The following is a 72,089-nucleotide window of genomic DNA, read 5'->3' on the forward strand; positions in this document are numbered from 1 at the left end:
CGTACAAACTCCATTTTTTGGCGTTCTTTTTCTCAAAATTTCTATCTTAAAGAGTACTAAGATTGTCCTTTTCGTGACTTTAGCTAAAGGTCAACCATTCTCTATGTAGCTTTTAAAGTCACACATTCCTTGTACGCGACTGACTTTTATATCTGATACGTACAAACCATATCTAATCCATACGGAGTTGGATTTCTACGAAATTTATATTTTCGGGATCGGGACGACGTGTACTTATATATATATATATATATATATATATATATATATATATATATATATATATGTTTTGGCGCATTTATTTTTACGATTTACGAACAATTCGATTGATTTTTCATATTTTTTCTTAATACGAAACTTATATTATATCTTAAATGCTTATCCTGATTTTGCTGGTGTTACAATTACCTCTCCCTTAGGATGATTACGTCCTAGAATCATAAACAAAATAGGGTTTGTATATGACTTCGCACGTTTCCTTTCCATCCTAGGTGGTAATCATAACTCTTATGTCTTTTCTATTGATTTTCCAACTCTTAGACTTCTTGATTGCTGACAGCGCTAAATTTTTGCATTTTCTCTTCCTTCTAAATTCGATCTTCTTTGGAGACTACTTCTAGACTTAACCGAAATTTAAGGTCCTTACTTTGACTACCGTAACATACCGATGGGTCATGTTCTAATGACCTCTTATCATATGATGCAATGGTTAGACTCAGGTCTCTTTGAGTTAGACTCTATCATGAAAGATATCTTCCTTCATTTTCTAATGCAATATAATCACATTCTACCATGTAATACTTCAAGCTATAGGCTGCTTAATCTTAATGGCAAGCATGATACCTCTACTGATCGCTTCGATTAATCCTTTCCTTTAATTTAATTCAGATGCTACGTCAAACTTACTCCGTAGATTAGTCAGACTTGATTCGCTTTAACTACTAGGTTCAGAACAGATATCATCTCTGAAACAAAGGTAATGATGGAAATGAACAAAATAGCTCAAGTACTAGCAATCTTTGTGTGACAACCCGATATTTCAACTCTATGTAATGACCTAAAAAGTCAAGTATTGTAACCACTTTTGTGATAATGAAATTAACTTCGAAAATAAAATGTCCAAAAAGTTTCTATTTAATTACCTACTATGTTTGATGTCATTAATCCGTGATCGTACGTAAAAAGAACGCCCAAATCCGACTTCGTATATTGAAGTTATGATTTTTCCAAGTTTGGCTTAGCGACAGACAGCTAAAAACTCGAATCAGAGATCGAGCGACTTTTGGCCGGAATGACCTAAACGAGAATCGAAGGTCTCGACAATGGTATTTCAGCGGTAAAAAGTCTGACAAAAACAGACGTCAGATAAAGAAGTTATGAATTTCTAACGAAATTTTCTTAACGCGACCTTTTAAAAATAAATAATGAAAATAATTTCAAAATTTGCCGACGGAATCTAAACGAAAGTTGTAGAGCGTAGTCTCACCTACGCGTGAATATAAAGAACATCGAATACGGAGTTCGTATGAAGAAGATATGAATTTTAGAAGTTTATTAAATAAATAAAATATAAATTTTATTATTTAACCTTGGTATTATCCGAAGGCGAGTCATCAGATAGGGCCGAGTTACGCCCAGCGTAAGCTCGTACGCCCAGCGTACTCAAGGCCTAGGCCTCGGATCGTCCACGTCTCACCCTATGCGAAGCTATGCCCCGTCCCATCTGGAGTCCAAAGCAGTCGAGGATGCGCTCATGCGTGACGCACGCATACGCCCAGCGTACCGAGGCGGTTCCCACCCCCTATAAAAGGGATGCGAGGGTTCCGAAGAAATGGGCCATTCTCTCTCATTTCTCTTGCGTTGTTGCCTCATTTTCCGTGCCCGTGCTAACCCGAAGCCCCGGTCACTTTGCTCACGTCCCGAAGGTCGTTTGTACTCCCGAGATTCCCAAGAATCCTGAGAAAATCCGTTTTCCCAAGAAGAAATTATGCCCGGTTTTCATCTCGCCTTTCTTCGATCTTTCATGTGAGTTCATACCCCTTAATTAACCCTTTTAAATATTCTATAAATGCTTTTATATGCTTTCAGAGGGGGGGGGGGATACAAGTAAAACACACGATTATTATCGTGTGTTATATAAAGTTTTATTATACACTTTTATTCAACAGAATCATATGTGATTTATAAACTTTATAGGGAACTTTCATATGTAAAATATATCACAATAACATTATATCTTTTGAAATGAAAAATGTTGTTATATATGTATAAATTAAACACTCTGCTTAGATTGCATGTATATGTGTCCAACTTAGACACTATGAAAATTTATACTTTCATAACAAGTGATTCATTTTCTAGGGATTTCTAAACAAACGAAACACACTTTTAGAAAGCTATAATAGGTATAGTTTTACGAGAACATTACTAACTTTTACATACTAGAAACACGATTTTCAAGAAGTCACTTTCACATACAAGAACAAACGAACATTTTAACATGTAAATCTGTTTTTATACTAAGTTTTGTGAGACATTAACTTCACGTACATTCGAGTACACATTTCAAGTCCTATATTATATACCAGAATCCCTTGGAGGGGGAGCATTGTGTTTGTGTATAGATCTATACGGGTTGACAACCCCGCGCCCTGACTGTTAGCTATAGTCCACCATTTGGGGTGACAAACGTCAGAACATTCCAACGCCTGAAGAACGTTGTGTATAGGCAATCCGAGTCAATAGCATGGTTATAAAACTCACATGGGGTATTAAAAATACATTGATTTACGAGGTTTTTCAAACATATTGGATATTTTATACGTACATACATTTTCTAGAAACAAACATTAGTCTTGATAGAAGGCTACATTTATGCTAGTAGAAAATATGGGATTTTCTAGGAACAAACAAATAAAAACAAAACATTTCATTTCATAAAAACATTGTCATTTAATACTTATGAAACTCACCAGCTTAAATGTTGATCTACTCTTTCAAAACTGCTTGTATGTCCTAGGGATTCAGTAATTACAGGTAACAAACAGCTTTTGAAGAAGGGACGTTGCGTCGTCAGTTTAAATTCATATTTTGGCATCATATGTAATTGGTTTTGAACATGTACCTTTTAACAATGTAAACTTTCAATTATATATATGATGGTTGTATTTCTTTCTTTACTATGTATTCATTTGTTATGCTACCACATGAAGTCATCCGCCCCCGAACGTTTCCGCCGTTCCGGTTTAGGGGTGTGACACTTTGTAACCTTATGAATTTCCTTGATCCAAGTGCGATTCATGTGCTTCCGGTAGTATAGGCCTCTACTACCTTTCACACCTACTCATACTCGTCCCAAGTATTGTCTCGCAGACCCTAAGTCATCATACAAGAAGATCAGACAACAACTTAACACAATGAGTCATATAACGTAATTAGGGATTATATTATTTCCTGAAAACGATTACCATATTTATTTATACTAATTTCCTATTACATCAGGCCTCTCATCCTAATACCATTAATTTTCTTCTACTTATCGCATAATTAAATAGGCCATTCTCTATTCCCGACCTATTTCTTTCTCATCAAGGATCATATGATATGCTATTGCTTTCGGCATTGTCGGAACATTTGGCCTTGCAGCTTCTTTCTTCTTTGGACAGTCCTTCTTGACATGCCCTTCCTGTTTACATTCGAAGCACACCCTTCCTTCATACTGACACTCATCAGAATAGTGACCAGGTCTTATGTACCTGTAGCAGGTCATTTCTCTTTTAAATTGGCCAACATGCTTCTTTTTGCATTTATTGCACCATTCTACTTCGCCGACACTCCCAGACCTTTTTTCATTGGGGTCAGACTTTGAAAATGTCCTTTTCTTTTCATACCTTGAAGATTCCTCAAGCTTCCTCTTCTCTCCTGCCTCAGATTTTTCTAGACGCTTTTCCCTTATTTGGGTCCCTACATTCCTAGCCGCCCAGATGGTTGTTTTCAGAGTAGTTGCTAGCTTAATCGTTGGACCAAAGTCCGTCGGTAGTCCACTAGCAAACTTGTTGACCTTGGAAAGTTCAGTAGGAACTAGGTAAGGAAATATCTTCATCTTCTCCATAAAAGTTGCAACATACTCATTGACACTCATCTTACCCTTTTTTAGATTCTAGAATTCATTGTTGATCTTCAGAAGGTCTTGTTCAGAGCACTATTCTCTTTTCAATTGCATCAGGAAGTTTCCCCATGACATTCACCTTGCTTCTCCTATTGGCATTGAATCATCTAACAGATTCCACCAACTCAAGCTCCACCCTTTAGCTGTCGAGCAGCAAGGATTGTCTTCTGCTTCTCGCTGCAGTCCTAACTATCAAACACTATCTTCATCTCAGAGATCAATTCCATGACATGCACTAGGGTCGGATTCCTAGAAAGACATGGCAGTTTGGCAGCTATGAAATCTTTGTACTTGCATCCCTCTTATTTAATCCCCAACTCAAGGTTATTCCTTCTAACTACTTGGGGTTCCAAACGACTCACAGTCCTAATGTAATTTCCTTCCTTATATTGCTCCTCATTGAGCTCATGTCGTATGACAGACATAGTAGGTTGTCTTCCAATTTCTTGAATGAGTTGTCTTATTTCTTCCCTCTGTTCTGCTAATAGAACCCTAAGCATTTCCATTATAACATGTTTAACTACTGGTATTGCTCCATGTACATGTTCGACTACAGGGGGATCCGACTGTTGATTCCCGTTACCATTTCCTAATCCACTATGAGTTCTCACCATGACGTTCTAGATACCAAAACAGTGTTTAGCTTACCAAGATGAGAATATAGATAGAATAAGCTTAGAATTGTATTTTTCCTTATTACTTTGAAAAGTTTTATACCAGTTCTAATACCGTAATTAAACGTTTAAAAGCCTGAACACATAAAATTTCCTAATTCTAGGTCGGCAATAGACCATAAAGCAATCTAGATAGACAACCTAATGCATGTTATTCTATAGATTAACTACCACATAAAAGCAAATTAGTCATCTTATCCTAAAGTATGGTAGTGCTTGCGTCAATTCAGGCGTACTACCTAAAATATAATAGACACACATCTCATGATCATTTCTTAACATTATAATTTTAAGTCTAAAAATTCCCTAAAATTCCTAGTTCGCTTAAACTAATGCTCTGATACCAACTGTGACATCCCCAAATTTACGGACATTTTAAAATTTTTATTTATGCTTATTTTAGAACGTAGTATTTCTTTTGTTGCGGATGTGGTCCCAAAAATATTATTTCAATGTGAGATAATATTAACATTAAAAATTTCCAAAGAAACATTCGATATTGATATTCCTTTAAAACTTAGGATGTCATAACTGATAGAAAACATAAGCATAAATAGACCTTATATTAATTTACACTGATGATCTACATCTCTTTTAATCTCTTAGTGTAATGTATCTTCCCATCGATACATGTGATACAAGTTAACCATGTGGATCAGGTTGGGAAACCTAGTGAGATACATAGGGTTTTCAACCCACAATATTATAATCTTTAATTATATATTCTTCAGCATTCAAATAACCCCATTACCCCATTCCCGTTATCGCCATTTTCTAATCGTAGTATGGTGATCTAGAGATATTAATTTTTCCTAAAGGATATCTGTCGGCAATATGATAACATTTTGAGTAAGCATGACAGTACAAAAGTACTCGGATAGGATCGACAGTATAATAGGACTTGGATAGGCACTAAAATACAATAGTACATGGATAGGAACGGCAGTATAATAGTACTTGGATATGCATGGCAGTACAACAGTACTTGGCTAGACACGGTAGTATAATAATACTTTGGATAGGCACGACAGGTCATTACTTACAAATTTGCACAACTCTCACTTAACCTATCACAACCACTAACTTACACGGCCCTCGCACAGTCTCTCATTTATTATTACACACAACCCTGTACTACCCAATTATATTATTATGTATATGATTAGATCAAGTACTACCCAATTATATTATTAAGTATATGATTAGATCAAGTAGCAATCATATCATATTGTACAAATATATTAAACACAACAAAAATATCTCACATGACATTTAAGCAATTAGAGTACTTGTATTTATGTGTAAGTTTGAAAGTAACTATGCACTCACTTGATAAAGTGGATGACTGACGATTTTGGCAGAGCTTCGCTTCGTACATTGAAAGGACCTAGACAAATAGAGTACTAAACCTTAGTCTAGTTTTGTAATACTGTGACCATAATAATTAAAGTCTATATTCCTTATTAATCCCAATGTCTACATCAATATCTATCAAGTAAGGATCAGTCAGGCAGGATATTTGGGAAGTAGGACCATTTCAGCATAATAGCTTTTCTGAAATCCAACAACCAAGCCAACGCGACCATTTTAGACACCTCTCCCATAAGTAGATCGATTAGTATAATGACATGGAATTACTGATAAATCTTATTTATAGGTTCATAATAACGACTTATGGCTATAAATATAAGTTACAATGAAAATACTAGAGTGTAGCTTAACTTATAGAGGTTCTTCCTAACAAAAGTTAGGAAATTGCACTGGCAGAGCTTCTACTCGCTAGCTACTACTACTTCAGTGGTCGGTAGGGCTTCTCAGAATGTTAAAACTAAGGGAAATTGGCTAAAATCGAAAGCAACTTGAGAGAGAAGAGCTTAGAAGGTGTGGGAAGAGAATGAGCCATTAGAGGTTGTTTGTAGGCAATTTTTGGGGTGCACGACGTGCAAAAAGGGTGCACGTCGCGCATTTTAAGGCTACGTCTCCCCAACGACTTCGTTCCACGTGTCGGCCTCTTCATGTTCCGTGTTTTCACCTTCTAGAAGTTTGCGTCGCGCACTGGCATGCACCTGGCGCGCATTGTGCTGGGCGCAAATTGCAGATTTAGTAAATCTCATAACTTCTTCATATGGTCTCTGTTTTTGACGTTCTTTATATCTATGGATAATTTTCAACAAGATCTACAACTTTTTTTTAGACTCCATCAACTAATTATGGCTTTATTTTTTATCCCTATTTTTTTATATTAAATGATTATATATATATATATATATATATATATATATATATATATATGAGTGTGTGTGTGTGTGTGTTTTGGGCCACTTAATTTTACGATTTACGGACGATTCAATTGATTTGTTTTAATACGAAATTTATATTATATCTTAAATGCTTATCCCAATTTTGTGGGTGTTACAATTTGTTCCTTCTGCCTTAACATTAGAAGCGATATTTATGGGCCCCTCGATGATTTGGTGATGACATCTAAAGTGTTTGGTTGAGACCTGATTGAAATTGATGTGTTCAATTTAGTAGTCATATGTATTCGTCAAAAATCTATATCGGGAAACATAACCTCGAATTTTGAGATTGAACATTATCCATGTCTCAAATTCATATAGATATTATAGAATGAATGAATAGTTGATCACTTATCTGAGGGCTGATGTTGATTAGATTATAGTTCGAAAGATGCATTGGGTGGAATTCTCTCTATTAATTATCAGAGAAGTATTGGACCTCGTATATTTGATGAGTTCTCCAAGTGGGAGACTAATGGAAAGAGTGTCCAAGGTAATTAACTATTGGTAATATTTCTAATAATAACAGGGTCATCTTGGGTTGCCCTCGAGACTTAAATTGAGTAGAATAAATAAAGGAGGAATTGTTTTATTAATTATTATGGTTAATAATTAGTTAGAAACTAACTGGAAAATATTTTGCATTTAATTAACAACTTCATTCATTAAGAGATGCATATTCAATTAATCAATAGTTGGTTGATCAGGAATATTGCAGAACCCTTAAGGGATCCAGGGTTCGACGAAAACTCTTCATCCCACATGGGAGGAGGAGTGAATTTCGTTCTAGGCTCCTTGTCCTACATGGGATGGAAGACAAAACCTAGGAAGAGATCCAAGGAAATAAATAGGGCCTTAGGGATCACATCCTTCCTTGTACATTGGCTTGAATTTTTGCCTCCCTCTTTCTCCCCACTAAGGAACAAAATTCTTAATCCTCTTAGGGTTAATAGAATTTTGATCCCACCTCCTAGTTATTTTTATTCTACTCTTTTGAGTTCATTGGGTGTGAACCAAGAGAGGGATTATGGTTTGGGTCCTCTCATCTAAGAAAGTTCGAAGGTGACAAGATCTCAAGCGTGGAGATCAATGTATAAGAGGTATGTTATTCTTCCAAATGTTTTATGTTTTTCATAGGGTAGCAGTAATTAGTATGAAACCTAGATCCTTAATTTGCATGTACACTTAGGGATACCATCGATTGATTTTTCTGCTACCTAGTTTAAGTGTATTTGATGCATATAAAACCCAACAACATGAAAGTATAATGCTATTATCGGTATAAATTGACTTCCGTTGTATTAAATATATGTTCTTACTTCTTAGGTAATCACACAGGTTTGGGTTTAAAACAAGTACTAAATAGGATTTTGTGGTTAGCGTATTTTAATCTTCTGAGGTGAATATGTATGAAATTTTCCCATTAAAATTTTTATTTGCTAATATGTTGCTAATTTGTCTATAATGTGTCATTATATTTGTTTAGAGACTATGTTCTGTAATTTTTCATTAACTAGCAGTGAACGTCCTTCAATTATAGACATACAACATCCTATTTTGTTGTTGATGCTCATTTTTCTATGAGTTTTATTTGACCATGGTTGATTTCTCTTCAATGTGATGTACTTAAACTGATAAAGAATACCCTAACTTTGAAAAGTATTTCGCTTATGTGCTTGGTAAAATTCAAATAAATTAAACAATGTCTCTTATGTTAAAACTTATATGTTCAACTTTACAACAACGACTAGCTTTTTCTTTGTAATGGTGGAAATTATTTAAAAACTAGCAAGAAGCTAGTAAAAACCATTACAAAACAATGCAAGCTAATGTTGGGTTTGCAGCCAAGTAACCCAATTAAATTTACTTTTCGTATTTCTATCACTCTAACCTAATAATTCACATTAGGATGTTCAACTTGATTGAAACCCAATCGTTCTATCTAGCTTCCACCCCTTCAGAAAATAACAAACCACTATCTAAAAACAACCAAGGGGAAGACATTGAGAAAGAATCTGAAGTGTCCAAGATCCAACCCAATATGTCTACTCAATCACCGAGAGTAAGATATTGTATGAGAGTTAGGAAGTCAACCCACTGCTCCTGCTCCACCCCTCCCATTAAGGGATATTTGATAGATTCAAACGACCAACCCATATCCAATCTATATTTAAGATAAACCACCATATGATAATCCAAAGTAAAAATTATTTGGAAAGACAAATACAAAGAACAATCACCAATCCAGACATCATGTTAAAGAGAATTGGACTCCCTATTGCCAAGATGAATGGGACAAAACTTATTCATATTAAATCCTCTCTCATGAAGTTAAGCTAAAAAAATATCACAACATTCCAAGGTCATTTATAGGAAACTAAAAGAATAAACACATTGATAGAAAAAAGGATACCTACATTCATACCACTATCACTCTTGTTAACCAAAACTTTACCCCACCTAACTTAGTGCATCTTTCTTTCCCATAAATCTACACCCCTGCAAGAATCTAATCCGTAAATACTCCATACACATGAGAAATATGAATCGGACCTAAAATATATACATAAAATAACTCCCCATACTTCTAAGGACTAGCTTAACTAAAATGAGACGACCCCCAATAGAAAGGGTCTTCACTTTCCAAGTTGAAAGCTTCTCGGTGAACCGATTCACAACCACCTTCCACGCATCATTAATTTCCATATTTTGTCCCACTATAATTCCCAAATATAAAAAGGTAACCGTGAAGCAATACACCCTATCGGCGCTACAATATAATCCACCTGAGTAAATGGCACCCCCAAAGTAATCAACTTGCTTTTAGCAAATTGATTTTCAGCCTCGAAGCCATGAATAAGTACCACAAGATCCGAACCATCCTTAAAATCCCAATATGTAACTCCCCAAAAGTATTATGTAAAAAAAAATTGTTTTAAGAAAATCAAAACCATCAGTCATTCATTCCAAAGCCCATCAAAGAGTGATAATGTATAAAAAAGTTATCAGAGTACAAATCATATCATAAAATATGAAACACTAGTGGATGTGATGCAATCATGTCAAGCTCTTCCCTTTGGAACTGAATGTACCTGAAAACATAACATAAAGTTGTAAGCACAAAGCTTAGTAAGTTCCCCAAAATACCACATACCATACATACAATTGTCATGGGCTACCCCCATGGTATTTTCCCAAGAATACCATGGGCTACCCCCAGGGTCTTATAAATTAAGTTCCATGGGCTACCTCATGGTCTTTCATGCAATTCCCATGGGCTGCCCCTCATGGTATGTCATACAAATTTCATGGGCTACCCCCTGTTGGATTAGTGTCTAAGCCCGTAACTATATTTGGTATGTACTTGACCCGGTTGTGCATGGTCCTTTTGGGTTGCCTTCACCAAAGCAACTGGACAAGGTAATTTAAGGAGAGAGAGAGAATATTATGGTTTATTAATATATTATAAGAATAATATATTAAAGGAGAAATCATATTTATTTAATTAGTATTGGTCATAAATTAATTAGGAACTAATTTGTGACTAAAAGAGATTAATTGGATAAAGGGGTATAAACTGTCAAATGTATGATAGTTGAGTTTTGGGCTGGGAAACCTAATGGACTAAGGGGGGACGAAATTATGATGGGGATACATCATATTTTCGTCCAAGGCCCTAATCTAGAAGGTTCCTTGGGCTGCTTGGTGATTAAGTTGTCCATTAGGGTTTCGACTGAAACCCTAGCAGCCTGCAGTATAAATAAGACCCCTAGGCTATGGAAATCGGCTACACTTGATTCCAAGAGAACCCTAGGGCCGATTTTAGCATCTCTCACCCTCTCTCATATTGCATTCATGCTTGTGGGGTTTGTGAACCATTAGAGGAGTTACATCTGTGACTCTAAGCTCAAGATCAAGAAGACTACAGGGATTTCAAGCTACTTGAAAGAGGTAAAACACTTAGATCTATTCTTATGATGTTACTTTCGAATTATATATGATAGATCTAGGGTTGCAAGTATTGGATTCAAAGCATGTACAATAGAGAAACCTAGATCCAAGCATTAGGGTTTGTATGAGCACATATGATTGTTCTTATGCATAAAATCCATCAGTGGTATCAAAGCCATGATTGGTTTCAATTGTATGTGATGCTTTAAATGTTTGCTTGCTGAAAATTGAATTTTTGTGCTAACTGTTTGATGAACTCGACGAGTTCCATGAGGAACTCGACGAGTTCCATGAGGAACTCGACGAGTTTTGACGTCAAACAGAAAGATTTTCAGGATTTTGTTGCTATTTTGTCATGGGATTAATGCCTAAATCGTTTTTGAAAGATAAAATCCGAATTTTATATTATTTGCATGTTTATCCCTGCCAAAACAATAGATAATTTCAAATCTTTTAAATATTAGTTGTTTATATGATAAATATGGATTATTTAAATTATTTGGTAATTATCTTATGTCTAAAATTGAATTAGATCAAATATAGATAATTATAAAATTAATTATTTAATTTAAATTATTTTTTATTTGATCCCTTTTGTTTTGAAAAGTTCAAAATTTGCCCTCAAATTTTGAAATTTGAATTTTGAGATTAAAAGTTTAATTTTGAATAATTTAAATTTCAAACCCTTAGAATTTTACAAGTTTAAAATTCAACCCTTTACTATTATATTATTACAAGTTTAATTAATATATATGTATAAGTTAAAATGTTGGTCTTACTGTTAGTAGGCCTCATTCACGAAGCCGGTCTATAAGGTGGGTATAAGGTTGCTGCCTATAAAATGGCGCTTAATGGGTGTACACTCACACCCACTGCTTGCTTGACTGGTGGAGGGTCGTTAGCCGAACGGGTAGGATAGTGCAATCCTCTACTCATTAAAAGTATAATGTAATATACAAAGTAACTACATGTTTTTACAAATTCCCAATCTTAGTTACTTTAGGGTAAAATGTGAAAATGATGCTAATCCATGGAATTACACTTTGTACCCTTGTCAAACGTTGGTGGAGCGCGTGTGGTTAACCGGCACATCAATTTGGGGATGACATTGGTAGCGAAGGGTGACTTGATGTTTTTCATAGATCAATGGAGCGTGTGTGGTTTACCGGAACATTGATTAGGTGATAGAGACATTGAGTGCACCATGTTGGTTCGCATGGTTATTCACAACTTGTTTGCGATCCTCGGTATCCCAGTCGCAAATTTGAAGTGCATATGGATATTTAAACCTGCCATTGAAAAGTTCAATGAATCTCAAAGATCTAGGAGTTTTCAATACATTTAAAACTTTAAACTCTTTTTTTGTTTTTCATGGTGAGAATTTGTGAATCGTCATTCACTTACCTTCAAATTATTTACTTTTAGAGTATGGCATCTCTTTCTAAGTTGTAAATAATGTTGTTGGGTCCTAGCCCTAATTTCTCATTTGGGTGTTTAATTAGGGACTCATTTCTAATCAAACTTTGTTCCTTTCAGATGTCTGCAAACAACAACAAGAACACTTCTGGGTCATTCTCGTTGATGAACCTATGTCAAAAGGTGACATTTGATGGGTCAAATTTCAACGAGTGGATGAGGTATATTCGCATGATCACATGCTACGAGGACAAAGAATATGTCCTCGATGAAAAGCTTGAAAATATCATCTCAGATGTTGCTACTCCTGAAGAGTTGGCCGCCTTTGAGGCCCACGAGCGTGATGCCACAAAAGTTCACTACATCATGCTGGCCACCATGAACCTCGAACTCCAAAAGTCCTATGAGGACATGTATCCGTATGAAATGCATTAGGATTTGTTGGACAGGTATCACCAGAGCGCGAGGCAAGAGCGCTATGAGATCATTACTAACATGATCACCGCTAAGATGGGGAGTGGAGAATCCCTAACCTCTCATTTGCAAAAAATGCAGAGGTATGTTGATCGTCTTCTCAAACTTAATGTTAAGTTTGATGAGGATTTGGCTATCGACATAATCCTCCACTCCTTGCCCTCCTGTTACAACCAGTTCAGAATGACCTACCACATGAACAAGGAGGAGGTCTCCTTGAGCAATCTCCAAGGACTATTAAGGACTTCTGAGAGCAACCTCAAAGACAAATATGTTGCATCTTCCCCTGCTGTGGTTGCTCCCGTGTTGGCACTTGGCCAAGGAAAGGGTAAGAAGAGAAAGGCTCCATGTAAGAGCCACCATAAGGGTAAGACCCAAAATGGTTCCTCTTCTAGTGGAACCAAAGCTGGTTCGGTCAAACCCTCTTCCGACCCCAAAGAAGCAGAGTGCTATTATTGTCACCAGAAGGGCCACTGGAAATGAAGTTGCCCTCAGTATTTGCAAGACATAGAGGATGGGAAGATTAAGCCCACCTTCGCAGGTATGTATTCTGTTAAATCTAATAACTCATCATTTGCTACTTCATGGGTTCTTGATACAGGGTGTGGTTACCATATTTGTTCTGATATGCAGGGCCTAAAAAGAAGTAGGGAAGTGGAACATGGAAAGATGAACCTGATTATGGGAAACAGAAGATCGTCGCTTGTGACCAAAGTCGAAGTTTATTCTTTAGTGTTGAGTAATGGGTTAGGACTAGATTTAAACAATTGTTTTTATTCGCCAGATATGGCAAGAAACATTATTTCATTTCATGGGTTGTTTAGACAAGGTTTCAGATATTCTTTTGATAATAGCAATTGTTCTATTAATGTTTATTTGAATGGTATCTTTTACTTCAATGAATTACCTTGTAATGGGATTTATGAATATGTGATGGTTGTTAATAATTTAGGAAATGATGTTTTGAATATTGATTCGTCTACTAGTCTAGACAAAGCATGCTTGTGGCATTGTCGCCTTGGCCATGACAACAAGAAACGCATAGCCCAACTCCAAAAGGATGGAGTGTTGGAGTCATTCGACCTTAGGGATAATGACACGTGTGAATCTTGTTTACTTGGGAAGATGACCAAGTCACCCTTTACTAGCACTTGTGAAAGGGGTGAGGGTCTATTGGATCTCATACACACCAATGTGTGTGGGCCCTTTAGATCCACCACAAGGGATGCTTGCCGCTTCTATGTGACTTTTACGGATGATTATAGCAGATATGGACATATCTACTTAATCAAGAAAAAGTTGGAAACCTTTGAAAAGTTCAAAGAGTTTAAGAATGAAGTGGAGAATCAGTTGGGCAGGAAAATCAAGATGCTTCGGTCAGACCAAGGAGGAGAGTACCCAAGTCTTGAGTTTCACGACTATCTAAAAGAATGCGGAATTGTTTCGCAATTGACGCCTCCGAGAACGCCACAATTGAATGGTGTGGCTGAGAGACGTAATCAGACCTTGTTGGACATGGTTTGTTCTATGATGAGTCGGACTTCGTTACCAATAGCTTTCTGGGGGTATGCCTTAGAGACTGCCGCCCATATCCTTAACTTAGTTCCTACCAAGAAGGTTACCAAGACTCCTCACGAGATGTGGACAGGGAAAGCTCCCTCGTTGGCACATATTAAGGTTTGGGGTTGCGAGGCTTTTGTAAGACGAAAGACTCATGACAAGCTCGAACCTCATAGTGAGAAGTGTTATTTCATCGGCTATCCACAGAAGTCTTTTGGCTATCTTTTCTATAGACCGAATGACAATGTTGTCTTTGTTGCTAGAAGAGGAGTTTTCTGAGAAAGGGAATTGATAAGCCAAGAAGACAGTGGGAGGCAAATTGATCTTGAAGAGATTCAAGAGCAAAGCGATGAAGGAACCTCTGACATTGGCACTCAACCCGAGGAGGAAACTCCTGTTGAGCCTGTTGACGAGTCCTTACCTCTTCGACGTTCCACTAGGGCTAGTGTTCCACCCCAGTTGTATGGATTTCATATTACTACTGAAGGGGATACATTTATTAGTGATAGTACACTAGTAAATTTGGACGAACCTAGCAGCTACAAGGAAGCCATGGCAGGCCCGGAGTCTGCTAAATGGAAGGAGGCAATGGACAGCGAGATTCAATCCATCTACGACAACTAACTTTGGAATTTGGTTAATAATGTGTCGGGTCGTAAGACAGTCAGGTACAAGTAGATCTTCAAGAAGAAGACGGACATGGATGGGAAAGTGCATACTTATAAAGCGCGATTGGTTGCGAAGGGCTTTATTCAAACTCCCGGAGTTGACTATGATGAGACCTTCTCACTAGTTGCGAAGATAAAGTCTATTAGGGTAATGATTGCAATAGCTGCGTTTCATGATTATGAAATATGGCAGATGGACGTGAAAACTGCTTTCCTTAATGGAAAGTTGGCTGAGGATGTTTACATGAATTAGCCCGAGGGTTTTGTTGATGCGAACCATCTGAATAGAGTGTGCAAGCTTGAGAAATCCATTTATGGACTGAAACAAGCGTCTCGTAGATGGAATCTTTGTTTTGACGAGAAAGTTAAAGAGTTTGGCTTTCTGCGAAGCGAAGATGAATCTTGTGTATATGTCAAAGCCAGTGGGAGTATAGTGAGCTTCCTCGTATTGTATGTCGACGACATACTGATCATAGGAAACGACGTCCCAACCTTGCAGGAGGTCAAGTCCTGGCTTGGGAAGTGTTTCACTATGAAGGACCTCGGAGAGGCTGCTTATATTCTGGGAATAAGGATAGTAAGAAACAGGGAAAAGAGACTGATAGGACTCAGTCAGGATACATACTTGGATAAGGTACTAAAGCATTTTAGTATGGAAAATTCCAAGAAATGGGAGTTGCCAATCCAAAGCAATACCAAACTGAGTAAGACTCAGAGCCCAAGCACAGAGACAGAGATAGCTGATATGATTTGAGTACCTTACGCTTCTGCAGTAGGCTCTATCATGTACTCTATGACTTGTACTCGCCCTGATGTGGCCTTTGCTTTGAGCATGGTAAACAGATATAAAGGGAACCCTGGTAGAGCTCATTGGATTGCAGTAAAGAATATTCTTAAGTACCTACGAAGGACCAAGGAATGGTTTCTAGTCCTCGGTGGGAGTGATGACTTAAGGGTACGACGGTACAGTGACGCTAGTTTTCAGACGGATCGGGATAATTACCGATCGCAGTCGGGCTGGGTCTTTACCCTAAATGGAGGAGCAGTGACTTGGAAAAGTTCCAAGCAGGAGACTGTAGCTGATTTAACGTGAGAATCAGAGTACATTGCGGCGAGCGAAGCGTCAAAGGAGGCTATATGGTTGAAGAACTTCATTGGAGACCTTGGAGTTATGCCATCCATAAAGGAGCCAATGGAAATTTTCTATGATAATGAAGGAGCGGTTTCCTTAACCAAGGAACCAAGAGATCATGGTAGATCTCGACATATCGACAGAAAATACCATTTTATCAGACATCGGGTAGAAGAGGGACTCCTCGTTGTGAAGAGGGTATCATCAGAAGAAAACCCAACAGATCCCCTTACGAAGGGACTAAGTAGGGTCAAACACTTGCAGCACGCTAGGAGCATTGGGCTGAAGGATGATATAAGTTTGGATTAGATAGGAAACATGTAATAGATAGTTTGTACTTGACATTTGATGAATAAATAAAGTTGTGTTATTTATGAGTAAAGCTACTATCTTGTGTTGGTTATTTATCTATTGTATCAATTTTGCATATTTTGACTTCCTGAATGATAGGATTATTCGAACAGTCCACAATCGTTCATATTTTGGAAGTAGATGTGAATGAAGACTGTCATGAATTGTTTGTAGATTTTCTAAAAGATTTTGGGCATAGCAAAAGTTTGTTTCAAAGTTCATGAGTGCTTATGAATATGATTTGAGCATTGGAATAAACCCGTGTTTGCTGGTATCACTTCGTGGTGTTTTACATTAAGTGATCGCAAAGCGATAATATCATATAGTCTTAAAAACTTAGAGATATGATTATTGTTTGCTGGTTGGTTATGCATTGATGATGTGTAAATGCATTAGTAACTTGATGTTATAAAACATATCGTTGTGCATGATTCAATTAGTAAATAATAGGTGCATATGAGTCAAAGTTGATATGTTCCTTTTATTCCATGAGAATAAAAGTGATATCTTGGCCACTTGATGATTTGGTTTGACTTATGTGTCGGGCCCGGTCAGAATGAAGTTGATGTGTTTAACTAAATTCTATGTCAAACAAATCAGAAATCGAGGAACAAATGTTGGACAATAAGTATTGTCAGCATGATATCTAGAGCAGAGGATTATACGATCCCTTATCTGAAGGACAAGTTGTTGATCAGAGTTGACAGCGAAGTATAAGACTACGATTGCTAATCAGATTCTGAAGTCATATGTGAGATATAGTTACTGGACTTATCCAAGTGGGAGACTGTTGGATTAGTGTCTAAGCCCGTAACTATATTTGGTATGTACTTGACCCGGTTGTGCATGGTCATTTTGGGTTGCCTTCACCAAAGCAACTGGACAAGGTAATTTAAGGAGAGAGAGAGAGAGAATATTATGGTTTATTAATATATTATAAGAATAATATATTAAAGGAGAAATCATATTTATTTAATTAGTATTGGTCATAAATTAATTAGGAATTAATTTGTGACTAAAAGAGATTAATTGGATAAAGGGTTATAAACTGTCAAATGTATGATAGTTGAGTTTTGGGCTGGGAAACCTAATGGACTAAGGGGGAACGAAATTATGATGGGGATCCATCATATATTCATCCAAGGCCCTAATCTAGAAGGTTCCTTGGGTTGCTTGGTGATTAAGCTGTCCATTAGGGTTTCGACTGAAACCCTAGCAGCCTGTAGTATAAATAAGACCCCTAGGCTATGGAAATCAGCTACACTTGATTCCAAGAGAACCCTAGGGCCGATTTTAGCATCTCTCACCCTCTCTCATATTGCCTTCTTGCTTGTGGGGTTTGTGAACCATTAGAGGAGTTACAATTGTGACTCTAAGCTCAAGATCATGAAGACTACAAGGATTTCAAGCTACTTGAAAGAGGTAAAACACTTAGATATGTTCTTATGATGTTATTTTCGAATTATATATGATAAATCTAGGGTTGCAAGTCTTGGATTCAAAGCATGTACAATAGAGAAACCTAGATCCTAGCATTAGGGTTTGTATGAGCACATAGGATTGTTCTTATTCATAAAACCCATCACCCCCATGGTCTTTCATGCAATTGTCATGGGTTTCCCCTTGGTCTTTCATACAAATGTCATAGGCTACCCCCGAGGTCTTCCATGAAAGTATCACAAATACAACTAGCATACTACACAATTTAGTAGGTCGACATTAGTTCCCAAGCACAATGAGAAGACTCACCTCAATATGAAGATAAAAAAATCTCACACTCGAGTTGCTGCTATAAAATCTCCTCACACTGAACATATCCAAAACAACCCTAATTAACAATTAGGGTGATAATCAATAATCAAGGCTCCATTACATACTTTCTCTCTCTAGGGTAAAAGACCATTTTGCCTTTCCAAGGCTAGTCCCTTCCAAACATGGCATAAAGCCCTAAAAATGACCAATTCTTTTTTAGGGATATTCCATGTGTACTCCTACTCTACACCTTGCATAGATCTTTTCCACAGAAAACGGGGCCAAACCAGGTTACACATTCCGTAGCCAGGTTTATGCCCTATGTAACTTTGTAGTTTTTCAACTCCCACATTAAGCCATTAATGCCTTAAGACCAAACATTCATCACTCAGATCTGAACCTAATGAACGTCTAAAAGGATTAATTTCCTGACTTTATGCCTTTCCATGGCTTAATGGATCCCAAAACCAAACCCTGGATCCATACCACCCTTTAATGACCTCAAACCCTTGCATGGGTGAAAGATAGAAACAAGATTTCATTTTTATGGCATATGTTCCTCAGAAACAACATGCAATGACAACCTTAAGCTCTGGAGTAATTTTTACTCACAAGAACCAAAACCAAGCAACCAAAAGCTTGCAAACCAAGAATCCAACCTAGATTTAAACCATAGAACCATAAAGGTGAGACCTTTATACCTACATAAGTTGGCAAAAGAGATGTAAGCTCTGGATCTTCAAGCTTGAGCCACACCAAATCCACAATGATAGACTTCTCCTTCTTCAATATGCACCAAGAGCACATAAAAGGGCTCAAACAAGCTCACAAGGGATTAGGGTTTCAAAATGACAGTTAGGGAGAGTGGAGGCTGATGATAAGGGAGGCCTCAAGGGACTTAAGGTCTTTAAATAGGGTGTCAACCCTAAAAATTAGGGTTTGGGTTCTCATAAATTACGCCTTGCGTAAAGTATAAACTCCCCGTGTCCATTTAATGAGTTACGCCCTGTGTAAGGACCATTTTAATAAGAAATTTATACTTAAGTTATGAATGAAAAGTACCTAATAAACGGGTGTTACAACTCTCCCCAACGTGAATCAGACTTCATCCTTGAAGCCCGCCGTTGTAAATAACTCTAGGTAATGCTCCCTCATCTCTTCCTCAGGCTCCCAAGTCCACTCGGAGCCTTTCCAGTGCTACCATTACACCTTCACGAAACCTACCACCTTGTTTCGTAGAGTCTTCGTCTTTGTAAGGCTCCAAATTTAAGATCTTAATCAGTGATCAAACAATATTGTAACCAATTCAGAGTGTAAAATGAGTAGAAGAATAATTAAACCAAGCATGCACACATTTATATCACATAAACGTCAAATACACCTTTGGAAACACACACATACGTCACCTACCACTGACACAGACTCCTACTATTTATATCACCCCAGCAGCACACGGGTGTACAACCACACATGCATGTGCGGCCACACACAGGGTGTACAGCCGCACGCACGAGTACGACTGCACACAGGAATACAACAACCATTACTAACACCAAAACCCTAACAAGACCAATTACAAGATAGATGCCTAGGCCAAACCACTATATTATGACCTATCAGTCTTCCTATCGAGGATCGCAACCGATCTCTCTATATAGTTCAGGCGTTCGTCCACCTTAATATCCTCCAAAGGTACCACTGCAGAGTCATCAACCAAAAACTTTCGCAGCTGAGAGATGTGAAAAGTGTTGTGAATCCGGTTGAGCTCCTTGGGTAGATCCAAAAGATGTGCAACCCTTCCCACCCAAGCAATAAACCTGAAAGGACCAATATATCTGAGGCCCAGATTGCCCCGCTTCCTGAACCATATGACACCTTTCGGAGGTGACACCTTCAGGAGTAAAATATACCCGACCTGGAACTCCAAATCCGATCAGTGTCTATCAGTATAACTTTTCTATGGGCTATGTGAGGTCTGAATCCTACCACGTACCAATTGTATTAACTATGTAGTCATAAGGACAACCTTTGTACTCCATATGAATCATTGACCGACTTAACCCCAAAAATCGGGCTTAATACTTCCTCTTATAGAGCATCTTAAAGGGAGGTCGATCAATATTGTTATGGTAGATGTTGTTGTATGAGAACTCATCCAATGGGAGATATGTATCCCAGCTCCCACCAAAATCCAACACACATGCCCGAAGCATATCCCCTAGTGTCTAGATAGTCCGCTCACTCTATCAATTAGTATGTGGGTGAAAGTTCGTGTTGAAGTGTAGTTGAGTACCCAACTCCTCGTGGAATCTCTTCCAGAATCTGGAAGTAAAGCGTACATCCTCGAGACCACGGATACCGGAATGCCATGTCGTTCCACAACCTCACAGATATAAATATCTGCCAATTTCTCTGTAAAGATGCTCTCCTGAATGGGCATAAAATGCACACTCTTTGTTAATCAATCCACGATGACCCAAATCGAATCCATCCCTCGCGTTGTCCGCGGTAACTTTGTGATGAAATCCATAGTGATCCATTCCCATTTCCAAACAGGACCCCCAATGGCTCCAACTTGTCGTGCGGTCGCTGATGCTCTTGATTGACTTCCTGCAAGTCAAGCACATTTCCACATAACAAGCCACATCCCGCTTCATGTAGGGCCACCAATAATCGAATCGGAGGTCTCTGTACATTTTTATCGTACCCAAATAAATAGAGAAGTTCGAATTGTGCGTCTCCTCCATCAGAATCTGAAGAATACCTCCCAAATATGGAACCTAAACTCTCCGATGTAGGGTCAAATATCCCCGGTTATCATAATCAAAAGAGGACACCTAACCCACTCTGCGCTCACTCTTCCCGTGCTCTTTTTTCATAGCCTCAATCTGAGCCTCGCAAATCTGCTCCAAGAGTGGGGTAATCATTTTCATCCTCAAACACAAATCTCTAATAGGAGTACTAGTCGTATTGTGGCTAAGAGTATCAACCATTACATTGGCCTTTCCAAGGTGATAAAGGATCTCACAATCGTAACCCTTCACCACATCGATTCACCTGCGCTGCCTCATGTTCAAATTTGGATGATCCATCAGATATCTCAAACTCTTATGGTCCGTGTAAATGATACAATGAACCTCATACAAGTAGTGACGTCAAATATTTAGGGAAAAAACCACAGCCCCAGCTCCAAATCATGAGTAGGATAATTCATCTAATGAGGCTTCAACTGCCTCGAAACATAAGCAATCACATGGCCCCTCTGCATAAGCACTGCACCCAACCCGATTATTTGAATATTGTACTGTTTAAACTGGTACTGTGTAACAACCCGAAGTTGTTCATCACCGATAACTCGTTCTACCCATAAAGATTCGCCGTTTGTCAATCGTTCCGTTTTTGTTTTGAGTTGAATAATTTAAATTTATATGTTATTATAAATCCAATGAGTTCCCAAATCCTTTAGAAACTCATGAATCTAGCCCAAAAATGTTTATTTCAAAAAGTTAGAAACGTCCCCGCCGGGTGACGGAAACTTAATCGGGTGCCCGTTTAAAGCTGGTATCGGGTAGAATTCCACTGTGTTCAAGTTTTAGGACCTATATAAACGTGTTTAAACATTCATTTGAAGCTTTTTCTTCCTCTCTTTACTCTCTCTCTAACCTCTCTCCTAAAATCCAAGTTTAAGGGTCCAAAACTCAATTTTAAGGCCTCAAATCTCTAAGGTACCTTTCTAAACTCATTGTATAGCATATTTGGCCTTCAAATTAGAGATTAAAACATGAATTAAGAATTTGTAGATGATTTTACGGCCCTGAAAGGAGCTTGGGCCGTAAACACATAATTAGTGGGTTTTTATGCCTTTAAACCCCTCCTAAACAATTTTGGGACTTAGATATGGCTAGATGGCTTTATGGAATGGACCTAGAATGCCTTAAACTATAATTTGGAGACTTGCATAGGATTTTACGGCAAGGATGGTGTTTAGGCCGTAAACTCATAATTATAGGGTTTTTAAGCCCTTAAACCATTCCTAAACCTCAACAAGACATGGTTATGACTTCTAGAATAATTGCTTTAGCCTTGGAACACTTTAAACATAAATTTTGGGGGATTTATATGAGTTTACGGCCAAGGCATGTGCTTGGGCCGTAAACTCCTCAACCTTGGGTGTAAACTCAATTTAAGGTGTTAGAAAGCCACTTTAACACCCCTAAAGCCTTAGAATAATTTTTAGAAGTGTTTTCAAACAAGTTTTTGGCCTTAAAACAGAATGAATCCCTCTCTAGGAGATTTTACGGCCATGAGGGGGGTCTCATAGGCCGTAAACTCCAAAAACACCTCAAAAGTCTCATAGAAATTCATGTAAGGCCTTGAAATAATTTTAGCAATCACATGTGATTTGTTTGGAGTCATTTACACAATTTTTCATGGGTTTATAGGAGTTTACGGCCATGAGTCCTATGCTAGGCCATAAACTCCCTTAAATATGTCCATTTGGTGTTTAACAATTATTCCAAGCCCTTAAACCAAACCTAGAAATTATTCCTTAAGTGTTTGAAGCCAAATTGCACCATAAACTACCCCACCATGAGTTTACGGCCGTAAACTCATGGGGAGGGGTCATTAGGGCCGTAAACTCCCTAAGGAGTTTACTCTTGAGGTCCCAAGTCATTATCCTAGCTAAATGTGTCCCCAAATGCCACCCGGGTCCCTCCAAACACTAGTATCGGGGTGTTTTCGCGATTAGAAGTAATTGTCCCTAACAAATAATCAATCTAAGTCCTAATTAGATACAAATGTGTATCTTTACATTATACTTAGGAACCTCGTGCGTTTGCAAGCCCCGGACCAACGTTTAACATTCGAAATCGTCACGTTTCTCGTTCAGTGAGTTCATACCCCTACGCTTTTTCCGTGTTTTACAATGTTTTCAGGGGGGAATACAAGCAAACTATAACTGTTTTCAAAAAAAAAACATAACGTTGATGTGTTTCAAATAATATCTAGCAAATTTATAAACACTTTTACTCCTTATGTATTATGTTGAGCATAAGGGATGATTTATCAATTACAACTAAATGGATTTTAGTTAAGAAAATAACCAAACTAATCAAATTATTATGGGAATAATTTGGGGTCTTTAGCGTTCATTTTATAATGTACTGATATGTGTATAAAGTTATTAGATAAACTATGTTTGATTCAGTTTATCTCCGTATCATTTGATTGTATTGCCAGATAGTCTCATTGTATGTACCTATATTCAATGTATTATGTTTCATAATCTTTTGTATGTTTGATATCGTATGAGAACCCTGTGAATAGTTTAGTACTAGCTTGTGAGTTTGTCACTACCCTTTATGGATGATCAGTAAATCCTCCCCGGAAGTGTAACCAGAGTCTCCTGGAGGGAGAGCGAGGAATTTGTGAATAGATCTATTCGGGACTGACAATCCCACACCTTAACTGCTAGCTACAGTTAGGCGGGCACGCCTGGGGTGACAAATTCTGGATATCGTCCGACGTTTGACAAACGTCAAGGGGGTCTCGTTGTCGTATCAGCATGGTTACCCGACTCACAATATGTATTAATATAAGTTTATTCACAGCTTCGATTTTAGAATTTATATCTAGTTCGGGATGGTAGTCCCATGGCTTTCAGTCTATCAAATTTGTATCTAGTGCGGGATGTTATTCCCATGGTTTCAGTATGTATATATCTTATATCTAGTACGAGATGATAGTCCCATGATTTCAATCTATATCTTGTACGGGATGGTAATCCCATGGTTTTGAAACGATATCTAGTACGGGATGGTAATCCCATGACTTTATCCAACAATCTTATATCTAGTTCGGGATAGTAGTCCCATGGTTTTTAATCTAAAATTTCAAGTATATCAAACTATCTTGTAACTAGTTCGGGATGATAGTCCCAAGATTTTCAAACTACTTTCTATCTACAGTTCGTGTATATCAAAGTATTTCATATCTAATTCAGGATAAAAATCCCATGCTTCTCAATATATAGTTTTATGTATTAAACTATACTCTGTGTTATTCAATCAATCTTGCATTTAGGAAAATATGGGATTTTCCTGGGGTTAACATATATCGCGTAATTGAACTGTAACGAAAAGATAACCAAACTAACTTTACAAAAAAATATGGGATTTTCTTGGATAACAAACCTTTTCGGAAAACTAAAGGAAACCGATACATTTTCATAAAACAAAACCGCTTATGAACTCACCAGCTTTATGCTGATTTTCAAACTGCTTGTATTCTCAGGTCCACATTAGACAGGTACCCGACGATATCTTTTGGAGAAGACGGAGTGCTCAGAAGACTCGTCTCAACTTTTGTTCATATGATATATGTATAACACTTGTATAATTTACTTTTGAAACAAATGTAAACTTTCAAATATATGTAATGTAATGGTTGTTTACTGTGATTACTATGTACATTGGATTTGATACTCAACGTGGAGTCAACCCCGGAAATGTTTCCGCCTATGGTTTTCGGGGTGTGACATACTGAAACTCATTATTAAGCTCTAACAATTTTGTTTTACTAAATTGTTTAGTAATAAACTCTTTGAATTAGACCTTACTTTTTACTGAATTAACTAAACAAACTCTTAATTAATTGAGAAAAGTAGCATTAGACACAGTGTTAAATTCCCAGTAAACTTGTCTGATCAATTTATATTAGAGTTAATTCCTAAACACAGAACCAATCTAATACTTGTTACCTTTACTGATTTATTAAGATAATTACAGATCTAAACAATTAGATAATTGGAATGACTCAATAGCAATTAAAGTTGCCAACAAAAACTGAATCAAAATCAAACATCCAGTTAAACATAAAACTGATCAAACTAAACAGTAATCACAATAAAAAAAATCGTGCCTAATGATTACTTGCACGAAAAGTCGAGTCTTTTGCGAAACTAAAATCTAGGGTTTTTAGCCTGACATGGGTAAAAACTTATTACAAAAGACTAAAATAAGTTCTAAATGATTAATCTTACTAAACAAATGATACATATCAAAGCGTGTTCTTCAGATCTTCATTTTGCATTTGGAATCTTCAAAAAAACACATCCCTATCGTTTGGAATCTAAAGTTACAGTAGTTGAAGAGTTATGAGGATCTATTAATATGCTCAGCAGGAATTCGACACTTTTCGCGATCATATTTTTGATAACCACGATCGCATTTTTGTCAAAACACATCTCGGACCATTTAAATGAAGTACGCTGTTATTTCTGAACTTTTTGAGAAAGCAATGGAAAAATGCGATCGCATTTTCTTGGGATCCACGATCGCATTCTTGGGGAAATTCTTCAGTTTTATTTTTGAGTCCAACAATCCTCCAAGCACTAATGGAATCGTATTTTTCCTTTTTCGCGAAGATCGATCGTAATTTTTCCAAGTCTAGCATCTTAAATCCATAGATCACGCTTACATATTGTCAAAATCGGTCTAAAAAAAACAAAGAGAAAACAGTCTTGGAACTAATGAAAAATTGACCTAACGGTAGTTGGGTGGTTATTCATCCAACAAAAGGAAGAATTCGGAATGATAATTATAGACAAACTTCCCTAATCCCTATCACTAGACACGCTTCAAAATACCTCATCACCCCTATTCCGTAACAAAATAAACATCTATTCGTTTCCATTTAAATTAAACCAAGAATTGCATAAATTAAGAAAAAAAAAAGGTTATAAAAATCTAATTCTGTCAATTTTCAAAGAACTATATTTTAATTTTAATGTTCTGATTTTCTTTTTTTACAAAAAAAAACTATGATTAGCCTCATAATTATATTGGTTGAATGAATATGAACGAAAATCTATTAGTTTTAATAAAATATTTGTATAAAATAATCATGAACCATTAGTTTAAACAAAATTAAAACATTGATAAAAATATATAACATAAATGGTTGTTTTTAACAGAATATATCGTTTTTATGGCTTTTCCATAATTTAAATATGTTAAACAAGTTCTTTTCTAGTTTTATATTGGTCATAATTACACACATGATTTCTGATACGTTAAAAAGCTTAAAATGCATAAAAATTGACATAAAATCAGAAATTTCCCAGTATTTTAATCATTCAAGAAGTCGCCGTGTCACGCTCTCTCTCTCTCTCTCTCTCTCTCTCTCTCTCTCTCTAACTTTCTCTCTCTATAGAATCCCATATATATATACAGCATGAGAGTTAATATCTTCACAAACAAAAACACATACAAATAAAGAGAGATAGTTGAGAGGTGAAAAGGGTGTGAGTGTTTTGCTTTTCTTCAATATTCATGAAGCAAAGGTCGGAATCCATGGACACCGCCACAACCAACCACCGTCAGATGCAGGAGGACGACGTCGAGTATACGACGGTGGCAATTCATAGCCAAGTTCTGAAAATCAAGCAGGAATTGGAGAAGACGATGCAACCGGAGCTGAGATCGGTTTTACGAGAATTCTCACGGCAGCCGAAGCGTTCACGCTCGCCCTTGGGAATCACAAACCGGCGTATCTCCGTCGGCAACGCCTAGAAAATCTACAGAAATCGACATCGATCGCTCTGTGTTTTGTTTTTTTTTTTTTTTTTCTTTCTTTTTTCATGATTTCATGGCCATGATCTTCTGGTTTTGGTTGTTTTGATCTTTAGATGTAAATATTTTGATGATAAATACAGTTATGAGTTTCATGGTTGAAAATATCTCCGATCACCACGTTTCGTTTTATGCTTTTAATACTTGTACATTATGCATCATATGTTGCTCCTAAAATGAGAAGGATATTCAAACTATCTTGAATATTCAAAGTATTAATTGGTTGTTACGTGTGCATCATGAGTTGTACTATTTTAGATACGTTTTCAATTCAAAGAAATGATTGTAACTTGTGCTTCGTGATTTGTACAATAGTAGTTAGATTTTCACCAAACGAAAAGCGAGAACACCCACCCACCAATTTCCTAAAGTAACCCTGATTCAGATACTAAAAAGCAACCTCTATTGAAAATTCAAATTTGAATTATTTCTAGATATTTTGGTCAAATCATTTTAGAATGAACTTGTGATATTTTGACCAAAGTCTTCAATCTTGAAGCTAGAAAAAAGAAAAATGGAATTCAAATTTCAAACTGCCTAATTATAATTTTTTAATATAGTTATTACTTTTTGCCAGGGTTGAATACATTAAAATAAATCGATTTCAAAAGTAAAAGCAATTTGTTAAAAAAGCAATAGAAGTTGAAACATAAAACACTATCTAGAGGGTGTTTGTTATTTTTATTTATTTTTATATTTTTATTTAAGGGGTTTAAATAAGGTGGTTGCCGTTTGATTTTGTTGATAAATGTTTTTAAATGTTTGAAATTAAAAAAAAAAAAAATGTTTAGTAACTAAATAAGCAACCTTTGATAAAATGTTTCTTTCTAATTATCTTCCACTAAATTTACTAATTTATCTTCCACTAATGTCATTTTTTTTTGTTATTCTACATATATAAATATAATTTGCTAATCATCAAAAGCGAATATTAGCTTATTATATTTTAGTATCCCCTAAGTTTAATACAAATACTTTTCTTAAAATTAAAATTTGATGCCACATAAAGTAATAATCACTTCTACCAGAAAAATGTTTGTAAAATAAGCAATTCCAAAAACCCCTTTAGATATAAAACCAAAAGAAATAGTTGGTATGCCTAAAATGCAATTATATTCCTTCAAAGTTCACCAACAATCATCATTACTTAAATCTAAATGATCCTCAATTTTATCAAGCCTAAAAAAGGCATATGACATCTATGTTCCTTTTCTATACAATGCGTGTTAAGAGATAGACAACAAAACAAAAGTCCATTTATTTATTCTAGATAAAAGAAAAAAAAAAAACTGTCATTTATCATCATTTAAACAATTCAATCACCCAAAAAGAAAAACAAATTTGTTCATACAACACATCACATCATCTAACTTTAAGAAACGAGAGATTCTTTAGAAGAAAGTAACTTGACCCTTTTAGCAAGATCTCTCATGACATCTATAATCACCGATTTCTTTTGAATCCTGAATTTTAAAGCCAATTCCGTTGAGGTCAAAACACCCTTTTCAAGAATCGATTCATCTTCCATTATTTTTGTGGGAAAGTGATTAAGTGCAATCACACATAATGCAATAAGTGTCCGAAGAGCAGCTGTTTCATTTCCTAATCCAAGTGGGGCCTCAATAGACAATGATTTAAGCGTATTTAAATCACATGTCTGAACCGATTCAGCATCATTTGTTAAGAGTGCTCTTAATGCAGCCAATAATCGCCCTTCTACTACTTCGGGCCCTCCTAGTGTTACCTAAGGAAAACAAAAAAAGATGTAAAAATAAATCAATAAAGAAAAGTACTTTCACCTTTTGAAAAACCATTTTTCTTGGTTATCGAGTTTTGATATTCAAGTTTACTTTTTTTTTTTTTTGAAAAAAAAGGGATAATGATATAATACCTTAAGAATAGCGTGTTCTCCCTCGAGATTTAATTTAGATAAAAATTCTTTTTGCCACGAAGAAGGTGAAGAGAAATTAGGGTTTGAAACCCCAGCTGCCATGCTAGCAGCATCGAAAAGACCTCCATCATATTTTAATTCAATACAATCATAAGGATTTGATGCCACCACAAATCCATAATCTAGAAGGAAAAAATCGTTGCTCAAGCAACCATAATTAAGTGTCATATGATCACGCTCTTTGATATTCATCCCTGCAACAACCTGAAGAAGAAGAAAAAAACGGGGCATTGAATCTATAATTGATTTCGTATGTTTACACAAAAGGATTTGATAACTTTAAATTAAAAAAAAAAAAAAACGAAAAAAAACGATTACCTTGACTAGCATCTTCGGATCCCCTGAACCTTGTTCTTGAACAATTTCCGCATTAGGGGTAAAACTATGATTACACATATCAATAAGAGGAAGCATCATTGGAATATTATCACTATGATTTCCAGTTTTTGCCCCATGTAATCGGAAAGCTCTAGAAGAAACAGACGACATAGCCCACCCTAGAGAAGACGCGTCTACCTCTCGCCCTCCAAAAGGGTGATTTTGTAATTTCACATCTTCAACTTCACGTCTCACTTCTTTCTCAAAATCAAGAAGAAAACGGCATCTCTTATTCACCTATATATGTAAAATTGCAACATATAATAAAGAAAAAGCCAAAAGGTAAATAAGTAAATTGTAATTGACCATTTTACCCCTGGAGGAGGTACCTGGTAAAGAAGAGGGGCGTATTGCAGGTTCTTTATATCTTCTCCAGGAAAGAAAATGGGAAGAGTGAAAGATTCGGGAAGATTGCTGATGTAAGGCCACCAAAAGGAACCGGTTTTAGCTCTCTCTTGAAGAAGTTTTAAACCCAATTTCATAGCCCATAATTCCTCTGCCAAACGCTCCAAATTCCAGTTTTACACCATTTCAGAACTCAATTTTAGCCTACTTAATAATGCAAAATAGGGTTACTAACCTATAATGGAATGTGTAAAACAAACCTATTGAACACCATGAGAAAATTGAGAGAATATTTTAGCATGTGAACCTCCTAAGTCACTATTGGTTTATGATTTTTAGAAGAGTTAATGTTTGTTTTCTCACATAACATGTGGATTTCATAAAAAATTGAACCATGTGTGAGAATGAATTATGAACGATGTGTGTATTTTAGAGGTTGGTTTGAATGCTAAAGAAAAAACTAACATAAAATGGTGTTTTTGCTAAAATAAAAACAATCACATGATATACTATATAAACTAATTTCGAGCAAATTTTAGTAGTTATTACTAATAAATAAAGTTAGTTAACAGGCAATTTATACAATTACTCATCAACTACTACTACAACATATTGGTATCACGCAAATTGCCCACCACCTCCATTGTTGGATATGAACCCTAATTTGAGCTGAAACCAGTCCATGACCAAGTGGATTCAACTAATGAACGGATTGGTTTATTACAAAAGAAAGTTGATGGTTGAGGATGAAATTTTGTGTCGTCTTATCTTCTTTTCTATCTGAAACTTGCTCTTCAAAGAGATTGTTTTTTCTTCAATGGTGTTGTATTTTGTATCAGAATTTGCATTCAGATGTTTATTTTGCAAAATGGGGTATTCAAATTGCTAGTAACTCTAAGCACCAGATTGAAAATTATCTAAAAAATTGTTGAAATATCACATACCAGGAACGTAACGAGTAAGATTGACCAAATTGGAGTAAGATTCATCTCCACCATCGGAATCATTTACCGGAAACCGCAACGGGATGTGCTCCGGGAGGGCAATTAGTTCAGACCCTTTAGGGATTTCTTCAGACGCGATTAATCCAAGCCCATATGGACCGGATTCTGCAATTCTCACAGAAGGGTGGACGAAACCACCTTCTCTTCTTACCCATTTGATTAGGTCAGGTGGGTTTGGAACTAACCTCGGCGTTGCGGCGGCGGAGCAGGTTAAACGACGGTTGAAAGTTAGAACCCTGGTCGTGCTTGGGTTTATCGTCAAACAGTAGTCTCTTGTAGCCATTAACATTATCTTGCTCGTTGTCGAGCTCATCAAATTCGACATTTTGAGAAATTTTGGCACAGTAGATAGATTCCAAGTATTCGTGATTTGGAGCTTCAAACTCAAATTATCAGCGTTTTGGGCATTTTGACACACGCGATAGAAAAACACCCTTAGGTTTTCTATTCTACATGTTTAGTCCTTAATGTATAATACATAACTTTAGAGTAACTTTTATAGTATTACACTTTTACGGTCCTTGATGTTTAATACATAACTTTAGAGTAACTTTTACATGTATTCGGACACTAGTCGGAGACACCAACCCGTCCCCGGTTGAAATCAGGTTTCATCACGGCTCGACTCTGGTTTGTATCTCTTTGTTTTAATTCTAGATCAAATGTCTCATGATATTCAGGGGGAAGAGCCTTGGTGTATGTTTTTTACTGATGTCATTGTGTTGGTGGCCGAGTTTAGCGTTGGGTTGACTACTCGTTTGGACACACAGAGGGTGATATTATAAGAAAATGGCTATGCCTTAGTATTGACCTTCGGTACAATTTCAATGGGGAGACGAATAATGAAAGAGTATATGTAAGTTTAAGGGAGCATGCTCTTACCCCGAAGGAAAGCTTTAAGTATTTGGTTTCCATGATCCATAAAAAAGGGGGGTAGGGGTTGTAGATGTAGATGTCACCCATCGTATTAAGGCAAGTTGGTTAAAGTGGAGGTCAGCCTCAAGATTTATGTATGACAAGAAGGTCCTACAAAAACTAAAGGAGAGATTTTATATGGTAGCTATAACAATTAGTTATTTTGGATCAATAAAAGTCAAGCAAGTCAAACCAAGGTCAAACGAGTTAAATATAAGTCAAATAATTAAATAGTTTAAATTCAGTAAGGAAAATTAATATTGCTTTTAAGGTTTTCGGTTTTTGGAATCAAAAACCACGTAGACCGAAATCTCATCCATTGAACCGAGAACCCTTTGAACCAAAATCAACCTAGACTAAGAACCCTCTTATTACCAAGAACCACTCCACCGAGAACTCCTTTGGACCGAAGACCTTGATCTCGGTTGAACTTTTAGACCGAAATCAAGGGATTTCGGTGAAGATAAGGCCGAAATCTCACTTTTAAACGGTGACACACCTTCCAAAGAGATAAATTACACATCCCAATGCATCTATCACACCAATTTTATCCCTATATATATATATATATATATATATATATATATATATATATATACTAGTTGTTATCTGCGTCAAGCGATAGGTGCGAATAATTTCTTTTGGTAATTATTTCAATTCGAAAATACGTATGATTGGACATCCAACATTGACAGGAAGGCAACGAAAAGGTAAACCCCTAACATGAAATATAATTTGCTTTGGAAGATGGTAACTTATAACTTGGAAACTAATCCATGTTCTTTAAGTCAAGATAAAAAAGCATAAAAAATATCCTGTCTTTACAGGATTGTTATTAAATAAATATATATATATATATATATATATATATATATATATATATATATATAGAGAGAGAGAGAGAGAGAGGTTCTAGTGTTAAAAGTATTTATTGTTTTATTGTATGCATAAATGTGAGCCAATCAAAATTTAATAGAAAAAACAATAAATCAATAAAGGTAACTAGGTAATTTGATAAATAACTTCCACAAATACTCCCTATAATTTTGCTAGTTACGTTGATTTTAACCTAATCCCCACATTTTATATACGACTGATTTTAACCTAATCCCCAAGTAATTAGAAACACCTCCATTGCTTCTTGACCAATTCGAAGAAGTAAGGTGAAGAATGAAGGCGAAATCGAGGGGCATCGGTGGTGGCAAATCAACCGCAAAGAGGTGGGGGAAAAGCTGTCAATCTCAGTGGGGCAGCGATAGACTACTTAAGTAGCTTTCCAGCGGTATCTCTTATGATCCGACAGTTAAATGTGAAGAGAAAGGAGAAGGTTGGCCCGAGAGAATCAAGGCGAGCAGCAACAACGCATGTTTAGGGATTTGCGACGGAGGCTGCTGTCCTCCTGACCACCGACTAACTCCACCACCGGTGGAGGTTTTCTTAACCGAAGCCGAAGAAGAGGGAAGGAGGGGAGAAACAAATTTGTGCACTGATTTTGGAATATACAATTGGAGGATCTGCAGTTGCTCGTGGCATTTCTCCTAATTTGGTATGTATATGAAAGTAATAGGCAATGATGCTACTTTCTGGACTTAATTGGTATGCTGAAATCAAATCTTTTCAAGCATTGCTCTTTGGGGGTTCAGATAGTCTAACATTTTTTCTAGCATGCCATTTTATTCCTTCACTTGGTATTGTGGTCGACCCTTGTGCAGCTTTCTTGGTGTTTATTGTTACAGGGATATTATGTGTTGGAATCAAAGAGGTATTCCTTCATTTTCTTCCAAGGATCTTTTTTTTTCTTCACTAAGTTGTGTTGGAACTGTTGTTAAACATGTTTGTTTTATGAAATTTGAATGTTACAGAGCACCTTCGTGTGCAAACATTTGTGCTATGATCTTTATTATTTTAGCGGGTGGATATCTAGGGTTCAAAAGTGGATGGACTAATGTTTCTTGGATATCAATGGGATACAAATTGGCTTAATTTCACAAGTTATCCTAGTAGATGCACAGAAGTTTACCAGTGAGCAAGTTGCAATTATTACCTTGCCATATCAAGTGCCTGATGGTTTTCATGGAGCTTTCATGCCGATAATCTCCTAAATATATCCCATCAATTCTATTGGAATGGAATCATGAATTCCAATTCTGTTGGAATGGAATCACGAATTCCAATACTGTTGGAATCATAGAAGTTGATGCTTGAAGAACGGACAACAAAATAGAAAGTGATTATAAGCAACATTATTCTTTTAGAATGCATTATTGTCGTTGTTAGATTTTGATGTTTTCTTTCCCGTTTTGAAAGTTTTTTTTAGTTTTATTCTTTAACAATTGTTACATGTATTCTATAAGAAATAATGTATTTTTTTGTATTTATTCTTCAATTGATTGGTCAAGAATTTGTTGTTCTACAAGAAGTTTTTAAAGTCATGATCAAGAAATAGGTTCAAGAATATTTTTATTATTTATGGTTCAATAATATATATATATATATATATATATATATATATATATATATATATATATATATATGTATATATGTATATAATATACCCATAAACATATTTCTGTTAGAATGTCCGAATTAAAAGAATTATAATTCGTTAAATCGGATTTTTAAAATTAATAGAATCTATGATCCCTTAAAAATGCAATTTTCCTTTATTAAATCTATATTAAGTGACTAAAATGCCCTTGCAATTAATTAAAATGATATTGTTCAATTATATTTAATTCAATAATATATATTAATCACTTTCTTAAAATAAGTAAATTTGATTGGCCCACATTTATGCATACAATAACACAATAATTACTTTGAATAGAATAACCTAAGCCTATAAATATATATATATATATATATATATATATATATATATATATATATATATATATATATATATAACCTAAAATGAAGTACAAAACTTAAAATACATGTTGGGAAAGATATTGTGTTGATCTAACTTCAAACGAATGATTTATGCCATTTTAATATAATTCACAGATTATGCCTATTAAACTTTCAGTCCAAGACTGATTTTTACGCGGAACAGTTAAATACACGAAACCAGTATTTTAGCTTAGTAGAAACCGATAACGATACATAAAAACTTGTTTTTATTTTGGGTTAAAATATATGGTGGGTTAATAATTGAAGTATGCTTTGTTTTAGATTAAAAATAGAAGATATAAAAATAGACACATGTTTATCACGATACCATAGATCTTTGTTGCCAACAAAATAAAAAAAAGTAACTTAATTATAATTTAAACACATTTTTTATACATTCATGTGTATATTATAGTACTTTACTTTCATTTTTTTAACGATGTATTTTTCGTTTTTTTTTTTCAAATAGTTTCCTTCGTTGATAATTTTTCTTTCATTCATATGTTGTATTCCGAAGACCAAACAAGCAATATATATATATATATATATATATATATATATATATATATATATATATATATATATATATATATATATATATATATATATAGGTGGTTCAATTGACAAAATAAAAAAGGTTGAGAATGGGGGAATCATTCTCAGCCACTCATTTAATCTAAGCATAAAAGACACGGTGGCAAACTTGTAAATATCGTAATAACCTTCAATCTCAAATACGTAACTTTAGAGAATTCGATAACTGTGCGTTCATCGTCAAAATTTTTCCTCCAACCTTCAATAATCATCCAGATTTCTTCAACTAAACCGGAATTTCTTCGCTGTTCATGAAATTGGAATCGGAGTTCTGGACTCGCAGTCACAATCGACATTGAGGGACTTAGAATCGGTAATCACAGGTTCCCAATCGGATTTTCGGAAATCAAAATCAAATTGAGAAATCGATTAGAGATAGGATGTCGCATCTGAAGTCGAAATCGGAAGTATATGATGATTTGGAATTGATAACTTAATGTTTTTAACATTTTTAAAATAGTTAACTTATTTGCACTCCAACTGTTTGATGAAATGCATAAACTAAATTATCACGTTATATTCACATATGAATATGTTTTCTCACCTGAATCAATATATGATTATTAAAACACAAAACAAATATGCAAGTCTGTATGTTATTCATATGTGAATAACATATAAAAATTATATATATTTGTCAAAATACCTTCAATATTCATAAGTGAATATACCTTGTAATATTCATATGTGAATATACTGTGTAATATTCATAAGTGAATATATCATCTAATATTCACAAGTGAATATACTCTGTAATATTCACATGTGATATACCATGTAATATTATGTAATATTCACATATAAAATATTAGTTAATACTCATAAGTGAATATATCATCTAATATTCACAAGTAAATATAATATGTTAATATTCACAAGTGAATTCATCGTCCAATATTAAAATATGAATATACTATGTTTATTATATGTTATATTCATATATGAATGATACTTAAATTATAAAAAAAAAAATCATACTTTTTATTCATAAGTGAATAACGAATGTATTGTAATAAAACCTGATGCATTGTTATTCATTTATGAATAACGATAACTGAAAATATAAAAAAAAAAAAAAATTATTTTATCTTAAAACTATATCAATATGGATGTCTATTTGTAGAGAATAAAAAATTATGAATTTTGGTATATTTAAAATCATTTTTTGATAAAAATATCTTATAAAAATTAAAAAAAAAACGAAAAAAAAAACTATGTTTTTGTATATATTAAGGTAATGATTAGCATAGTTTAAGGAAATATGTTATGTTGGAAAACACATGTGCATTCGTTTCCCATTTCCACCGGTACGTTGGAGGCTTTTGCGGCAAAAGTAAATGATTGGCTGAGAATGATTCCCCCATTCTCAACCTTTTTTTCTCAATTGAACTCTCCCCTATATATATATATATATATATATATATATATATATATATATATATATATATATATATATATATATATATATTGTTGCTTTGTATTAAAAACAATATTTTGTAGGTTATATTAAAAGAAAATATAACTACTTTATTGGTTTTACACTAAGATTTGTTATTGTTTTGGATTCAAAATAAAATTATGTTGGTGTTTTACAAAATATGTAGCTTTTTGTTTAAAAAAAGTGTTGTTTGGGATTAAAAAATAATGTACATTGTCGTTTTTTATATGATTCTGCATTATGATTTCCGATTTTCTTGTGATAACATATCAAAATTCATCAAATAAATATGAATGTGGAGATAACCATTTTAGCCATATATTTGCTTCATACTTTTGTATGTTTAACATCTCACTTGTCATAATACCAATGGTGGGATTGTATTGTTGTAGTGGTGTTGATTATGATGGCATGTGCGGAATTAGGAAAGATCTAGTAATTCATCATACAAATTCAAGAACACAAGGAGTAAATAAATCTTTGTAAGCTCTTATTAGATCTAGAAAGATTATACAAATGGGTTTGTATACAATTTCTCTCTCTAGTCTAACACTCCAAATGGTTCACTTACATAATGGGAGTCACTCACTTCCTATTTATAGGAAAGACTCAACCCATTTACACATACTAAGAGGAAAGCCTAAAACACTACATCCAAGCATGACTTTGCACCCTAACATTTTCCCCCTCAAAGTTAGGATTGGATGTCCGACTTTAATCTCCAACGAGCTAGCGCGATCAAGACCAAACTCCCCCTCGAAGTAACACCGGTCTTCAAATCCGCAAATGAATATTCGACAAACCCGAAAAGCTTCGAATACCCATCATTCTCCCCCTTTTTATAATCAAAAAATGATTATAAAACCCACTAAGGATGAGAAGCGCCCGATGAAAAGTCTTCACGATACTCCCCCTTGATGTGTACCAAAAATAAATCACCAAAAATCTTGCATGGAAAAACAATCACGAAAAAGGTACAAAACATTTCCAATTTATGAAAAATTTTGACTTTTTGGGTGAAAGTTGCAAGATTTTTCAAAAACCGGGTAGAAATTGTCATTTTCTGAAACTTGCAGGGACCCGTTGCGCTAAAAACAACCAAATATGCGAAGCTCTAGCCCATTTGCGAAACCGGGCATAAAGCGTAAATTCGCACAGACTGCAGGGACCAGATTCGAAAATATTCCCATTTCTCAAAAATTTTACCCCATATGCGTAACTGGGTAAAATTTGTCACCTTGCAAAGACTGCAGGGATGCGAAATAACTTCCACAAATACTCGCTATAATTTTGCTAGTTACGTTGATTTTAACCTAATTCCCCCCTTTTATATACGGCCTACGGCTGATCTGATCAATCTTCATCACCGGTGTAGGATCAATCTTCATCACTGGTTGAAGACTCCTTCACGCCGACCATCAAATTGGCTATTGACCTAATTTCCCGGCGATGATGAAGAAGATACTGAAGAACCCCACTCCCTCCGTTGAAGATGCCATCACCAAATCCAAAAAGAAAACACGAAAAGTCTCCCAATCGAAACCGCAACCAGCGTTTACCATCGGCGACATAGAAGATTTTCAATTTAAGGAAGACGAAGTTAAAGAAATTAGGGCATCCTTTGTGACATCCCCAAAATGACGGCCAGAAAAGACCGATTTTCATTTATGCTTTTAAATAATTTCAGAGTAAATCCTTTTGATTTGAAAGAGTTGCGGAATTTGTTCCCAAAACAAAACATAATAAAATAATATTTATCAAAGCATTTCATCAAGAGATGCATTTTCATTATATAATCAAAACTCGGGATGTCATGTTCCGATACAGACCATAAAGCATAAACGATAACATTACAAGTCATTCAACAAATATATACATATACAGACTTGTAAACAAAACAACTTGATGATTCAACCATCTTATGCCCTCGCGCCACTACCTGTAATACAAATAAAACTGAGTGGGTTAGACTTGGGAGCCTGGTGAGCATATAGGGTTTTCAACCCACAACAAATAAGTTATATTTAATTTCACCAACCAATCACTATCCCGATTACCCATTCCCGTTATCCTCACTTTACGTCCCTAAAATAACATCTATCTCAAGGGACCTAATCTAGGATTTTCATTGGGACGGACATCACTCCGAAGGGGTTTCCTCATCAATAGATATCCTAAAGGCAACCATGAGGGGGATAGAGTACACCGGTGAACACATCGTTCACAGCACCTACAGGTTATGAACCTGCTAGCGTTCCACTGGACTGTCTAGAAAGAGTCCGTGGTCGTTATCCATACTCCGCTGAATAACTAGATCAACAACAACAACAATATCGAGGCCTCTCATCTGTTTATTACACACCAACTATCTACCCATGTTCTACCCAACATATTAGTAGATAAAATATATACTTTCATACATAGTTTAAAACCTGTATATCATTTTCATTCAATATATATTCCACATAACAGATGAGGCATACCCACGTAACACGTATTTCATAGAAAGAAATTCAGATTTATGAGATGGAATAAAGTGAATATCCATTCACGCATACAATCACAAAATATACACATAACAAGTATATCGCATAAAATACTTCATAGTTACTTGTTAGAAGAAAGTAACTGCACCCTCACACATATAAACCACAATTTACTTAATACACTCAAACCGCACTTGTATTATTATCGTGTTTATGAAAGGTAGTATACACTCACTTGATCAGAAGACGATCGGACAGCACTACGACTTGCAGAAGTAGTAATCCTCAGCAGATCTGGAAGATCTTCACAAAAATCGAACTTCTCGCGGGCAGAGCTTCGACTCGGGAACCACACTTCTCGGGATCTTCGGGATCTCGGGACTTGCCTCGGGGCTCGAGAATAATACCAGGGCTTCGGGGTATTTCTGGCACGCAAAATGATGCAAAACGGGAGAGAGAAGAGAAGAAATTGGCAAAAGACTCGGCTGCCTTCGGATCCTATTTATAGAGGTTGGAGCCTCGGAGTACGCGGGGCGTACTGGACTTCGAAATCGTCACTGCATGCGTCATCCGAAGTGTCGACACTCTTCGGAGTACGCGGGGCGTACGTCGGATCGGACTGGTGACTCCCCCTTCGGATAATGCCGGATTTTTCAATTAAAAATAAATACAATTTATTTATCAAACTTCGGAAATTCATATCTTCTTCATACGAACTCCGTTTTCGACGTTCTTTATATCCACGCGAAGGTGAGACTACGCTCTACAACTTTCGTTTAGACTCCGTCGGCTAATTTCGACTTTATTTTTATTTTTTATTTTTAATAGGCCGCGACAGAAACTTTCGTTATAAATTCATAACTTCTTCGTTTGACGTCCGTTCTCGCCTAACTTTTTATCGCTTCGATACTAACAACGAGATCTTCGTTTCTCGTTTAGAATACTTCGGCTAAAAACCGCTCGATCTCAAATCGAGTATTTCAGGCTGCATACCGCTAAGTCGAAACTTCGATAAATCATAACTTCCTCATACGAAGTCAGATTTGGGCGTTCTATATATATTCGGAAACCTCGTTTCAACTACTACAACATCAACCAAAGATATTAAGTTCATATTACACTTAAATTTTGACGCTTATTTTTATTTTTAATTAATCAAACCACATAATTAAGCAATTAAGCACAAAACACATAATACTCAAATAATACATTCTTATTATTTCAAAACGGGTTACAAAGGTTAACCTAGACTATTACATTGCTAAAAATGGCAAGCCCGGAAACACAGGCATTACAATTCTCTCCACCTTAGAATGATTCCGTCCCCGGAATCACACATCAACAAACAAATGCGGATAGCGACCCATCATGTCACTCTCCGTCTCCCAGGTGAGATTCGGCCCATTCGTGTGTTTCCATCGGACAAGCACTAACCCAACCATCTTGCGTCGCAATTTCTTAGTCTTTCGGTCAACGATTGCCTCTGGTTCCTCAATCAACCTTTTGTTCTCATCAATTCTCAATTCAGAAATCGGAATTATGTCGGGAACTTCTCCCGTGAACTTCCTCAAATAACACACATGAAAAGTGTTATGAATTCCATTCAGTTCTTCTGGTAGTTCGAGCTTGTAAGCTTGGTTCCCAATCCTCTGAAGAACTTTAAACGGTCTAATAAACCTTGGACTCAACTTTCCCCTTTTACCAAATCTTATAAGTCCCTTCCACGGCGAGACTTTAAGCAAAACCGAATCCCCAACCTCAAAAGTCATCGGTCTTCGCTTCTTGTTAGCATAGCTCTTTTGACGATCCTGAGCTGCTAACATTCTTTCCCTAATTATTTTCAACTTTTCAGCAGTTTGATGAACCAACTCCGGTCCCATAAACTGCTTTTCCCCAGCCTCAAGCCAACAAGACGGCGTACGACACTTCTGTCCATACAATGCTTGATAAGGTGCCATCTTAATGCTCGAGTGGAAACTATTATTCTAGGAAAATTCTACCAATGGTAAATGTTCATCCCAATTACCTAGGAATTCCAAGGTACATGCTCTCAGCATATCTTCAAGTGTTTGTATCGTTCTTTCGCTCTGACCATCAGTCTGCGGATGGTAAGCTGTACTTAAACATAACTTGGTACCCAATTCCTCTTGTAGACTTTTCCAAAGTAATTATCACAAATACAATTATCTACCAATTACTCATGTCGGTGGGTCGAAATTGTGGCCTTAGACCCGCCCCTACTGGAAGGTAACTCACCTCACACTGCTGAAGTCCCGTAGACACAAACCCACACTGTTGAAGTCCCGCTGACTCAACCCCAACTGCTGGATGACAGATTCCCGAACTGTCAACACCAAAATAAGACCCAATTAATAATTGGGTTCCACTACAAAACCATAAGTACATACTTTGGGTAATTACTACATTACCCCCTTGCTTGGCTTTATTCAAGCCTAAGGCCCAAACCATAGGTCCAAAGTCAAACTAGGAATCAAGGCCCAACATATGGCCTAATTTTCCAAATTAGACCCAACCTTTAAAAGGTCTTACCCTAAGGCCCAACCATTAATTCCAGTCCAAATAATTGGCATTTCAATGGCCCAATGTCTCATAATCATCTAGGCCCAACTATGGCCCAACTTTCCAAATTGGGCCCAACCCCTCATATGGGCCTTACCCTAAAGCCCATTAATTAATCTAGTCCATTTGCTTGATCTTGGATGGCCCATTTAATAGCCCAATAAAAAGGCCCAAGTGAAATTAGGGTTTCTTATAACATAATGATTAGGGTTAAGTATCCTACTTAACCTATTAAGGACTTAATCCATTAAGTCCAATATTGCTTAGATTAGTTTTTGCCAATAGTTGTTATTTAATATCTCCAGTTATTAAATAATTCTCGTGTGTCCCGATTAATTCCCCAAATTAAGATTTTATTGGCATTATGGTTTTTCCAACCCAAATACTCGCACATTTATCAATTTGTTGGGCTTTAGGTCAATTAGGCTTTATTGGGCCTATTAGGCCCACTAGAATATCATTAAGCCCATTAGGGTTTTATTGGGTCAATTAGGATCCATTAAGCTTCATTGGGCCCATTAGGGCTTACAAGGCCCACTAGGGTTTCAAGCACCCCAAACGAATCGATCACAATGAGGCAAAACACACCGCCACCCGACACGGCGGCCGGTGGCGGCAGCCACCACCCTACGGTGATGGTTTTAGTTTTCTTTTCATTAATCCACTTTAAAATTACATTTTACAAGGCTTTAATCCCAAAATAAACACACACTAAAAAAATAAACACACAGATGTACACACACAGTCACCTTGTGGTGGCCGGTGGTGGTAAATGGTGGCAGCCACCACCTCATGGTGGTGGTGATGCCTTTTCCGAGAATTCCTGCCGGAAACAGTAGCTACGACACCACAGGGTGCTCCTCCGACTGCCTACTGTCGCAACTCCACACGCCAACTCGCCTTCGACGATGGTGAAACCAGTAGGGGAATAGAAGTCGCCTCCACCGAAAAACGGCAGCATCAACCTCCGATCTTGAACTCCCAACTTTTCTGACATTGCACCATTGATCCCTGACTTCTCCGGCGAGGGAAGAGACCACCGATCACGCAATGGCATGGAGGTGGCGGCTGAGAGAACTCCGAATAGGTGATGACGGCTGAAAGACGAGATTAGGGTTAGGGTTATCGGGGGTGACGGGTTTATATATCACGATCCCCCAAACTTGCTTCCATAATAACAAGTCCAGTCCCTCCCTCCATACATTATTTCGAAATAAACCCCCACAATTACCATTTAAACCTAGACCTCGAAAATCCGTTTCAAATTAAGTTCCAATAATTACCATGGAGCCCCCACCTTCATAAATATTACAAAATAAGTCTCGAGTTTATACTTTAACCCACGAATAATCCCAATAATAATTTTTGATTCCCAAAACCAACACCTGGCTATATAATTATTGAATTTAGGGCTACGATTTATTCGTTAATTTATTTGTTATCATATAAATAAACGGGGTGTTCATTACTTTTTGCAATTGCCCTCAACCCTATACTCACTGATATAAAGGAATAAGTTTTCATCAAATCTTTATCTCATTATTTGAATCCAGTTACACTCTTTTAGAAATTAAGAACTCAAATTCTCAGTTCCCTCATCTATGTAACTCAGTTTCTTTTTGATAATTGATACAATTGATAGTTTGTTTGATTGGTTGATAATGATACACCATCGATGGTATTAATTATTTTCCCATGTCTTGGCTTCAAACTTCAATGTAAGCATGAATAATCTTAGGGGTTTTAAACTTGGTTTGAATCCGAATTGGATTGAAATATTTGTTTAGTGGGCAGTAGGCAAGTTGTCTTTCAATTAGAACTGATAAGAAAGGGTTTCAATTAATATATTAGACTTAGACTTTTAATTTTGATTTGTTTGACTATATTTCATTTTTAGTTATGTTTGAATTAGAACTATACAAGTCTAGAACGATTAGTAAAATACATAGATGCTTTGATGCTTCTTTCATTTGGAATTAATTTGTTTATGTAGATGATTCAATGAATGATATTGGTGAGATTCCAATTCTATTGGAATGGAATTACGAATTCTAATTCTGTTGGAATGGAATCATGAATTCTAATTCTGTTAATGGAGTATGTATATTTTCTCACTGATTTATGCATGTTCTACAATTCTTGTTTATTGGTTTTGGTGCAATTCACAAGTCCACATCTTTTTCCAAAGGAATTTAGTTTTTTATTTTTTATTTGCTAATGTATTATTGGAATCTAAACCACAATTTTGTTTTGTTTTCACAGAAGTTGATGCTTGAAGAATGGACCACAAAATTGAAAGTGATTCTAAGCAACATTATTCTTTTAGAATGTATTAGTGTCGTTGTTAGATTTTGATGTTTTCTTTCCTTTTTTGAAAGTTTTTTTAGTTTTATTCTTTAACAATAAATGTAATTCTTAACAATTGTTACCCGTATTCTATAAGAAATAATGTATTTTTTGTTTTTATTCGTCAATTGATTGTTCAAGAATTTGTTATTCTACAAGAAGTTTTTAAAGTCATGATCAAGAAATAGGTTTAAAAATATTTTTATTATTTATGGTTCAAGAATATTTTTATTTTTGAATATACTCATAAACATATTCTGTCAGAATGTCCGAATTAAAAGAATTATAATTCGTAAAATCGGATTTTTAAAATTAATAGAATCTATGATCCCTAAAAAAATGCAATTTTCCTTTATTAAATCTATATTCTTTGAATAAATTACCCTTGTAATTAATTAAGATGATATTTTTCAATTATATTTAATTTAATAATATATATTAATCACTTTCTTAAAATAAGTAAATTTGATTGGCCCACATTTATACATACAATAACACAATAATTACTTTGAATAGAATAACCTAAGCCTATATATATATATATATATATATATATATATATATATATATATATATATATATATATATATATGTTGTATTAGGAATTGATTTAAGCAGAGTTGTTTAGAGAAGGAGTACATTTTATCCACTTTAGTGGTTTTATTATGTGTTTGTTGCTTTTGGTGAGTTTTCTCATTATACTATTTGTTACAGTATATGTCCCTTATATGCTAGGATGTAGTTAAACTGTGGTATGTTGGTTAGGTAAGTAGGATAGCTTAATCTTTGCCCATTGATGTTTGATTTTTAGATATTATGATTTGTTAATATGTTATGTTTGGAGAGTTAACGGTGGATCTAAACAAGAACATAGAGCCTAGATTACTCTCTTTCAAGGTTAGATATGCACGAGAGCCATTAACAGATAGGATGACTAGACATGCACTAGAGCTATTAGTCATGACTAGACATGCATGAGAGTCATTAATTGTGGTCAGTCGGATCAGTACGAGAGCCGAGATACATGTTTGTATGCGGATCGACACCAGAGCCTTTGTTTGTATGCAATTGTATGTGTATTGTGGTATGTAGTATTTTGGGGAACTTATTAAGCTTTGGCTTATAGTTGTGGATTGAATGTTTTCATGTACTTCATCAGATCGTAAGAATGGAAATGTTTGACTGTACATACACATCGACATTATGTTTTGAGACTTCTGCATGACTATGTTATTTACTCTGATTTTGGATATTTAGGTTTTCATGTTTATTAAATTATGGGTTTCCTTATCTATGGATGAATGTTTTTGGAATGAATTATTATCTTCTAAAAATGAAAATTTTGATTTGAAAAATAGGACATTACAAATATAGACATCATTCATTTGTTTTTCTTCAAATTGGAAATACAAATTTATTTCACTTAGTCATGTCTGTAAATTATCACCTTTGTACATAAAACCCCAATTCTCTTGAACTCGCCCTAGCTCTTGATTGTCTTGAAACAAATTTAAGAATGTTAAATTTATAGTGATTCAAGTAGACCCGAAAAACGAATTACTTAGTAATGTTTGACATAATCACAACTTCATTTTTGTTCATGTTGTGTGAGTTTTCCGAACACGACATTGAAATTTATGACCACGACTTCGACTTGGACCGATGAGTTCTTTGACTACGATATCTAACTCCATCTGGTGGGTTCATAGCTCAAAAGTAGGACTCGAGGGTTTGGGTTTTCGATGACAACAAAGAAGGTCATCAAATTAGGAAAGGACTTAGTGTGCCTTATTTAAGTTATAGTTTGGTCTAAGGGTGTAATGGTGTTTTTGCATCAACTTAATAGAAAAATCTAACAGAGTTAGAGGGGTGGACTGACATTGCAAAAATTAGAAACCATAGGGACAAAATTGATACAATTAAAAACATGGACTAAATTACGATCTTCGCCAAACCACATGGACTATTTCTGAAATTTAGTCTTTCTGATTGGAATTTCCATATTACCCCTTTAATTTCTCCGTTGTATTTCTGGTTTTAGAATGTTTTTGTTGTTATCTTTTCTTTTTATTCCATATCTACCCTAAAATCTATTTCTTTGTTTCCTTGATTAAAATTTTTGTATTATTGCCTCAACTTTCTTAATTTCTCATTTATTTTATTGAAATAAATTATAAATATTTTCCATGCAAACTTGGTGGTTTATAACGATTACAACGTTGTAGTTATTAGTTTTAAATTGAGAAAATATCTAAGTTATGTGGTTTAATGAAAATGACATAACTTATTGAATCCATATGAGTTTCTAGTATCTGTTAAATCTCATATTTTAGCAATATGAAATACATAAACTATAACACTATAAAAAGAAACGGTCGTTGAGATAATAATAATAATAATAATAATAATATGTTATGTATGATATATGTCTAACTGAAACGAATTCATATCATAACTTTGTTTTATTTTTCAAAAAAAAAATTAATATTTTGGTTTACAAATTTTATATATCTTCTTTTAACAAAAAAAAAAAAGTTAAATGAAATAATTTTTCAATTTTATATACATGTTTAGCCTTGCTTTTAATTTTTTTTATATATTCTCCCACCAAGCATAAAATCTGGTCCACTCACTGACTTTTCATCTGTATAATTTTAGTCTATTTTTTAATGTTTATAAACCTAGTTTTCTATAATTTTGTCAAAGTTTTAGTTCATTTTACGAATTTTTTCCAGATATTTTCTATTTTTTAACAACTTTGTTTTTATATGCTTAGAAGTTAGTTATTTTAATATTATTTTATTTTCAACTTATTTCTACAACCTAGTTTACAATTTAGATTTGTAGGAATTCAATTATAATTTTTTTTACATATTTGTATCTATGCATGTTTTTGAAGAGTTTCCCATTTTTACAAATTATTTTATAAATTCGTTTTCTCATAGTTTATATTCTTTAGATTATGCTTTTCAAACAAATATACTGTCTCTCGTACAACGAAGAGACACACAAATCATAATTGGTACAATATAAAAATTTTAAAACACAAAATTAAAGGTTCAAGCAACAAAAACAAACAAAATAACCTAACTAAAAAAAAAGAAATTAAATATTATCCTACATTTTTAACCTAACTAAAAAAAAGAAATTAAATATTATCCTACATTTTCTTTCTATTATCCTCCTATCGATATTAAATTATGACAAATAGATTAAAATATTATCAATTTTATTAAATATGTCCTTAAATACGACATATTCAATCTTTCATATGATAAGAAGATAAATTATAATAAAATATAAAAAGATATTTAATTTCTCTTAAAAAAATTGTGTATTATAAAAGGAAGAAAGACAACAATAATCATTCATAATTGACTTACTATTTAACACAATCATGATGCAATGATATGCATAAATAATTATTTAGAATCTAATTTTTCCCAAAACTATAAAGCAACAAATCTTTTTTTTATTTTTTATTTTTTATTTTTTATGTTAGTCTTGATTAATGAATGACTTTGATAGGTAGATATCAATTGATTTTTTTAAAATATTTAAAAGATAGATTTTTTATTTTCATTTATCAAATAGTACCTATTTTAACATCTTGAACGAACTCAATCACACAAAATTTAATTTAACGTAGATGGTTTGGTGTGGTTCAATTTAATACCTAAATTAATAACCACCACGAACGATTATTGAGAATTTCTTGAACATGAACAGAATCAAACATGTATCAATTGAGAAAAGGAGAATTAGGTTTATAATCTTATGATAGTTCTTTGCATAAACGATAAAGATTGAAGAAAAACCCAAAATTAATGCAAGAACATGAAGAATATAGAGATATATAGATGAAAGATGAGTGATTTCTTTTCAAATTAAGGAAATCTTTTTTGTTTCGCAATTGATTTATGATCACTATCCACAGTAAATTCTCAACTCGATATTGATTCAATCTCACCGAATCGTGATCCCATCATCATCATTACCTTGAATTCATCAAAGCTGATCTTCCCGTCCCCATCTTGGTCGACGCCGGCAATCATCTTCCGGCACTCTCCGATGGTACACTCCTCCCCCAAACTACCCAAAACGTTCTGCAACTCATCCGCCGTGATCGCCCCGTTTTTATCAATATCAAAAACCGAAAACGCGTTTTTCAGATTCTCCAACAACTCCGAGGAATCGATCCCCTTCGTGTTCAACTCGATGAACTCTCCCAAATCAATAAACCCATCGCCGTCGGCGTCCACCTCCACGATCATTCGATCCAATTCCTCATCCGACGGCCGGTGACCAAGGCTTCCCATGATCGACCCCAGCTCCGACGACGAGATCTTCCCGTCGCCATTAACATCGAATTTCTTGAACACATGCTCTAATTCCTCCTCGATCCGCAAACGAGAGTCAAACGAATTGACAGGAGATACCACCGGCGTTGTTTTCGAGGGGTTTGTTTCTTCAACGATGGACTTATCTTTACCGTTGTTCTTCTTCCGATTGAATAGATTCGTCAAACCCATGAGCGGCGATTACGGAAAAAGGGTAGATGGATCGATAGTCGGGGATGAGCAGGATGATCGATCGATTGATGATGGAAGAGAGATTCGAGAGAAAAAAATCGATGAATCAATCGATCTCTCTCCTCTTCTCTCTTGAAACAATCATGATTCTTGTATATATCTATACAATTCACGTGAGTTTTGTGTGTGTAAAAATCGATGGGTGTGGATCGTTTCACATCCGTACGACCCGGAAATTGGAAACAAACTCTCATTATACATGTATGATTGTATGGTATCTAATATAAATCCACTTATTATCAATAATTTATTAGATAATAATAATAATAATAATAATAATAATAATAATAATAATAATAATAATAATAATAGTGTCATGATGCATACACTTCCTATTAATAAATATTTTATTCTGTCCTAGTCTTTAATTATACTTACTATTCGTTTTTTATTAATATGTTTATAGTGTTTCCTAGTGCCCAAAATCTAACGGCACCCATTGTATTGAATTTGGAGGTTGATACTTGATATGCTATTGTTGGAATATTTTTTTGATTTGCTTTTGACTTTTTATATGTTTGTGGATGCTACATGCTTATATGTTAAAACATTGTTTTCATTATGCTAATTGTTGTGTTAGGGTTAGGGTTTTCGGTTGGTGGTTTATTCACTTGTTAGACATTAGGTCTAAACAGTGGTGTATCTATATAGAGCCAAGGGAATGCATTCACCCCACTATGTTATGGTAAATAGTTAATAACTTATATTATTGATCTCATTTAAGAGAAGAAGAATGTTTACCACCATTAAAGTAGGATGCCATTTTTTTTGTTAATGTTTTGGATCAACCACTCATTAGCGTTATGGATCCGAGATCCACTGGTTCTAAGTACTATTTCGTTTGGGTTGTTTTCACATATCATATGCATGTTAGATAACATGGTCAATAATAATGGAGATTATGATTCTTTGATCGTGTCTCTGTTTTTTAGATGTAAATTTTGTTAAAAAGTTATGATTTTTGTATTGGTTTTTAATATGGTAATTGGTGAACATTAACTATGGTTTGACCTAAGATCTATGGAAATGTTATTGAAAAAACACTTTTATGAATATGTACATACAAATTATATGAATGCGTTGTAGCCCTTATGAACGTTGCGTGTTCCAAAATAAAAGTATTATACTGTGTCCAGTTAAACAATAGTGTTTTCATATTTTGTGAGTCTTTCTTTGCAAATAATATATTTGTAAAAATGTAATTATTCACCGAGCTCATACCATTTCTTGAGTATAATGTAAGATATAAATCACACATACAACAACCCGCTAAATGAATTATCAAGCCTCGAGCTTTAAGAGTCGGGGCGAACCATATCATTTGGTAAGACATGAGTTAATACGACAATTTAGTATATAATTAATAAGTCTAGGTATATTTTCCATTATTATTCATTTTCATATACACATATGACTTAAAGCGACGTTTCTTAAGGTGTGACATCAGGTACAAACTTTGGACCATGATGAACTTTTTAGAACTATGATCATGTATAAAGAGTCCACTCCCCTAATATAATTGACTATGTATATTGAGTAACATTTTGTATTTATCTTATATTTATCTGATTATTTAACCTTCATATTTATTTATTATCTCTTCCTTGGTATACGAAAGCTTGTTGTACTCGGATTATGTATAGCGTTAGTTAATGAATAATATATATTTGATCACTAAATTTCTATATGGTATCAAGCAGGTCGAATAAACCTAGGTAAAATCTTGTTCACTGGTATGGAAACATCCAAAGAAGGATCAACCAACAAAGATGATGTTGAACCACGATTCCAATTCACCATATTACATCCATCCACCTGATTATCCAAGACAGATGCATGTGAATGATGTTTTCATGGATAGTAACTATAGAGATTGGAATTAGAAGATGAAGAATTTCTTGTTCATAAAGAATAAGACTGGGTTCGTTAATGGAATAATCAAGACGTCAGAGGATAATTCCACTGGTGTAACATTCGTTTTTCAATTCCCAATGTGTAATTCCATTAAGACCTAATTTTTATTTTTATTTCGTTGGATTCACGGTATGACCTTGGTGTGGTCATGATGTCATTTCTTAAGTGAATGTCACGACGTGACATTCCTTACGTACAATGCAAATTTATTGATGAGAGAATCCTTATTTCTCGGCCTTTGGTCCCTATTTAAAGGCTATAACCTCTAGGGTTTGCCTCATTTTGTAGCCTTCACCTCGGAAATCAATCCTTGCCCTAACTCTAACCCTCTTGGTGCCTTGTGATCTTATTTTGTGTCGTTTGGTTTTATCTTGAAGAAGATGGTGATTCTTGGTGCAAGAAGGAGATGTTTCCAGCCAAGTATCTTCAGTCTTTTCATCTCTTGTATCTTATAGAGGTATAAAGAAAGTCTCAACCTTTATGCTTTTATTTCACTAGATTTAATTTGTGGGTGACTTTATGGTCATTTTGGTCCAAAACCCTTATGTTCTTGGAATTTGATGAACACCAAAACTTCTTAGTGTTATATTTGGCTTCTAGATCTTTCATGTTGGAGAAAAGAGGCTTGCATATGCTTGCCTCAAGTCCATTCACAAGATATGACCTTTTTGATAGGTTATTAGATTTAGGGTTTAAGATATTGTACTATAGAGTTGTCTAAATGGATAAAGTTGGAAACTTTATCTATTAAGTCCCCTGAGAGACTCATATATGAAGTTGTGAGCCTTGACCTGTAAGGATTAAGCACTTGATGGAAAGTGGGACAGTAGCCGAAAATCAAGGCGCAACATAGAGTATTTTGTGGAGTGATTTAGGAAACTTATTCGCAACTATTTTGTCACGTAGTAGTGCACGGCTCGACTAGTCTTTGGTCTCGACGCCACCGTTGAATTTTTGACCTCAAACTTGATGTTTTGAGTTATAGGTTGAGATTTGACCTCTGTTTTGTTTAGGTGATGCATGTAGCTAATCCTGAGAGACTTCGGGTATTGTTGTTTTAGCTTTGTGATTTAGGTAAGTTTTCTCATGGTATTTCTTATGAAATAGTTGTAATAACATGATTGTATGCTTATCTAGACTTGTAGGATATTGGTTATCGACTTGTATGCTATGTTGGTTGAAACAGACTTGTCCATTGAAACATACTTGTTGGTTGAAACATACTTATCGGTTGAAACAGAGCCATCGGTTGAAGTAGATTTGTCAATTGAAATAGACATGTTGGTTAAAATAGTTTTGTTGGGTTGAAATACACATGTTTATATTATGTATAGTTATCTGCGTTGTATCTGGTACAATTGCAGATTAAATGTTTTTCAAGTACTTCATCGGATTGTGGGAAGGGTTTGGCTTGACAGTACACACGCGTTGGCTTCATGATTTGAGATTTCTACATGTTTATTTCATATACTCTAATTCAGGTTTTTGGAACTTAATTTATTAAGCATGGTTTTATTTATCTTGAATGAATGATTAATTGAAATGTTATCTTTTAAAAATTGAATATTTTTGTTGGAAAATGAGACGTTGCGACTGGTTACATTTGTAAAAGACTAAATAAATTAAGGGAGAATGAGAGGTCGTATAAGTTCTTAATGGGAGTCGATGATATGCTCTCAACAATTAGAACTTATATTCTTACGTTAAAACCGATGCCCACATTAGGATCTACACATCACCTTGTTGTAGAAGATAGAAAACAGAGGCTATACCAGCCACCAGGAGGCCAGTTAATGAGTTTTTTCCTTTCAAAGCTACATACAAAATTGGCATGAGGGGCCGCATGACCAAGCCACTTCACAAAACAAAGGAACAGTGATCTACAACGTTAGAGAAGTGATGAAATTGCATAATGTAATTTTGAGGAAAACCAACCACAACAAGGAAGGGTGTTTCAAGAAGGGAAGATACCCATAAATGTGGTCTAGAAAGAGAAAAGAAAGAAATGGGAATTACCAGGCATCTTGGATTGAAGTTGCATCAAGCTACGTGTACCAGTTGACTAACGAGCAATATAAGAAACTGCTTAAGCATTTTTTGAAAGGCAAAAAAGGAACAAACGACAACACAAATTAAATTACAAACATGGATGGTAAGAAAGGCCGAAATAGACCCTTTTTCGTTGACATAGGTGCAATTGAAAACATAACTCGTGATCACAATTTACTTGAAAATAAAGTAGATTGTGACCATGAGGTTGCAGTCACCATATCCAACGGTGAATTTATTCGTGTTGAAACAAAAATGAGTTGCAATTTACCTAATGGAATAAGGATCGAGAAAGACCTGTACATTATGAAATTTAAATGTAATATGTTCTTTGTTAGTCGCTTGACCAAATAGATTAACTTTTTAGTAACATTCTTCCTTGATTTTCGTATTATACATGATTTACATGCGAGGAACTTGATTGGCATCGGTAAATACAATCAAGGACTCGATCAAATGGACTCAGTGGGAGGACATATGATGGTAAACACTTTAAATAGGTTGTACAAGGTAAATAGTGAGGGAAAACATAAGGCCCTTTTTTGTCCATTACCTTAAATAGTGAGGGAAAACACTTTAAATAGGTTGTACAAGGTAACAAATGGAAAAAAAGAAAATAAAACATGCAAAAGGATATAAAGACACTCGAAGAAAATGGAACGTGGATACTTGTAAACCTACCTAAATGTAAGAGGGATATTTATTTAAAGTAGGTTTATAAAATAAAGTATAAACCACACTGTAAGATTGATAGGTACAAGGCACATTTAGTGGCAAAAAGGTTCATTCAAATGAAGGGGGTTGATTTTCACGAGACTTTTGCACTAATAGCCAAACTAGTTAAGTACATAATTTATTTAAAGTCGCCACAAAAAGGATTTGATTATTCACCAACTCAATGTTAACAATGCTTTCTTGCATTGTGATCTTAGTGAAGAAGTTTAAATGAAGATTTTGGAAAGATTTGCAGCAAAAGAAAAAACTAGAGTTTGTATATTGAGAAAGTCACTTTATAGGCTTTAACAAGCATCTCGTAATTGGTACGAAAAGTTCAGAATGCCATTAACAAATCTCAGTTTTGAACAACTACATGTAGATGCCTTGTTGTTCATATACAAAAAGGGAATGTTTTTGCTACAAACGTAATTTATGTGGATGATGTGATAGTTGTTTGGAATGACATGACAAAAATAATCGAAACAAAATCTAGCTTGATAAGAGGTTAAGCATTAAAAACCTAAGGTGGTTGAAGTATTTCCCAGACATCGAGGTGCTATGAATTCCTCATGGGCTAGTCCCAAGTCAATGGAAGTATACCCTTGACATTCTATACGATAGTGGGATGCAATGGTGTAGACCCAACCATTTTCCAATGGAGCAAATCTTGAAATTAAATCAGTGTGATGAAAGCCCACAAATTGAAGCATATCAATATCCTCGTCTTGTAGGGATGTTACTTTATCTTCAGGCTATCAGGCCTGATATTGCATATGTGATAAACATGTTAAGTCAAGTTGTGTCAGATCCCCGAGTGGTGCATATAGATGATGTTGTAACAATGTTATGTTATCTCAATACAACTCCAAGTCAAGGAATCTTCATATTGAAAGAGGGCAGATTAAGTTTGGTTGCATATTGTGAGGCAGACTAGCGAGGTTGTGCATATACAAGGCGTTCACGAATAGGATATTTACTTTTGTTAGGAGGAATACCAATGTGCTTCGGGTGGAGTGGGGTGTGTGTGTGTGTGTGGGGGGGGGGGGGGGAGCATTCATTTGTTGGGGCGAAATATCGCTCAATGAAAACTACTCTTAGTGAATTTTTGTGGGCTACTCTTAATGAAATATTATGGGTATACGTTGGTTACTGAATACATTGCAGGAAACTCCACTTGGACCTACACCACTTTGTTATGATAATGAGGCACCTAGGCAGCTAAACACATTGCCAATAACCCAGTTTTTCACGAACAAACTAAAAATGTGGAAGTTGAATGTTATCATGTTCAAGAAAGGATTGAGTCTCAAGAAATTCAACGTATATATGTTTATACAATTATACGAAGTTTCAAGTGGCATACATGTTTACAAAAACATTAGGCAGGTGAAGATTACAAAGTTTACTTTTCAAGTTGGGCATTCGAGATTTATACGCTCCAACTTGAGCAGTAGAAGATTTTGTATTTATCCTTCGTATTTGTGGTTTATCTTTTCCCTAGCATACGGAAGCTTGTTGTACTTAGATTATTTATACCATGGGTTGGTTAATGAAGAATAACTCTTTTTTGATGAGTTGATCACTAAATTTCTATATATTGCGGCCGCTAAAACGCAAATCTTAAACGATTTCTACAAATGCACACCTAGAAACCAACTATCTTTACTCATTTCAAATATTTTCTTTTGTTTTGTTTTGTTCAAACATAAAGATACACCTTTCCCACCAAACCGTCTCGGTTTAAAAAAGTTCTTAAGCTTATGAGACTTTAAAAACATTAGTATTCAGTACAATAATAATTTATCAATGTACATATCATAATATTTTATTGGCATATTAATGTATTATATTATTAGAGACATGACCTACCCATGTGGAGAAATAACATACACAACTTTTTATATATATTTCATGTTTCACTTTTGAATTTAGGACCCCTAACTTGACTTCAGTTTCTGACATGTGTTTTAATTGTATGCTTTATATGTTTCCAATTAAATGACATTTAACATTTTATGTTTGTCTAAAATTAATAAATTTCTTTATATTATATAGGAATATAGAAAAGGTAAAATACAAAAGCATAACCTATTTTTTTCCACTTTGTTAAGATAATTGTTCAACTTTTTCGGTCTAAACATTTGTATTTTCGTGACTTATTTCGGCGAGTTTATACTATTTAAACTTTTAAAAGGCTTAAGGTTTAAATATTTATATTTTACTTGCTTTTTTAAAATTAAAATCATTTTTTTATAATGACTTAAAAGGGTAGTATATTTTTTGATTTGTACATACTTGGTAACTGAATTTTTTTCGTCAAGATTTACCCCTTCAATTTGTTAAACTATATACATTCAGTCTTTATGACCGGTTACTCCATGTTAGCCGGGAAAAATGACTTAATAGACTAATATACTTCTCATTTTGTACACATTTAGTCCTTATTATTTTTATACACATTTAGTTCTTAATATTTTTTGTTTCAAAATGAGTCATTTTTTGTTTTTGTACTCATTCAGTACTTATGAATGATTTCATTAGGTTTTTCTCATGACATCTTTACGTGGGACTATTCATGATGATGTGTTTGGCGATGTTAATGCTTATATGTATCGTGATCTCGACTGTTTGGTAGCGTAGGTCTTATGGATTGACGTAGGTCTTGTCTTATGAATGTTGTAAATTCTTCATACGATATTAGATTTTAACAATCTTTATATCCATATTTTCGTTTTTTGAGTCTACTACAACTTTCATTAAGATTACTCCCGTTAAAATGTAACATATTTTTACTTATGATTTTATAAAAAAAATATACATACATGCATTCATAAAAAACGTATGGATATAAATATCGTAAGTAAAAATATATTACTTTTTAATGAAAGTAATCTAAACGAAAGTTGTAATACACTAAAATAAAAACGTATGGATATAAAGATCCTTAAAATTTGAGATTGTATGAAGTTATGACGTTCAAAACACATGACCTAAGCAACCAAGTAGTTGAGATCACGATGTACATAAACATCAAAAACCCTAAACACCTCATTAATGATTGTCTCAGGTAAGATGTCGTGAGAAAAAACCTTGCGAAATCATTCATAAGTATTGAATGAGTCCAAAAGCAAAAATAACTTATTTTGAAAAAAAATGACTAAATGTGTAAAAGTGAGAAACATATTATCCTATTAAATCATTTTTATCGGTTAACCTAGAGTAGTCAGTCATACGGACTGAATGTGTACAGTTTAACAAGTCGAATGAGTAAATATGGATGAAAAAACCCAGTGATCAAATGTGTATAAATAAAAAAATATATTACTCTTTCAAGTAATTATCTTTTTTTTCTTTATGACTTATTGTTGGTTCAAGAAATTATCACGACATGATGCTATTTTTTTTCCCAAAAGTCATCTAACTTTAACATATTTTCATCGCTACAATAATTTTTTGTATTATTTTTATTTTTGTTAAAACTGGTATTATTTTGTTAATTTTTTTTAAATACGATATTTTGTTATATTTTTTTGGAACTAACGAAAATATACTGAACAACTACATATGAAGCAATGAGGCAGGGCAAAAAACAAACTACAAAGTTTTACAAGACATTACAAAACACTAAAAAGAGAACAAACTCAATCTGTCCATTTACAATCCTCTTTTCTTTCTCTATGCTTAACCAAATTAAACTTTACCGTAATAATATTATATGTTAGTTTTGAAGCATTAGTTTTCACATTGTTGAAATCCTTATCATTTCTCGCCTTCCAAGTGCACCAAATATATTCATAAAGAATAGCCCATAGGATTTTCAGTTTTTAGGTCAATTAACCGAAGCAACAACGAACTTTAAAAGATCCCCTACCTTTTGAAATTGAGGCGACGTGATGTTGCACTAATTCAAAATCCAACTCTAGGACTCACGAACAAGGGGACAACTAACAAGAAAATGGTCGGTTTCATCCTACCCGACATCGCAGAAATGGCAAGAAGAGATAGGGACCGAAATACCCCTCCTCAAAAGATCATTAACAGATGGAGTTATGCCAATGTAGGCATGTGACACCAACCCTTTAACTTTTATTGGGACCAGATTAAGCCAAACTGCTAAGTTGTTCACCTGTTTTTTCACCTTTAATTCAATTAAGGCCCTTAAATCACTTACATAAAGAGAACCAACAATGGACAACTTCAAGTTCCAAGTATCAGGGGAATTGTTAACAGAAATCGAGCTTATATGCCTAAATAATTGCACCAACTTAGGTGTTGTTTGTTTTTTCGAAGCGAAAATGCCTGAAGTATGCAGACCACCTCTACAACCTTCTGTAGAAGAAGAGGTGGACCAAACGGTTGCAACATGTAATAAAAAGTATGTTTCTTTTTTCACGTCTGCAGACTGCTGCAATAAGTTAAAGTAAGGTGTGAAGAGGTTTGAAGCAGATGGTCTAGTGTTGCGCTACGCAACACACGCACATCAGTTTTTAAGTTTGAATTCTTATGAAAAACAAACATCTGCGAATGGCCAAGTGTTGCACGGTGCAACAATAAGTTGTCAGAAGTGGGTTTTTAGAAAAAAGAAACAACACCATAGTGACCTCCAAGTTTTCATTGGGCCCTTTTTCCATCTCCCTTACAATTCATCATGAGAAATCCACTCATTAATAAAAAAAATTCTCTTATCAAGTTCGAAAATAAGAGGAAAATGAGAGGCCAAAGAACCAAGACCGGTTCAAAGGAGAACACACTTAGTGGGGCGTCAAGGGTAGCAACCTAGATTTAGGTGTGTGTATCCTATCTGGATATTTGTGAGGGCCTTATAGGTTGAAACACACCTAAAGGGCAAAGAGCTTAAGCCAATAGCGACGCAGAATGTTTTTTCTAGAACACCATTTACGACATGGTTCATGGACACTAAGGTGTTCGAGGACTGGACTGATATTGGTGTGGTGACGACGCTGGATCAAATTTCTCGTTCGAGTGGGAAGTTTATAGTGATGGGAAACAATGACAAGTACCACTCTCGAATGACAACGTGCATACTTGTATGTGCAATGTCAAATTAGCGAACGCAGCGAACCGGGAGCAATGTTACTAGTGAAATTCGCACCTCACTTAGTACATTGGGTTGAGCCGGTTACGTTAGTAGTGAATGAGGTTTTTACCTCTTGGGTTAGTGATGGACCCATTGGGGTAAGGTTGGGCTAGTCCCTTAGTAGTGAATGGTTTTTGCCTTCAGGTTAGTGATGGACCCTGTATATGGGGTATCTATCTTACGAGTTAGTGATTGACTCATGTATGGGGTGTATATCGTATGAGTTAGTGATGGACTCATGTGTGGACGCATGGCTAGATTAGGAATAATTAATATTTATCTAATATAAAAAGATAAATAACAACGGTAGACCCTAATGATACTCTAGTGATGAACATGCGATTTTTGTGATGTATATGATGCATGCGATGTATGTGATGCATGTGGTGTATGTGATGTTATGCTATGTGTGTAACACCCCGACTCCCAGGTATAAGTTTTAAATCATTATGTACATGTTTATGGACCTACTCGACGAGTTGGTTTCCCCAACTCGTCGTGTAGATGCGGGTTAACCCGCACAGATTATTGGACCTACTCGACGAGTCGGAGTGCCCTGACTCGACGAGTAGGAGCTCCTTATGAAAACCTTAATTTTTAGGGTTTGCATGCTATTTAAAGAACCTTGACTCCTCTCCCCAGCCTCCCTTACCAACCTATCCTCTAGAAACAAACCCTAGCAAGCTAACTCTCCATATTTAAGTGTGTGAGGCTAAAAGAGTGTGTTTTGGTGCATTTATTGAAGAGATTTGAAGACTTAGAAGCTTGGAACGAGAAGGAGCCTGTAGATCCAGCATCTACTTCATTTTGGCATTCATTTGAAGGTAAAAAGTCTTTACCTTGGCTTTCCATTTCTTAGATCTTCTCTCATGCATGAATATAGTCATTATGGGGCAAAATGGGGTCATTCTTGGATTTGAACTTGTCCAGAAGATATGGTCTCAAATCTGGACTCCTCTAGGTCTCAAATTCATAAAGTAATTAACTTTATCTAGTATTAACCCCTCACCATGACCTAAACCTCTTTCTAGACTTGCTTTTGGTATTCTAAGCCTTTAAGAACTTGCATGCACGTAAAATTTGCAATTTTATGTGAAATCTGTGCCTTAGGAAGCAAGATCTACAAGTTGGAGCTTTGGAGCAGCTTAAAAACGTCTGAATGGGAAATGGACCGAAGGGACCCGACGAGTTGCATGGTCAACTTGACGAGTCTGATCGTTTTTGGTTTATGCATGGACTCGGCGAGTCAGTGAGACGACTTAATGAGTCAGTTAGGGTTTTCCCGAATTTTGGAAACGCATAGGCTCGACGAGTTGCCTGGAAACTCGGTGACTCAACTAGGGTTTTCACGACTTCTCGAGTTCTGGAAGGACTCGACGAGTCAGTGAGCTGCACTCAACGAGTTGGGTCAACATGGACTGTTGACCTTGACCGTTGACTTTAACTTTGACCAAGGGTTGACCAGTTTGATTTCTGGGAGGTATTTTAGTGAATCGAGAATTTATGGAAGTGGTTTTATGGTGAATATAGGTAGTGGAGTTCGTGGTTGTGATTCGAGAGTTTCACCTTATAGCTACAGTTCAACATTTGTGAGGTGAGTTATCCTCACTATACTAAGGGGTCTAAGGCACCAAGGTCGGCCCATTGGATTGATATCATAGTAGTTATTGATATGTTGGGTATGTGTTAGATATGCATGTTAGTTCGATATGCTAGTCTGGTAGATCTGTAGGAATACTTGTGACACTGTATGATTATTTGTACGTATATTATCCATTACACGTCGACATGTTATGTGGGTAGGGTCAATGTTGCAAAACTCGGCTGATTTCTTGGAATTGGCCCTCCACCGAGGCAAGTAATTTGAACTCGGCAAAAAAACTCGGATTAAGTCAAACTCGGTCAAAAATCGGTGAAAATTGGTCAAAAATCGGTCAAAATCTCTCTATTTCGGGCCAACTCGGTATTACTTGGTCTTACTAGGACCTACTCGGGCCTACTCGGTCAAAGTCGGCCAACTCGGTCAAAATCGGTCAAACTCGGTCAAAGGGTCAAAATTGTCATAAAAAGAGAAAAAAATCAAGAATTTCAAGATTAATATGTATAATACACTTAATGATTTATTATTTAACACACACATGTGATTATTACTACATATATATCTTAAATTTTTCAGTAATTATTTATGAACTGAGACATTTGTGTGTATTTCAGTTTTTATGTATTCACATGTATCGAATTTTGTTATATATTTCAATCAAATTATGATTTTACCTTATGATTTTGACATATATAATTTTCCTAAAAATATTTCTACATGAATTACCGAATCCGAGTACTCCCCGAGTACTCCCAAGTACTTGCTACTCCCCAGTCGCCCGAGTAGGTACCAAGTAGCGAGTTCTACAACCTTGGGTAGGTTTGAGGTTGCACTGCTCTGTGCGGTGACCAACAAATCTTGGAGTATGCCAGATGTGAGCTGAGAGCTAGGAAGGGCATGCTAGACTCATACTGAGGACTCCTAAGCATTACAAATGCGAGCTGAGGATTAGGAGAGCATACCAGACTGACACTGAGGGATAATCATTTCATTATAGTCCTAGGACTGAGGGAGCAAGCCAGAAATGAGTTGTGGGCCTATAAGGAAAGCCAGACTTATACTGTGCGCTCAGGGGTAATCCAGTCTGTAGAGTTGTGGACCCATTACATGCTGTTATTATGTGTACTATTTGTTATGTATTGGTATTTTAGGGGAACTCACTAAGCTTCGGGCTTACAGTTTCAGTTTTGGTTTCAGGTACCTTGGATGACCGCGAGAAGGAGAAAGCGTGATCGTACAGCTCCTTAAATTTTATGATTTTGATTTATGGGATATTCTAACATGAAACTATTTTGAAAACACATTGTAATAATTAATGGTTTTTAATTGGTTGGAAAAGTTTTAAATTGGCTTGATTTTTATGGGTGTTACAGTGTGTTTTCCAATCATTGTACTTATGGTTGACTCACTTAGTATTTTCCGAAATTTTTTTGTGCTTGTTGATGCTTTGCATTGGTACATGTAGCATAGTTTTTTTTGGCTCGGTGAGGATGGGACTTTCGGGTAGTTAGATTCTAGTTTACGTGTTAGTATTGATACCATTTGGACATGTCATTGAGTTTTCTTAACACTTGTTTTGATTTGGTTTACGAACTTTATTTTGATGAATGATGCTTTTGGTAATAAAAGTAACATTGGCGATGTTTTCATAAAATTCAAAATAAGACTTCTACTAACATATTATTTGAAATAAATGTTTTAAAAATAAAAAAAAATGGGTGAAAAATCACGATGTTACAAGAGTGTTGGAACCAGAACCAACATTTACAAATATAAAGGAAGACAAACTGATACCAATTTTTTGCAGCCCTATTATAATATGAACGATGTTAAACCACGTTGTAACACCCGTTTCTCAGAATAGATCAGTGGATGGTATAAAAGGAGTCAAAGGCATGGGTTTTGAGGAAAACCATATGCCACAACGTAACATTATGGGTGTCACGATGTGGGATCCCAAATGAAGAACATGTAGGCAAATTGTCACACCCCAAAACCGGAACGGCAGAAACGTTCAGGGGTGGAGGACGTTATGTTTAGTATCACAGGATATGTATATGGTAAACAAGTAATGAACAACCATTTCATTTCGAAAGAAAGCGTTTACAATGTGTGTGTTCACAAAACATATAATTCATACACAAATAACAAAACAAGATTTGAAGCTATAATGCTTCATCTTCTGAATCCCCAGCACGAGCACCTGTCTAATAGTCTCCTGAGAATACAAGTTATTTGAAAGAGTTGATCATCAATTAAGCTGGTGAGTTCATAAGATTTTAGTGATGTGAGTAAGCTGTAAAATGTTGTTGAAAATGTCTATGTAAAAGCGGTGTAAGCTATAAGTTCTGTTTTGAAAAGTTCGCCTGTTCCTCTAGAAAATCCTATATTTCCTACTTGAATGAAGGTTAAGTAAAATGACACTACAAGCCTTTCTATGGGTACTAAGTGGGTACAAGTTATATAAGGCTCAGAGTAAACAACCAATCGATTGTGCGCATTTGCCCTAAGCTCACAACCCAACGAGGAACAGAAAGTAAGGCAGATAGCACACATCCCATTGGTTGTTAGATCGTTGTCGTATATAACCATGGTGTATTCACTTTTTATTAATGGAGTTAATTGTAATGGTTCCTTTATATCTAATGAAAAGTTCTTTAAGAAAACTTATATTTCTTATAGTAAAATAATGACCACAGTGATTACTTTTATAATAGCTTAGTTTATACTGCTATATATAATCTGATATCGGATAGAAAGTTAATTGAGTAATTCTGCCCTAATCCCACAACCCAACGAGGAACAGGAAGTAAGGAAGAAAACACACATTTAACTACCTATTGGATATTAGTTTTATATATAAACATGGTGTATAAACTAAGGTATTATAGAACTACTCACCTAAAGTCTTTAAAAATTGTACCGGTTTAATAAAATGTATTAAACCCTTTACTGGGAAATTTCTAGTTTTGTATGCCAAAAGTACTGACTTTGGAAAGTATGTTTTGTACTAGAAAAATTGTGCTTTGACTCTATGTCCTATAACCTGACCCATACCTGTTACCCTTATGATGTCTTAATGTATACTAAGCATACATGTATATAGAATCGGGTAGATAATAGATTGGGTGAATCTGTTCGAAGCCCACAACCCAACGAGGAACAGGAAATGAAGCAGAGAGCACACATCCTATTAGCTACCGGAACCTATTGGTATATATGTATCATGTGATGTATACATTAAGGAATCATAAGAGTAGCATTATGGTCCTAACTTTTAATCGTAGCCTTCTACCAAGGCATCTTCTGATATGTTCTAGACTCGACTGTTTTGAAAGTAGCCTTCTACCAAGACCCGACTATACGACTATTATTATTATTCTAATCTACCTCATCGATCATGTGAATATGCCACATTGTAAAGGCATTAATAATATATTATCTGGAGTTTTATATCCTTTTGTAATTGTCGTAAGTATTGTAGTATTTGTAATAAGTGACTACTTCGTACTAATTTGCCTTAATTGAGGGTTAAGGCATAATGTGATGGCTAGATCCCATGCTAAACGCTCCCTGTCAAGAGATTATGGGAACCAAACGCGATCCCTGCAATGATTGCAAGCCGCGAACATCCACATTACTATGATCACGTATGCCCAATTTTACTATAAAAGAGTTTTGAAATGTTTTGACAGCTTATAAATAATATAAGTAACATTTTCAAAGATGTTTGCAACAAACAATTACACAATTATCATTGTGTTCAACTTGTATTCTCCCCTTAAAATAGTTAAAACAGTTAAAAGATTCATTACGGGGTATGAACTCACCTGATGTGGGTGATTCAAACGGGTATGCGCGTAAGGATGAGAAGTTCCACGAATGAAGTCCCGAGACACAATAAGTCCTAAATGACATATAAGGACACATATTGACATGAATATAGTGTTCATAAACATTTATATGAAAGGAAACACCTTCCGGGACTAAGAAACACCTTGGTCAAGTGTTGGAATCACATGTGATTCATCAAAGGGAAGTGAAATGGCACTAAAAGGTGTTTACAGTTTTGTAACCATTACCTTTGGAGTTTACGGTCGTAAAACCATGAGTTTACGGCCGTAAACTCATGTTTTCTTGACCATTTTGGGTTTTGAAGTCTTACAAGTTGAAGATCAAGAAGGAAAATTCGGATGCTACTTGAGAGGATTTGAGTTTGGATCTTGAAATTGTGAAAAAGTGATAAAAATAACTAAGTCTTACTTATATAGTCATTAGGGTTTACGGCTCTAATACCATTTGGGACGTAAACTCCAAAATCTTGGGGTTTTTGGAACCTAATTGATGTACAATAAACACTAGGGCATCCTCTCTCCAGTTATCTCTTGAAGTACTAACTTTAAACCACTCAAACTTATTCCAAAAAGCTTGAAAGTTAGCAGAAACAGTTTTGACTTCAATTGAAGTGGATGGTTGTACAGAATAGAAATTTTTGGGTTGTCACACAAATCCAATTTAGACTTCAGCTAGTTACGAGAAACATCATATGATCGGTCGAACTAGCCCTTAAAGAGAAAGTGCGACAGGTAGTTCGACTTTCGATTTTGACCTCAAGGTCCAAGAGAGTTACAACACGAGTATGCGAAGATTGTTAGTTTCTATTTCGTTGTGAGAGAAATAGAAGAAAGAAGTCTTCTGTTAGAATACTCATAAGGTAAGAGTTTCTTGGAATACTTCTCAAGGAAAGGTTGGTATTTCCTCCCGAGCTACGGATCGGATTTAGGAAATTTCCGAATTCCCAAGTACAACTCAAATAGTTAAGAGAACCATCTAGGTTCGTACCTTCATGGATGAAGGATATATCCTTGCAGTAGGGGATTAGGAACACAATAGGCAACATGGTTTTCCATAGATAGGGTTGAGTACTCAAGACATACACCATACTTAGGGATTTGATTTCATCCATAGTAAAAAAAATTAGTTAACACATGCCAAATGATTTTATTCGTAGGATCAACGTCAAGGGAGAGAATGTTTTCGTAAGTACAATTAGAAACCCATAGGAGGAGACCATTCGAAAACGACTATGCCCATTAAGCATATGGTAATACTTCAGTCTTACTTTACGCATCAGGAAAGAGTACGTGTTTAGTTTAGTTATTCATTTAGTCGATAAGTATAAGAATTAATAGAAAACTAGGATCGAATTCTATGTTCATATGGTAATACTTTAGTGTCATCAGTGTATTAATGTGTCGTCTCTGATTTAAGTATACTTTTCAGAGTTAGATTTTGCAAGATCAAGACGCAAATAATCAAACATATCGACCTTTTCATTAGAGGAGTAATTAACAAATTTATTAACCTAATATATGTAAGAGGAGTTCCAATCGTGTATCTTTGAATCCCTTGTAGCTTAAGAGAGATCAACGTTGAATGTGCTGGAGTTGCTATCAAATTCTTCAGTGTGAGAATCATTGATGCGAACCATTAAACACTTTTTTATCCCTTCATCTTTAGATGACTTTTCTCCATCATAAGCTACTATTAGTGTGTTCATCATCTCTTGAGCAGATTCCTAGTTTTGAACCAGACTATAAATGTGTTAGGGAAGAGAATTTCGAATGGCATCCCTTGCTTTCACATCTAGACTAATAAGTCTTTTATCTTCTTCATCATAGCTTGCCTTAGGATTCTGCTTCAATCCAACAGTGGGAGCCTTATTAATCATGGATAGGTACATAGGACTGTGTGGACCATTATTGACGATGTCGAGCATGTCACAGTCGATAGTTTCAAGAACAACCAAAGCTTTGGTCTTCCACATGGAAAAATTATTTCCATCGAACAATGGAATTTTGTTTGTTGCTGAGGATTTAGGATGGTATTGGGATGAAGAAAACATGATATTTTGAATGTATCAGAAAACCTGCTCTGATCCCACGTGTTGGTTTGTTGATCGGATATAAACAACAAAGTTATCACAAAGATGTTTTCAATTTTCACTAAGAAATGATTCTCATAAAGAGAATCAGCACAAAGAGGATATTAGGGATACCAACAACTACTATTACTATAGTTACAAAATACAAAGTAAATACACTAGAACTAGTGATCACACGCTGAGGCTGGTATCGATGATGTGTGATGGCGTTGGCGTTGGGAACTGGCGGTCAGCGTGTCTTAGTACTTGACTCATTAGATTATAAGGTTCGACCTTACATCGTTTTTAATGTACTTTAGTTTTAAATATACTTGTTTATTTAAGGGTGAAATCATGTAATGTTTATCCTTCTTTAAGGTGAAATCATGTAATGTTGATCATTCTTTTGAATTTTTTGTTTATAAGGTTACCAAGTTGAAAAATTTTCAAATTATAATTTATTTTCAACGGAGGTGGTGATGTACACAGACCATTTTTAAATTTATAACCTAACGAAACTTATCTACTAATGCACTTATAGGCAGTGTACCTAGCCAATTTATAATATAGAAAAGTAAGTCGGATGTCGATCTCAAGAAAAGATATTTAGTTTAATAAAATAAATACTAAAATTAATCTAAGAAAAACAACTAGGGGGGGGGGTATCTGATTTTGAAAGTTTAGATTAACTTAATTTACTCAAATAACTAAACAACTAACTAAATACGATCGTAATAAAGAAAATAAAGACATTTCCATTTAGTTTTGAATCCCCCTTTTTCCTATGGTTAGTTTAATGACATGGATTAACTTTAATTGGTTATCAATATAAAAGTTATTAGAAGTCTTGTTTTGATCTCCTAACATTTTCATCAATTTATGAACTACTATGCAATGGTCTTACACAAGCGGACACTTAATTGATGATTCAAGATTAGTGGGCTAAGTAAGATATATCTAAGATTAATTATCTTTCATCTAGACAAATAACCAAACACAATTTTGATCCAATTATGTTCTCTAGCACATTTAAAGTTATTATCTTTATTAACTGTTCTAAGATTTTGTCCATCACTAGCTCTAAAGATTGAAGGTTCATAAAAAAAATAGGTGAACAATTTTATGCAATTAAAGTGATCATTAAACTATACTAAACTTGAAATCTAAGCAAAAAAGATTAAAAATTTAACATACTAGGATTTTATATATCAAACACAAGCTAAACCAACTTTATAAATCCATGAAAAGTATAAATTAACACATAGTATTAGGGTTCATCATTACTAAACGAAAGCCTAATGATTTAGCTCATAATCGCAAAAAAGGAACATATAAACACATAGAAAATTAAGCTAGACATGATCAAATCTAAGAAAACTAAATGAATGATGTGAAATCTTGCTACAATCTCTTAATCTCTTGATCTCCAGCCCTCTCCTTCCTTCCAAGGGTCTTAAAACCGGTCTTCTAAATCTCTAGTATTATCCTCCGAGTCGATATAATAATCGATATAAATAGTTTCCTTAAAATCGGTCTTCACGTCGTGACCATAAGGGTGTCACAACGTGAACTCAATGTATATCCTGTATGTGCCAAGAAAACTATACTTCTCCGAGTACGAATCTTCTAGGACATGTGGTCACGGCGTGAAGAGTATAGTGACACGTCATGAACTTTATCTTTACGAATGACATCGAGATTCTTCTAATTGCCATGTCGTGGGAATCATTACTCTACGTCGTGGGAAATGTGTATATCTCGAATTTTTTTTCCTTTAAACTCCTAGCTTTAACTCAAGTCCTTCAAGTATCCAACTTTTGTCGATGTAAGCCCTTTTTCTTCAAGAATGTCATTTTTTTCTACAAAATATAATTTAACTTAATAAGTACCAAATATCTTTGCATTTTACCAAAATATAGATTTAAATGTATTAAAATGATGCCTAAAAATGTATATAAATATGGAAACATCACAATACCCCACAATTTTCTTTTGCTTGCCCTCAAGCAAATATTATTTTTAATAGATCACATAGAACCATGCCTACCAACATCAAACAAAACAAGTCTAATTGAACTCACTAATTACACATCACCTCAATGCATGCATTTTTATCTAAATCCTAATTACTTGCCAAACCCTAGATACTAACGATCATCATAAATGCTTCCATTTATTTTAAAGGAAATTCAATTTATGCATCCCTCCGAATCCATCCGTAGAAAACTTTCTTAACCTCAATGTAATTTTTAGTTAAGCTCTCAAGCATACATATGGTAAAATAACCTAGAACGAAAATTTATAATAAATAATAAGCCTTTGTCTTTGGCAAGTTTGCCTTATTCTTCAATGTCTTCAACTTGAACCTTCAATATTTGGAACTTTTGAACTTTTCTTCATAATTCTTAATCTTAATAATTTTTAAGCTCTTATTTACTCAATAAACTTGACAACTCTTTTTTTCTACTTTCTTTTTTCTAAAGCTCACTTTTCTCACTCAAAACTAAATATACTAAAAAGAAAAACATATGCTTAACCAAGGGAACTTAACTTCAACCCTTATTGGTTAAAGGTATTAGTGTAGAGTGCAATTACTACATAAGCTCTCCTAAATACATTTCAGGTACACGATGCTAAACATTTTATGTCCTCCAACTACACAAGGTTGTATTTTTGTCTCACGAGTTCACTAAGACTAGGAAGCCACAAATACACTATAACATATTCACTCAACTAAATCTTAGAGTTCGCATCAAATCATCCTACATAACACTAGAAAACTAGCTGAATTGCAATAATATCAAATAATTTAAAAAATGACTAGATTTATTAGACTATTTTTGCAAGCCAATTAATTTTTTAATTTTTTAAATTTCTAGTATTTTTCTTAATTAATTTTATGCTTGAAATAATTTTTCGACCCCCTACCCACACTTATTTTATACAAGGCCCTCATTGTCTGCATAAACAATTAAAGTACATAAAAAGCAATACAAGGGAGAAAAAGGAACAAACTTCCCCGGGTAGTGGTGCCAAGACCAAATTTGATTGTGTTGGGAAAGCTTGAACATCTTTAATATTTTTCTTGAACTGGACTTCTGATGCTATTCGTAAATGTGTCGGATAAAAATGAACCAAAGTGTCACACCCCCGACCGAGGCAGCGGGACATGCCGGGTCGTGCGACTTAGTTCATGGATCACATTAAACTAAATATGTAACATAACTACAACAATAAACAAACAATAATTGTATTCCATCTTGAAGTTTGAATACAAGGTTATTACAAATGATAATGTATTACATGAATTGCCTTAAATAGGTAGGCAGATATAACAAAAACTAGAAAACCAGGTTGCCTAAAATCCATGACTATTTCGTCGTATAAAACGCTTGTTTAGTGATTCCATGAGAATACATGTAGTTTTGAGGGTCAACACAAGATTGGTGAGAGATATCGGTTTTCTACTAGTGTAGTAATGATACTTTTAAAATGTCTAAAAAGCATTTGTCCTTGTAAGTAAAACCATACGTCAAAAAGTTTTGTAATAAGAGAAACCATAAGTAAATCCTTACTTAAAACGTTTTATATAGAGAGAAACGAAGTGATGGTTTGTAGAGAGAGAGAGAGAGATCCAGTTAATGTTTATAGTGAGTCCTATAATGGAGCTATGTGATTGAAGTACCCCTACAATGCTTCATTGGACGTTATAGACTTACTGTAGATAGTAATCACTCGCTTTGACTTGACTATCGTGATTGTAGCTAGCATCTGCAAATGGTGATGTCAACCCCGTATTAATATATGCATACGTATCTTGCTCCTAGAATTAACTGTTATAGTAGAGTAAGTGTGCTAAGTGTTTAAACTTAGGTAATGAATAATATCTCACTATAAAATCCATTAACTAATGTATATGTATAACCCGCCCTATCATATGTGTGGATAAGTATCCAGACATAATGTTTGAGAGTGGATAGCCCTAACTTATACATGGATAAGTCACAAGGCAAAATGATTTACATTGAATATGGTATAAGTCGAGTATGTTCGATAAGTATATACATGAAAGTGTGTGATACTCGCTTAAAGTAAATGGTAAATCTCATAAATACATGTATAAATTTCAAGTTATAATATTTATAACTAATATATATATATATATATATATATATATATATATATATATATATATATATATATGTATGTATATATATATATATATATATTCATGCATGGCATAAGTTTTTGATCTTTGAAATACTACAAAGGTGATATCTTTTCATGACATAATATTTATAACATACATTTCCCACATAAAACCATAACATTTTGTAGTAATTAGCATATGTTCTTATGACTAGTTGTTTCATTTTAAACAACATAACATATTTATATATCAATTGTGAAATATAGTTTAAGTGTACATAACATGTTACTTGTCAAAATGACATTTTATAAACTAGTTTTTATGCATTTTCACATAAAATGATAACATTGTTGTAGTAAGCTTTGTATAAACATAATACATAAGCACAGGCATTCCCCTCCGGAATGTATAAAAACTTTAAAATGGGGCCTTAAGTACTCACCATCGAAGCGTGAACTTGATTTAGATTCAAGAATATAATCGAGCTCGGGAGACACCGTAAGATAGCACCAAAATAGCAACATAATATAACCCGAGTTTGGACTTGAAATCGACTTACAAGTAAGCAATAAACCTGGGATTTAAACTTGGAGACTACCATAGAAAATAATGGGACATGTGGGTTGTAGTGGTCGAAGGAGGGTGCCACCAGTGATGGTAGATACTGCCAACGACATCAGCAGTGGTGAGGGGTGGCAAGGGATGCTACGGCAGCTTCGCTGCTTCTGTTTTTCTTCTTTCTAATGGTAGTAAATAATGAAGGATGGAGGGGGAAGGTGGTAGTAGGTGGGCAAGAGGTGTTGGGTGGTGGATAATCGTCAAATCAAGGGTGGAGGGCTAGTGGTTTTCGGTGGTGGAACGGGCTGCTCTACTAGGGTGTGTCTACCCAAGAGGGAGAGCAAGAGAGGGAGAGAGAGGTTTAGAGAATGTTTGCTTGTGAATTGTGATGGAAATGAGAGGCTAAATCATCCTTTATAGTGTCTATCAAGCCTTATGCACTATGTAATCCCATGCTCTTTAGGTTAGCTATACAGTTAAGAACAACCATGCTTTGTACTATTGGAAGAAGAGTGTACACAAGAAGGTAAGGTGAATGAATAACAGATGGGATAACACAAGTGGGCAAGGGGTGGGTGAGTCAATGGCTGGGTTTTTTTATCATTCAAGCAAGTACATGATGATGTCATCTTCTCAAACATGCCCGAAAACCTTCCTAGATTTTCATGCCAAAATCCTAACACCCAATATTTTTTTGAAAGTAGCGAATGATAGAGCCGAGTTCAAAGATTCCAAAAACCCAAACATATTATTTTTTCGAGTTGTAGAACTCCCGAAAATCACGTTTAAAGATTTGCACATAATTGGCCCGAAACGTCCGATTTTTTCGACTTTTACAAATATTTTTGCTATAAATATTTCGAGTATGGAATTAAATAATAGACCATAACCTGAGTTCAAAAACGTTCTCAAAATTTCCATTTGAGGTGTGCAAGTGCTTCAATGGATCGAAACAGTTTATGTAGCTTTAAGAAAATCAGTGTTATACTGGTTTGTTTTCTTATAATGGTCATATATTTTGCATACGATCACCGTTTTGGATGTTCTTTATATTTCCAAAACTAGGTGAAATATTTGTACTACGAGACTAGACTGTTTGCTTTGCTCACAGCTACTTAATATGAAATTTTAGTTTTTCAGACGTATTGACTAAGGTTGCAATTTATGCTTTGTGATTCGTTTGAGATTTTTCACAATTGGAATTAAGATTTCATCTTATATCTTATTTTAACTTAAATGACACTATTTATTTTTCAAAATATGCATTAAAGCTTAATAGGTCAAGTTACAAATAAATTCGCAGTGAATTGACTGTTTACAATTTTAGACCTAAATTTCGGGATATCACATAAATAATTTAACTTAGAAGAAAAATGTGGTGCGAAAAACTTCAAGATAATGCATTGTACTTAAGTCATGACGTGAAAGAGTGAGCATCACGTCGTGAATTCGAATACAAAGCATGAGAATCGTGATCATC

The 72,089-nt window shown here is 35.0% G+C and overlaps 2 protein-coding genes across 2 annotated transcripts; both read right to left on the minus strand.

Moving 5' to 3' along the window:
- Positions 1 to 28,313: 28,313 nt before the first annotated feature.
- Positions 28,314 to 31,145, minus strand: LOC145069449 (Rubisco methyltransferase family protein). Its single transcript, XM_079016385.1, has 5 exons — positions 30,698 to 31,145; positions 29,738 to 29,904; positions 29,349 to 29,645; positions 28,971 to 29,234; positions 28,314 to 28,823 (listed from the first exon to the last, which is right to left on the minus strand). The coding sequence occupies exons 1-5, from the start codon at positions 31,080 to 31,082 to the stop codon at positions 28,452 to 28,454; spliced, it is 1,485 nt and encodes a 494-aa protein (XP_078872511.1). The 5' UTR covers positions 31,083 to 31,145; the 3' UTR covers positions 28,314 to 28,451.
- A 16,701-nt stretch (positions 31,146 to 47,846) lies between these two features.
- Positions 47,847 to 48,794, minus strand: LOC145069803 (EF hand calcium-binding protein family). The gene has a single exon (XM_079016751.1). The coding sequence runs from the start codon at positions 48,538 to 48,540 to the stop codon at positions 47,953 to 47,955; it is 588 nt and encodes a 195-aa protein (XP_078872877.1). The 5' UTR covers positions 48,541 to 48,794; the 3' UTR covers positions 47,847 to 47,952.
- Positions 48,795 to 72,089: the final 23,295 nt, after the last annotated feature.

Source organism: Lactuca serriola, chromosome 8 (genome assembly GCF_051521515.1).
Source record: "Lactuca serriola cultivar US96UC23 chromosome 8, Lser_US96UC23_V15, whole genome shotgun sequence".
NCBI lineage: Eukaryota > Viridiplantae > Streptophyta > Magnoliopsida > Asterales > Asteraceae > Lactuca > Lactuca serriola.

Coding starts and splice junctions, on each gene's coding strand:
- LOC145069449 (XM_079016385.1), bottom strand. CDS start 31,082: ATGTCGAATTTGATGAGCTCGACAACGAGCAAGATAATGTTAATGGCT. Junction 29,235..29,348: donor ATCCGAAGATGCTAGTCAAG/GTAATCGTTTTT, acceptor CTTCTTCTTCAG/GTTGTTGCAGGGATGAATAT. Junction 28,824..28,970: donor GAGAACACGCTATTCTTAAG/GTATTATATCAT, acceptor TGTTTTCCTTAG/GTAACACTAGGAGGGCCCGA.
- LOC145069803 (XM_079016751.1), bottom strand. CDS start 48,540: ATGGGTTTGACGAATCTATTCAATCGGAAGAAGAACAACGGTAAAGAT.